The 72,089-nt window shown below is 48.3% G+C and overlaps 2 protein-coding genes across 2 annotated transcripts in view; one reads left to right on the top strand and one right to left on the bottom strand.

Annotated features, from left to right (window-relative positions):
• The first annotated feature begins 24,274 nt into the window (after nt 1–24,274).
• On the top strand, nt 24,275–34,391 carry LOC120986590 (zona pellucida sperm-binding protein 3-like). Its single transcript, XM_040415253.1, has 8 exons — nt 24,275–24,766; nt 25,607–25,725; nt 26,768–26,871; nt 26,944–27,121; nt 27,187–27,307; nt 33,740–33,831; nt 33,945–34,078; nt 34,162–34,391. Exons 1-8 carry the CDS (start codon nt 24,275–24,277, stop codon nt 34,389–34,391), a joined length of 1,470 nt encoding a protein of 489 aa, XP_040271187.1.
• A 35,197-nt stretch (nt 34,392–69,588) lies between these two features.
• LOC120986591 (zona pellucida sperm-binding protein 3-like) overlaps nt 69,589–72,089 on the bottom strand; it is a 5,139-nt gene continuing 2,638 nt past the window's right edge. Inside the window, exons 3-8 of the mRNA XM_040415254.1 lie at nt 72,045–72,089; nt 71,798–71,975; nt 71,609–71,729; nt 70,151–70,242; nt 69,903–70,036; nt 69,589–69,818 (exon numbers count right to left, since the gene is read on the bottom strand). The exon at nt 72,045–72,089 is cut by the window's right edge and continues 59 nt beyond it. Coding sequence (XP_040271188.1) covers nt 69,589–69,818; nt 69,903–70,036; nt 70,151–70,242; nt 71,609–71,729; nt 71,798–71,975; nt 72,045–72,089 — 800 coding nt within the window. The remainder of the gene's footprint in view (nt 69,819–69,902; nt 70,037–70,150; nt 70,243–71,608; nt 71,730–71,797; nt 71,976–72,044) is intronic.

Genomic DNA, 72,089 nt, shown 5'->3' on the forward strand with positions numbered 1-72,089 from the left:
ATCAGCATCGCTTGCTGGACCTGCGGCAACGCTGGAAGAGGAGTCTGAGGAAGAGGAGTCAGAGGAGGAATCTGGTTTTGAGGAGGAGGAGGAAGACCAACCACAGCAGGCATCCCAGGGTGCTCGTTGTCACCTATCTGGTACCCGTGGTGTTGCACGTGGCTGGGGGGAAGAACAGACCTTCAGTGAGATCAGTGAGGACGAGGAACGGGACATGAGTAGCTCGGCATCCAACCTTGTGCAAATGGGGTCTTTCATGCTGTCGTGCCTGTTGAGGGACCCTCGTATAAAAAGGCTGAAGGAGAACGACCTGTACTGGGTGGCCACGCTACTACACCCCCGGTATAAGCAGAAAGTGCCTGAAATGTTACCGAATTACCGGAAGTCGGAAAGGATGCAGCAGTTCCAAAATAAATTAAAAAGTATGCTTTACACAGCGTATAAGGGTGATGTCACAGCACAACGGGAATCTAACAGGGGAAGAGGTGAAAGTAATCCTCCTCCTACCACGACCACGCCGGCAAGGACAGGACGCTTTACAGACGTGTTGTTGATGGAGGACATGCAGAGCTTTTTAAGTCCTACACATCGCCACAGCCCTTCGGGGTCCACCCTCAGAGAACGACTCGACCGACAAGTATCAGACTACCTCGCATTAACTGCAGATATCGACACTCTGAGGAGCGATGAACCCCTTGACTACTGGGTGTGCAGGCTTGACCTGTGGCCTGAGCTATCCCAATTTGCGATAGAACTTCTGGCCTGCCCCGCTTCAAGTGTCCTGTCAGAAAGGACCTTCAGTGCAGCAGGAGGTATTGTCACTGAGAAGAGAAGTCCCTAAAAAAGTCTAGATTACCTCACCTTTATTAAGATGAATGAGGCATGGATCCCGAAGGGACTGACACTGGGCGATACATTTGACTAAAAAAGGCCTGATGAGATGAGCTGCCTTGGGCTAAAAATGGTCCACACGCTGCTGTATTTTATCTCTGAATGCCGGATGACTTGCATGACTTATCCGCCACCAACTAGGGTTCAAGCCGCAATGTTTTAGTGCACTTTCTGCCTGGAAACAATACCAAATTTTTCAGGCATGTGTACATGCCAAATTTTTCTGGCCCCTGGTGCTGCGCTGTGGCTGCAAAAACAAAACAAAAAAAAAGGCACATACATGTGTCAATTCCCCTTCGTGATAGTTATCTTGTTGTGGTGAAGGGGCTTGCGTATCACAATGAAGCGATCATCACCTCTGAGTGTGTTGGCAATGGCAATGTTGGAACACCCCAGATGATAAGGTCATTGCTTCATTGTAAACAGACCAAAAGCGATCGGCTGGATAATTTTGCATAGAAAAAACATGAATTTTCTTTGTGATCATCTAAGGTGATCATTAAAGCCTACTAGGCCAACAATGGGCCCACACTGCAGAATCATTGTTTTCTGGGTCACTTACCGTATTTTTCGCTTTATAAGACGCACTTTTTTTCCCCCAAAAGAGGGGGGGAAATGACAGTGCGTCTTATAAAACGATGGTTGACTTTTTTTTACAGGGCTGACACTGATATATTTCCGGCCGCTATGCTGCATAGTGTGGCCGGCGATACGGTACATCAGTTACAGTGCGGGGAGGGAGGAGGGGCCGGAGGCAACTCACAGCGGGGCCGGTGCAGTCACTGTATTACACCGGGCCCCGCGCACAGAAGTCTCTTTGTATTTAAAATCTTTCATTATTCCTGAATCCATCGCTCTCCTATTGATAAACTAGCCTAATCGCCTGCATCGGTACTCACTATGAAGGTAGCGTGCGGTCCCTCCGGCGCATGACTTCATCCTGCTCCTGCTTCATTAATGAAGTGGGAGGAGCGTGACTGACTGAGTGACGTCAGTCACACGCCGGCCGGACCGCACGCTACATTCATAGTGAGTACTGATGCAGGTGATTAGGTTAGTTTATCAATGGGAGAGCGATGGATTCAGGAATAATGAAAGATTTTACATACAAAGAGACTTCTGTGCGCGGGGCCCGGTGTAATACAGTGACTGCACCGGGCCCCTCTGTGAGTTGCCTCCAGTCCCTCCTCCCTCCTTGCACTGTAACTGATGTATCGTCGGCCACGCTATGCAGCATAGTGGCTGGTGATATATCAGTGTCAGCTAGTTTATCAAAAGGAGAGCGATTGATTCAGGATTAAAGATTTTACATACAAAGAATAAAGTACTGTAATGCTGTGAAACATAGGGCCATGAGGGGGACCAGCATAAGATGCTATATGTGTGTCATCCACACATATAGCATCTTATCCTGGCCCCCCTCATGGCCCTATGTGTCACAGCACACATCCTCCATAACAGTGCATCATCCATAGATCCGCCCCATAACAGTGCATCATCCATAGATCCCCCCATAACAGTGCATCATCCACAGATTTCCCCCCCATAACAGTGTGTCATCCACAGATCCCCCATAACAGTGTGTCATCCATAGATCCCCCATAACAGTGCGTCATCCACAGAGCTCCATAACAGTGTCATCCCCAGACCATTAGTTCAAAATCCACCAAAAGCACACCTTTTGGTTCAAAATATTTTTTTTCTTATTTTCCTCCTCAAAAACCTAGGTGCGTCTTATAAAGCGAAAAATATGGTAACTGTCACTGAACTACCTCAGCGCGACCATAGGCTTTGAAATACCCCCATCGCCTGCAATCTCCCAAACGTGTGCACGAGAACAGTCATCACTACACCAAGATTGACGCATAGAGGAATACAATTTATGTGTCAACTATTGACAACTCTTTGCGGTTGTCTAAAATCTATTCCATACACGTCCCCTGATAGGGGACGTAACAGGTATTAAACTGATAGGAATAGTACTAATTAACACACCACTCATATCTGGTGGCACAGTACATTGCACGGCGCACGCGCAGTGCCCCAAATTGGAAGTAGGAGGACCAACCAAGCATCTTTTTCCATCTCCCGGTTCCTAAAATCTATTCCATAGACCGGCCCCTGATAGGGGACATAACAGGGATTAAACTTATAGGAATAGTACTACTTAACACACCACTCCTATCTGGTGGCACAGTACATTGCAAGGCGAACGCTCAGTGCCCCAAATTGGAAGTAAGAGGACCGACCAAGCATCTTTTTCCATCTCCCGGTTCCTAAAATCTATTCCATACACGTCCCCTGATAGGGGACGTAACAGGGATTAAAATGATAGGAATAGTACTACTTAACATACCACTCATATTGGGATTGCACAGTACATTACACGGCGCACGCGCAGTGCCCCAAATTGGAAGTAAAAGGACTGACCAAGCATCTTTTTCCATCTCCCGGTTCCTAAAGTCTATTCCATACACCGGCCCCTGATAGGGGACAAAACAGAGATTAAACTGATAGGAATAGTACTACTTAAACACAACACTCATATCTGGTGGCACAGTACATTGCAAGCCGTACGCGTAGTGCCCCAAATTGGAAGTAAGAGGACCGACCAAACATCTTTTTTTATCTCCCGGTTCCTAAAATCTATTCTATACACCGGCCCCTGATAGGGGACAAAACAGAGATTAAACTGTTAAGAACAGATTTTTTTTAATAAAAAAAAAAAAGGACAGCCTCTGCGGAGCTGAGTATTTTTTGGCCGCGTTACTGAACGCTCATGCACAATGGCTGTAGGCTCATGCGTCCATTTGCGGAGGTGACAAACCTGGTTAGTCAAACCCAAGGCAACATCATCGACCTCATCCCATATGCGTTTTTTCTGGAGCGTGCCCTGCGAAGAGTGCTGGATCAGGACGTAGATGAGCATGAAGAGGAAGAGTTGTGGTCACCATCACCACCAGAAGCAGCCTTGTCGTCGTCGATTGCTGGACCTGTGGCAACGCAGAGAGAGGAGTCTGAAGAAGAGGAGTCAGAGGAGGAAGGTGGCTTTGAGGAGGTGGAAGAATAAATTTATGTTAAAACCAAGCACACCATTGTTTTTCTTGTGAAATTCCCAATAAGTTTGATGTGTCACATGACCCTCTTCCTATTGAAAAAACAAAAGTTGGATTCAAAATGGCCGCCATGGTCACCACCCATCTTGAAAAGTTTCCTCCCTCACATATACTAATGTGCCACAAACAGGAAGTTAATATCACCAACCATTCCCATTTTATTAAGGTGTATCCATATAAATGGCCCACCCTGTATATCTGGGTAGTTGAAGTCCCCTATAATAACCACCTCATTATGATTTTCTGCCTTGTCTATCTCGTTTAGTAGTAGATTTTCTGTGGACTTATTATTTTTGCCTCCATGTATTTCATCCCACAGTGACTCCACATGTTCATGTCCCTTACTTATATCTTCACGTACTGTGGACGTTAGATAGGACTTTACATAAAGGCATACCCCTCCCCCTCCCTGGTTTTGGTGATCCTTTCTAAACAAACTGTAACCTTGTACATTAACCGCCCAGTCATAGCTATCATCCAGCCATGTCTCAGTTATTCCCACTATGTCATAGTCCTCCTCACACATCACTGATTCCAGTTCCCCAGTTTTATTAGTCAGGCTTCTGGCATTAGTATACATAAAATTAAGAGGTTTATGTATATTTTTTACCCTACACCTTTCCTTCTGAACTGTTCTAGTCCCTCCTTCCATTCTTCCCCCAGTCCCACTACCTTGCCCCTGGTCTCTATCTGCACTATCTTACCATGCTATAACGTAATTACCCTCCCCCCAAGTCCCTAGTTTAAACACTTCTCCAACCTTCTAGCCATCTTCTCCCCCAACACAGCTGCCCCTTCCCCATTGAGGTGCAGCCCATCCCTATGATAGAGCCTGTAGCCAATAGAGAAGTCGGCCCAGTTCTCCAGGAACCCAAACCCCTCCTTCCTACACCAATTCTTGAGCCAATTGTTAACCTCCCTAATCTCCCACTGCCTTTCTCGTGTGGATCGTGGTACAGGCAGTATTTCGGAAAACACTACCTCTGTGGTCCTTGCCCTCAGCTTTTGACCTAAATCCCTAAAATAATTTTTAAGGACTCTCCACCTTCCTCTAACTTTGTCATTGGTTCCTATATGGACCATGACCGCTGGATCTTCTCCAGCCCCTCCCAGTAATCTGTCAACCCAAGCTACAGTTTAGTGAATCTAGGCTGGAATGGATTATTCTAGCTTAGCTCCCCCTCTGTGAGAGAGGTGGCAGTTCCCACATCCTGCAGCATGGGTGGAGAAGGAAGTTAGTGTGAATGTAGCCCCCACCCCCTGCTAGGGGTAGGGTGTGTGTGAGGAGATCCCCTGGATAGGGAAGACTGCAAGGACTAGTCTCGGCTGAGACTTGGCCATATACCCGGTCTGAGTATCTTCAGATCAGCTGGATAAAGAAAGCAGAAAATTGCAGAAAACCTTCAGAGTTCCATGAAGAAAGCGTCCCCTGAGAATCCATCTGAGAGATAAGTCCAGAGACCTAGGAGAAGCCATATACTCCTCAGCTAGTCTGTCCCTATGACGGACTGAACTGTCACTGGGGCTGCTGGAGAAGACTGAGGGCTAGCCTCCTTCCTACGGACTATGGACCCAGAACTATGGAGACCCCCTCAGACCTTTTGGAGTTACAAGGAACTAGGAACCCTGATATATGTGTGGAGTTTATATGCCACATATTTCCTATTGACCACTAAAGGTGCAGGGTGTGAATCCAGCAACACAAAAAGGGTTAACTCTGCACTGAGACTCCCACTGATTGTGTTAGTGATGGGATTAAGATAGCTGACTCTAGGAGTAGCCGACTCCAGTGTAGATGAGTAGATCACCCTATGATACACTCAGGAGATAATCCCATCACATGTGTCTCCTCTCTCCCTATTCATTCATTAGGGAGGGGGTGAAGATGTCTGTTTGCATGTTGTTCATGGTTGATTGATTTATGTTGCTAGACTTCTTGAACTGTATATATACTGAGTTGGTCTTCAATGAAGTGAGTTCCTGTTTTACCTTCAACATAGAGCCTCGTCTCATGTGTGGGGGTAACAGCTATATTTACTCTGGGGATTTCTATCAGTATTATACTCCCCTGGGATTACAACACGGTTCTACCCACTGAAAGCTGGATCCTGGTCTTGGGCCCAGGGTGGGTGGAAGACGGCGAGATCCCAACCAAGCTGTGGCAGTTTGTGGGGTCTGCAGAGCTTACGGTGTCAAGTGGAGTGATTGGAGCCCTCGGGAAGCAAAAGGAGCATCCATCAACGGAGGTACCCAGTCGAGGTGCCAGGAGATCCATTACAGTCCCCACACAGCAGCAGTTACAGATAAGTGCAGACGCTAACCCTGCCATAGTTACAGAGCTACCAAGCAGACATTGTTATCCTGCAAGCTCTAAATTTAAAGCAGAAGTATTCATTCCTGCCAATGATTGCCAGAACCTACTGGGACCAAGAGAGCAAAGCTGTATACTGCTTGGATGCAAGTTACTTCAATTAAAGAAACGTTTGAACTTCATCTAAAGGTCTGGACATCATTTGTTCTGCAAAGTTCCTCTACTACTCCTACTATCACTACACTCAAATTTTTTGCAAGTGAGCCAGAAGCCAGGAGTCGCGCCGTACCCAGGTAGGAGACACCATGACACAATTATCACCTCCCTGTAGAGACATTATAGGCCCTTACACCGCTCTGGCTTCCTAATCTGGGACGTGCGTTATAACACCTTGGAAGAGCCCTGGGATAGTACCCTGCACACGCTGCAATTGGCGTCACAACAAATACAGAACATTAACAACCCGTATCCTGGCCATTGCACTGGCAGTAGTGCCGCGGCCTTCTCGCTGTTTACCGCAGGCCCATTGTCGTCACGACTAGTATCACTGGCCTGGGCGCGGCTAAGCTCCATTCAAGTAAACAGAGCTTAGCCCCACTCAGACCATTGATACTAGTCGTGACGTCACTGGGCCTGCGGTAAACAGCGAGAAGGCCGCTGCGCTACTGCCAGCGCCGCTGCCTTCTCAACAGCTGATTATCAGTTTAAAAAAACTGCAGAACCCCTTTAATACTGAGGCACAGTAACTGTATTGCTAACAGAACAGATTAACTATGAATGACTGCGCTGTGAGGCACACGGTGATACATCATCCCTGCACTCTCCCTGCACTCTCTCTGCTCTCTCCCTCTCCAATATTGTTCATTTAAACTGTATGGAACAACACTGTCCCTAGCGCATGAGCGCTTGCCACGGAGACCGCACGGGATGAGGGTTTTAGGCTACTTTCACATCTGCGTTGTGCTGCCTGGTTTTGAGACACCGCACAACGCTTCAGTTTTGTCCCCATTCATTGTCAATGAGGGCAAAACTGAACAAACCGGAACGGAGTGCACCAGAATGGATTCCGTTCCAGTTTGTTGCGTTCCCATGCCGGACACAAAATTGCTGCAAGCAGTGTTTTTGTGTGCGGCAGAGGAATCTGAGCAAAGCCGGATCCGGCATAACAAATTATGTAAGTCAATGCTGCTGTATCCGTTTTTTTTCAGACATGAAAAAATTGAACCCGACGCCGGATCTGGTTTTTCAATTTCCAATATGATACAACCGTATCCATTCTGAACGGATTCAGCCGGTTGTAATAATTCAAACGGATGCATTTTGCTGTGGTTTTGAAATCCCCTGCCGGACGTCAAAAACTCAGATGTGAAAGTCGCCTTATAGGGCTGTGACATCACAGGGGATGGCTGCACGGTATTATGGGTGATGTCGCGTTCCTGGGATTGTCTCCCCTACAATGTCTTTCCCTTTCTAACACATGCAGCCGCCATTTTAGTTAAGCAGATAAGTTACCATGAAGGGGACTGGTCAATCGGGAGCTCGCTCATCTGTTCACGGCTTTGGTGACTTTACTCTTTGTGTTATCTTTTGTACGTATACATTTTATCATCGCTTAGTAAACTTTTTATACACCTAAAGCCGAATTGACACATCCGTGTCCATACTCAAATCCGTGAAGAGGTGGTCAGTGATGCCTCCGTGAAGATGTCGTAGCGGGTTCAATGACAGGGATTGATGATGTAATCTCGCGCCGCATGGGTTTTCAGCCGAGATCTTCAAGTAAGAGGGAGGCTGGCAAGCTGTCGCGAGCAAATGGAGCCGGTAAATTAGAATTTTTTTGTTTTTTAGACAATTTCAGGTTAAATCGATTCGCTGACACAAAGCATGAGGAAATTCGGATTCTAGGTGAATCGAATTTATCCTGAAATTCACATTGAATTCCACTTCGTGGGATTCGATTCGCTCATTTCTAGTCTGTGTGTGCGTTTTTTTGCTGTCCGTGTGTCTTCCGTGTTTCACTGACAGCACAGCTGAAAAATTATTTTCCTAACATCTCTTCCTAGTGATCCATGAAACATGGATGGCATCCGTGTTGCATCCGTGGTTTTCACGGACACAGACTATAATGGGCGTGATGGATCCGTGACAAAATCCAGCAGGCATCCGTGCTAAAAACACTGATGTGTGAATACACACATTACAATGAATGGGGACGTGTGCTGGAGAACACGTACAGAACACGTACATGGAACAGTGACATGTGAATGAGGATTAAGTCGCGTTAAAAGGGTTTTACCAAGACGTTAACACTGATGACGAGGGTTGGGCGAATCGCGCTTCGTTCAAAACTTGGTTTAAATACTGTACAGAGACCCGTATGTAAGGGCTGCACGGAGGGGAAATTCACTAAGTCCGACGTCTCGTGAGGCCTTTTATAGGTCCAGGCTCCACAGTGCAGCACAATATACTGCCCCAGCAGAACCAAATACCACAGTGCAGCACAATATACTGCCCCAGCAGAACCAAATACCACAGTGCAGCACAAAATACTGCCCCAGCAGAACCAAATACCACAGTGCAGCACAATATACTGCCCCAGCAGAACCAAATACCACAGTGCAGCACAATATACTGCCCCAGCAGAACCAAATACCACAGTGCAGCACAATATACTGCCCCAGCAGAACCAAACACCACAGTGCAGCACAATATACTGCCCCAGCAGAACCAAATATCACAGTGCAGCACAATATACTGCCCCAGCAGAACCAAATACCACAGTGCAGCACAATATACTGCCCCAGCAGAACCAAATACCACAGTGCAGCACAAAATACTGCCCCAGCAGAACCAAATACCACAGTGCAGCACAATATACTGCCCCAGCAGAACCAAATACCACAGTGCAGCACAATATACTGCCCCAGCAGAACCAAATACCACAGTGCAGCACAATATACTGCCCCAGCAGAACCAAACACCACAGTGCAGCACAATATACTGCCCCAGCAGAACCAAATATCACAGTGCAGCACAATATACTGCCCCAGCAGAACCAAATACCACAGTGCAGCACAATATACTGCCCCAGCAGAACCAGATACCACAGTGCTGCACAATATACTGCCCCAGCAGAACCAAATACCACAGTGCAGCACAATATACTGCCCCAGCAGAACCAAATACCACAGTGCAGCACAATATACTGCCCCAGCAGAACCAAATACCACAGTGCAGCACAATATACTGCCCCAGCAGAACCAAATACCACAGTGCAGCACAATATACTGCCCCAGCAGAACCAAATATCACAGTGCAGCACAATATTCTGCCCCAGCAGAACCAAATACCACAGTGCAGCACATTATACTGCCCCAGCAGAACCAGATACCACAGTGCAGCACAAAATACTGCCCCAGCAGAACCAAATACCACAGTGCAGCACAATATACTGCCCCAGCAGAACCAAATACCACAGTGCAGCACAATATACTGCCCCAGCAGAACCAGATACCACAGTGCTGCACAATATACTGCCCCAGCAGAACCAAATACCACAGTGCAGGACAATATACTGCCCCAGCAGAACCAAATACCACAGTGCAGCACAATATACTGCCCCAGCAGAACCAAACACCACAGTGCAGCACAATATACTGCCCGAGCAGAACCAGATACCACAGTGCAGCACAATATACTGCCCGAGCAGAACCAGATACCACAGTGCAGCACAATATACTGCCCCAGCACAACCAAACACCACAGTGCAGCACAATATACTGCCCCAGCACAACCAAACACCACAGTGCAGCACAATATACTGCCTCAGCAGAACCAAACACCACAGTGCAGTACAATATACTGCCCCAGCACAACCAGATACCACAGTGCAGCACAATATACTGCCCCAGCAGAACCAAATACCACAGTGCAGCACAATATACTGCCCCAGCACAACCAAACACCAGAGTGCAGCACAATATACTGCCCCAGCAGAACCAAATACCACAGTGCAGCACAATATACTGTTCCAGCAGAACCAAATACCACAGAGCAGCACAATATACTGCCCCAGCAGAACCAGATATCACAGTGCAGCACAATATACTGCCCCAGCACAACCAAACACCACAGTGCAGCACAATATACTGCCCCAGCAGAACCAAATACCACAGTGCAGAACAATATACTGCCCCAGCAGAACCAAATACCACAGTGCAGCACAATATACTGCCCCAGCACAACCAAACACCACAATGCAGCACAATATACTGCCCCAGCAGAACCAAATACCACAGTGCAGCACAATATACTGCCCCAGCAGAACCAAATACCACAGTGCAGCACAATATACTGCCCCAGCAGAACCAAATACCACAGTGCAGCACAATATACTGCCCGAGCAGAACCAGATACCACAGTGCAGCACAATATACTGCCCCAACAGAACCAAACACCACAGTGCAGCACAATATACTGCCCCAGCAGAACCAAACACCACAGTGCAGCACAATATACTGCCCGAGCAGAACCAGATACCACAGTGCAGCACAATATACTGCCCGAGCAGAACCAGATACCACAGTGCAGCACAATATACTGCCCCAGCACAACCAAATACCACAGTGTAGCACAATATACTGCCCCAGCACAACCAAACACCACAGTGCAGCACAATATACTGCCCCAGCACAACCAAACACCACAGTGCAGCACAATATACTGCCCGAGCAGAACCAGATACCACAGTGCAGCACAATATACTGCCCGAGCAGAACCAGATACCACAGTGCAGCACAATATACTGCCCGAGCAGAACCAGATACCACAGTGCAGCACAATATACTGCCCCAGCACAACCAAATACCACAGTGCAGCACAATATACTGCCCCAGCACAACCAAATACCACAGTGCAGCACAATATACTGCCCCAGCAGAACCAAACACCACAGTGCAGCACAATATACTGCCCCCAGCAGAACCAAATACCACAGTGCAGCACAATATACTGCCCCAGCAGAACCAAATATCACAGTGCAGCACAATATACTGCCCCCAGCAGAACCAAATACCACAGTGCAGCACAATATACTGCCCCAGCAGAACCAAACACCACAGTGCAGCACAATATACTGCCCGAGCAGAACCAGATACCACAGTGCAGCACAATATACTGCCCGAGCACAACCAAACACCACAGTGCAGCACAATATACTGCCCCAGCACAACCAAACACAACAGTGCAGCACAATATACTGCCTCAGCAGAACCAAACACCACAGTGCAGCACAATATACTGCCCCAGCACAACCAGATACCACAGTGCAGCACAATATACTGCCCCAGCAGAACCAAACACCACAGTGCAGCACAATATTCTGCCCCAGCAGAACCAAACACCACAGTGCAGCAGAATATACTGCCCCAGAAGAACCAAACACCACAGTGCAGCACAATATACTGCCCCAGCAGAACCAATTACCACAGTGCAGCACAATATACTGCCCCAGCAGAACCAAATACCACAGTGCAGCACAATATACTGCCCCAGCACAACCAAACACCACAATGCAGCACAATACACTGCCCCAGCAGAACCAAATACCACAGTGCAGCACAATATACTGTTCCAGCAGAACCAAATACCACAGAGCAGCACAATATACTGCCCCAGCAGAACCAGATATCACAGTGCAGCACAATATACTGCCCCAGCACAACCAAACACCACAGTGCAGCACAATATACTGCCCCAGCAGAACCAAATACCACAGTGCAGAACAATATACTGCCCCAGCAGAACCAATTACAACAATGCAGCACAATATTCTGCCCCAGCACAACCAGATACCACAGTGCAGCACAATATACTGCTCCAGCAGAACCAAATACCACAGAGCAGCACAATATACTGCCCCAGCAGAACCAGATATCACAGTGCAGCACAATATACTGCCCCAGCACAACCAAACACCACAGTGCAGCACAATATACTGCCCCAGCAGAACCAAACACCACAGTGCAGCACAATATACTGCCCCAGCAGAACCAAATACCACAGTGCAGCACAATATACTGCCCCAGCAGAACCAAATACCACAGTGCAGCACAATATACTGCCCCAGCAGAACCAAATACCACAGTGCAGCACAATATACTGCCCCAGCAGAACCAGATATCACAGTGCAGCACAATATACTGCCCCAGCAGAACCAAACACCACAATGCAGCACAATATACTGCCCCAGCAGAACCAAACACCACAATGCAGCACAATATACTGCCCCAGCAGAACCAAATACCACAGAGCAGCACAATATACTGCCCCAGCAGAACCAGATACCACAGTGCAGCACAATATACTGCCCCAGCAGAACCAATTACCACAGTGCAGCACAATATACTGCCCCAGCAGAACCAAATACCACAGTGCAGCACAATATACTGCCCGAGCAGAACCAGATACCACAGTGCAGCACAATATACTGCCCGAGCAGAACCAGATACCACAGTGCAGCACAATATACTGCCCCAGCACAACCAAACACCACAGTGCAGCACAATATACTGCCCCAGCACAACCAAACACCACAGTGCAGCACAATATACTGCCTCAGCAGAACCAAATACCACAGTGCAGCACAATATACTGCCCCCAGCAGAACCAATTACAACAATGCAGCACAATATTCTGCCCCAGCACAACCAAACACCACAGTGCAGCACAATATACTGCCCCAGCACAACCAGATACCACAGTGCAGCACAATATACTGCCCCAGCAGAACCAAATACCACAGTGCAGCACAATATACTGCCCCAGCACAACCAAACACCACAATGCAGCACAATATACTGCCCCAGCAGAACCAAATACCACAGTGCAGCACAATATACTGTTCCAGCAGAACCAAATACCACAGAGCAGCACAATATACTGCCCCAGCAGAACCAGATATCACAGTGCAGCACAATATACTGCCCCAGCACAACCAAACACCACAGTGCAGCACAATATACTGCCCCAGCAGAACCAAATACCACAGTGCAGCACAATATACTGCCCCAGCAGAACCAAATACCACAGTGCAGCACAATATACTGCCCCAGCACAACCAAACACCACAATGCAGCACAATATACTGCCCCAGCACAACCAAACACCACAATGCAGCACAATATACTGCCCCAGCAGAACCAAACACCACAGTGCAGCACAATATACTGCCCGAGCAGAACCAGATACCACAGTGCAGCACAATATACTGCCCGAGCAGAACCAGATACCACAGTGCAGCACAATATACTGCCCCAGCACAACCAAACACCACAGTGCAGCACAATATACTGCCCCAGCACAACCAAACACCACAGTGCAGCACAATATACTGCCTCAGCAGAACCAAACACCACAGAGCAGCACAATATACTGCCCCAGCACAACCAGATACCACAGTGCAGCACAATATACTGCCCCAGCAGAACCAAATTCCACAGTGCAGCACAATATACTGCCCCAGCACAACCAAACACCACAGTGCAGCACAATATACTGCCCCAGCAGAACCAAATACCACAGTGCAGCACAATATACTGTTCCAGCAGAACCAAATACCACAGAGCAGCACAATATACTGCCCCAGCAGAACCAGATATCACAGTGCAGCACAATATACTGCCCCAGCACAACCAAACACCACAGTGCAGCACAATATACTGCCCCAGCAGAACCAAATACCACAGTGCAGAACAATATACTGCCCCAGCAGAACCAAATACCACAGTGCAGCACAATATACTGCCCCAGCACAACCAAACACCACAATGCAGCACAATATACTGCCCCAGCAGAACCAAATACCACAGTGCAGCACAATATACTGCCCCAGCAGAACCAAATACCACAGTGCAGCACAATATACTGCCCCAGCAGAAAAAATACCACAGTGCAGCACAATATACTGCCCGAGCAGAACCAGATACCACAGTGCAGCACAATATACTGCCCCAACAGAACCAAACACCACAGTGCAGCACAATATACTGCCCCAGCAGAACCAAACACCACAGTGCAGCACAATATACTGCCCGAGCAGAACCAGATACCACAGTGCAGCACAATATACTGCCCGAGCAGAACCAGATACCACAGTGCAGCACAATATACTGCCCCAGCACAACCAAATACCACAGTGTAGCACAATATACTGCCCCAGCACAACCAAACACCACAGTGCAGCACAATATACTGCCCCAGCACAACCAAACACCACAGTGCAGCACAATATACTGCCCGAGCAGAACCAGATACCACAGTGCAGCACAATATACTGCCCGAGCAGAACCAGATACCACAGTGCAGCACAATATACTGCCCGAGCAGAACCAGATACCACAGTGCAGCACAATATACTGCCCCAGCACAACCAAATACCACAGTGCAGCACAATATACTGCCCCAGCACAACCAAATACCACAGTGCAGCACAATATACTGCCCCAGCAGAACCAAACACCACAGTGCAGCACAATATACTGCCCCCAGCAGAACCAAATACCACAGTGCAGCACAATATACTGCCCCAGCAGAACCAAATATCACAGTGCAGCACAATATACTGCCCCCAGCAGAACCAAATACCACAGTGCAGCACAATATACTGCCCCAGCAGAACCAAACACCACAGTGCAGCACAATATACTGCCCGAGCAGAACCAGATACCACAGTGCAGCACAATATACTGCCCGAGCACAACCAAACACCACAGTGCAGCACAATATACTGCCCCAGCACAACCAAACACCACAGTGCAGCACAATATACTGCCTCAGCAGAACCAAACACCACAGTGCAGCACAATATACTGCCCCAGCACAACCAGATACCACAGTGCAGCACAATATACTGCCCCAGCAGAACCAAACACCACAGTGCAGCACAATATTCTGCCCCAGCAGAACCAAACAACACAGTGCAGCACAATATACTGCCCCAGAAGAACCAAACACCACAGTGCAGCACAATATACTGCCCCAGCAGAACCAATTACCACAGTGCAGCACAATATACTGCCCCAGCAGAACCAAATACCACAGTGCAGCACAATATACTGCCCCAGCACAACCAAACACCACAATGCAGCACAATACACTGCCCCAGCAGAACCAAATACCACAGTGCAGCACAATATACTGTTCCAGCAGAACCAAATACCACAGAGCAGCACAATATACTGCCCCAGCAGAACCAGATATCACAGTGCAGCACAATATACTGCCCCAGCACAACCAAACACCACAGTGCAGCACAATATACTGCCCCAGCAGAACCAAATACCACAGTGCAGAACAATATACTGCCCCAGCAGAACCAATTACAACAATGCAGCACAATATTCTGCCCCAGCACAACCAGATACCACAGTGCAGCACAATATACTGCTCCAGCAGAACCAAATACCACAGAGCAGCACAATATACTGCCCCAGCAGAACCAGATATCACAGTGCAGCACAATATACTGCCCCAGCACAACCAAACACCACAGTGCAGCACAATATACTGCCCCAGCAGAACCAAACACCACAGTGCAGCACAATATACTGCCCCAGCAGAACCAAATACCACAGTGCAGCACAATATACTGCCCCAGCAGAACAAAATACCACAGTGCAGCACAATATACTGCCCCAGCAGAACCAAATACCACAGTGCAGCACAATATACTGCCCCAGCAGAACCAAACACCACAATGCAGCACAATATACTGCCCCAGCAGAACCAAATACCACAGTGCAGCACAATATACTGCCCCAGCAGAACCAGATATCACAGTGCAGCACAATATACTGCCCCAGCAGAACCAAACACCACAATGCAGCACAATATACTGCCCCAGCAGAACCAAACACCACAATGCAGCACAATATACTGCCCCAGCAGAACCAAATACCACAGAGCAGCACAATATACTGCCCCAGCAGAACCAGATACCACAGTGCAGCACAATATACTGCCTCAGCAGAACCAATTACCACAGTGCAGCACAATATACTGCCCCAGCAGAACCAAATACCACAGTGCAGCACAATATACTGCCCGAGCAGAACCAGATACCACAGTGCAGCACAATATACTGCCCGAGCAGAACCAGATACCACAGTGCAGCACAATATACTGCCCCAGCACAACCAAACACCACAGTGCAGCACAATATACTGCCCCAGCACAACCAAACACCACAGTGCAGCACAATATACTGCCTCAGCAGAACCAAATACCACAGTGCAGCACAATATACTGCCCCCAGCAGAACCAATTACAACAATGCAGCACAATATTCTGCCCCAGCACAACCAAACACCACAGTGCAGCACAATATACTGCCCCAGCACAACCAGATACCACAGTGCAGCACAATATACTGCCCCAGCAGAACCAAATACCACAGTGCAGCACAATATACTGCCCCAGCACAACCAAACACCACAATGCAGCACAATATACTGCCCCAGCAGAACCAAATACCACAGTGCAGCACAATATACTGTTCCAGCAGAACCAAATACCACAGAGCAGCACAATATACTGCCCCAGCAGAACCAGATATCACAGTGCAGCACAATATACTGCCCCAGCACAACCAAACACCACAGTGCAGCACAATATACTGCCCCAGCAGAACCAAATACCACAGTGCAGCACAATATACTGCCCCAGCAGAACCAAATACCACAGTGCAGCACAATATACTGCCCCAGCACAACCAAACACCACAATGCAGCACAATATACTGCCCCAGCAGAACCAAATACCACAGTGCAGCACAATATACTGCCCCAGCAGAAGCAAATACCACAGTGCAGCACAATATACTGCCCCAGCAGAACCAAATACCACAAAGCAGCACAATATACTGCCCGAGCAGAACCAGATACCACAGTGCAGCACAATATACTGCCCCAACAGAACCAAACACCACAGTGCAGCACAATATACTGCCCGAGCAGAACCAGATACCACAGTGCAGCACAATATACTGCCCGAGCAGAACCAGATACCACAGTGCAGCACAATATACTGCCCCAGCACAGCCAAATACCACAGTGCAGCACAATATACTGCCCCAGCACAACCAGATACCACAGTGCAGCACAATATACTGCCCCAGCAGAACCAAACACCACAGTGCAGCACAATATACTGCCCGAGCAGAACCAGATACCACAGTGCAGCACAATATACTGCCCGAGCAGAACCAGATACCACAGTGCAGCACAATATACTGCCCCAGCACAACCAAATACCACAGTGCAGCACAATATACTGCCCCAGCACAACCAAACACCACAGTGCAGCACAATATACTGCCCCAGCAGAACCAAACACCACAGTGCAGCACAATATACTGCCCGAGCAGAACCAGATACCACAGTGCAGCACAATATACTGCCCGAGCAGAACCAGATACCACAGTGCAGCACAATATACTGCCCCAGCACAACCAAATACCACAGTGCAGCACAATATACTGCCCCAGCACAACCAAACACCACAGTGCAGCACAATATACTGCCCCAGCACAACCAAACACCACAGTGCAGCACAATATACTGCCTCAGCAGAACCAAATACCACAGTGCAGCACAATATACTGCCCCCAGCAGAACCAATTACAACAATGCAGCACAATATTCTGCCCCTAGCACAACCAGATACCACAGTGCAGCACAATATACTGCTCCAGCAGAACCAAATACCACAGAGCAGCACAATATACTGCCCGAGCAGAACCAGATACCACAGTGCAGCACAATATACTGCCCGAGCAGAACCAGATACCACAGTGCAGCACAATATACTGCCCCAGCACAGCCAAATACCACAGTGCAGCACAATATACTGCCCCAGCACAACCAGATACCACAGTGCAGCACAATATACTGCCCCAGCAGAACCAAACACCACAGTGCAGCACAATATACTGCCCGAGCAGAACCAGATACCACAGTGCAGCACAATATACTGCCCGAGCAGAACCAGATACCACAGTGCAGCACAATATACTGCCCCAGCACAACCAAATACCACAGTGCAGCACAATATACTGCCCCAGCACAACCAAACACCACAGTGCAGCACAATATACTGCCCCAGCAGAACCAAACACCACAGTGCAGCACAATATACTGCCCGAGCAGAACCAGATACCACAGTGCAGCACAATATACTGCCCGAGCAGAACCAGATACCACAGTGCAGCACAATATACTGCCCCAGCACAACCAAATACCACAGTGCAGCACAATATACTGCCCCAGCACAACCAAACACCACAGTGCAGCACAATATACTGCCCCAGCACAACCAAACACCACAGTGCAGCACAATATACTGCCTCAGCAGAACCAAATACCACAGTGCAGCACAATATACTGCCCCCAGCAGAACCAATTACAACAATGCAGCACAATATTCTGCCCCTAGCACAACCAGATACCACAGTGCAGCACAATATACTGCCCGAGCAGAACCAGATACCACAGTGCAGCACAATATACTGCCCCAGCACAGCCAAATACCACAGTGCAGCACAATATACTGCCCCAGCAGAACCAGATATCACAGTGCAGCACAATATACTGCCCCAGCACAACCAAACACCACAGTGCAGCACAATATACTGCCCCAGCAGAACCAAATACCACAGTGCAGCACAATATACTGCCCCAGCAGAACCAGATACCACAGTGCAGCACAATATACTGCCCCAGCAGAACCAAACACCACAGTGCAGCACAATATACTGCCCCAGCAGAACCAAATACCACAGTGCAGCACAATATACTGCCCCAGCAGAACCAAATACCACAGTGCAGCACAATATACTGCCCCAGCAGAACCAAACACCACAATGCAGCACAATATACTGCCCCAGCAGAACCAAATACCACAGTGCAGCACAATATACTGCCCCAGCAGAACCAGATATCACAGTGCAGCACAATATACTGCCCCAGCAGAACCAAACACCACAATGCAGCACAATATACTGCCCCAGCAGAACCAAATACCACAGTGCAGCACAATATACTGCCCCAGCACAACCAAACACCACAGTGCAGCACAATATACTGCCCCAGCAGAACCAAATACCACAGTGCAGCACAATATACTGCCCCAGCAGAACCAGATACCACAGTGCAGCACAATATACTGCCCCAGCAGAACCAAACACCACAGTGCAGCACAATATACTGCCCCAGCAGAACCAAATACCACAGTGCAGCACAATATACTGCCCCAGCAGAACCAAACACCACAATGCAGCACAATATACCGCCCCAGCAGAACCAAATACCACAGTGCAGCATAATATACCGCCCCAGCAGAACCAAATACCACAGTGTAGCACAATATACTGCCCCAGCAGAACCAAATACCACAGTGCAGCACAATATACTGCCCCAGCAGAACCAAATACCACAGTGCAGCACAATATACTGCCCCAGCAGAACCAAATACCACAGTGCAGCACAATATACTGCCCGAGCAGAACCAGATACCACAGTGCAGCACAATATACTGCCCCAACAGAACCAGATACCACAGTGCAGCACAATATACTGCCCCAGCACAACCAAATACCACAGTGCAGCACAATATACTGCCCCAGCAGAACCAAATACCACAGTGCAGCACAATATACTGCCCCAGCAGAACCAAATACCACAGTGCAGCACAATATACTGCCCCAGCAGAACCAAATACCACAGTGCAGCACAATATACTGCCCGAGCAGAACCAGATACCACAGTGCAGCACAATATACTGCCCCAACAGAACCAGATACCACAGTGCAGCACAATATACTGCCCCAGCACAACCAAATACCACAGTGCAGCACAATATACTGCCCCAGCAGAACCAAATACCACAGTGCAGCACAATATACTGCCTCAGCAGAACCAAATACCACAGTGCAGCACAATATACTGCCTCAGCAGAACCAAATACCACAATGCAGCACAATATACTGCCCCAGCAGAACCAAACACCACAGTGCAGCGCAATATACTGCCACAGCAGAACCAAATACCACAGTGCAGCACAATATACTGCCCCAGCAGAACCAAATACCACAGTGCAGCACAATATACTGCCCCAGCACAACCAAATACCACAGTGCAGCACAATATACTGCCCCAGCAGAACCAGATACCACAGTGCAGCACAATATACTGCCCCAGCAGAACCAGATACCACAGTGCAGCACAATATACTGCCCCAGCAGAGCCAAATACCACAGTGCAGCACAATATACTGCCCCAGCAGAACCATATACCACAGTGCAGCACAATATACTCCCCCAGCAGAACCAAATACCACAGTGCAGCACAATATACTGCCCCAGCAGAACCAAATACCACAGTGCAGCACAATATACTGCCCCAGCAGAACCAAATACCACAGTGCAGCACAATATACTGCTCCAGCAGAACCAGATACCACAGTGCAGCACAAAATACTGCCCCAGCAGAACCAGATACCACAGTGAAGCACAATAAACTGCCCCAGCAGAACCAGATACCACAGTGCAGCACAATATACTGCCCCAGCAGAACTAGATACCACAGTGCAGCACATTATACTGCCCCAGCAGAACCAGATACCACAGTGCAGCACAGTATACTGCCCCAGCAGAACCAGATACCACAGTGCAGCACAATATACTGCCCCAGCAGAACCAAATACCACAGTGCAGCACAATATACTGCCCCAGCAGAACCAGATACCACAGTGCAGCACAATATACTGCCCCAGCAGAACCAGATACCACAGTGCAGCAGAATATACTGCCCCCAGCAGAACCAAATACCACAGTGCAGCACAATATACTGCCCCAGCAGAACCAGATACCACAGTGCAGCACAATATACTGCCCCAACAGAACCAGATACCACAGTGCAGCACAATATACTGCCCCAGCACAACCAAATACCACAGTGCAGCACAATATACTGCCCCAGCAGAACCAAATACCACAGTGCAGCACAATATACTGCCTCAGCAGAACCAAATACCACAGTGCAGCACAATATACTGCCCTAGCACAACCAGATACCACAGTGCAGCACAATATACTGCCTCAGCAGAACCAAATACCACAATGCAGCACAATATACTGCCCCAGCAGAACCAAACACCACAGTGCAGCGCAATATACTGCCACAGCAGAACCAAATACCACAGTGCAGCACAATATACTGCCCCAGCAGAACCAAATACCACAGTGCAGCACAATATACTGCCCCAGCACAACCAAATACCACAGTGCAGCACAATATACTGCCCCAGCAGAACCAGATACCACAGTGCAGCACAATATACTGCCCCAGCAGAACCAGATACCACAGTGCAGCACAATATACTGCCCCAGCAGAGCCAAATACCACAGTGCAGCACAATATACTGCCCCAGCAGAACCATATACCACAGTGCAGCACAATATACTGCCCCAGCAGAACCAAATACCACAGTGCAGCACAATATACTGCCCCAGCAGAACCAAATACCACAGTGCAGCACAATATACTGCCCCAGCAGAACCAAATACCACAGTGCAGCACAATATACTGCTCCAGCAGAACCAGATACCACAGTGCAGCACAAAATACTGCCCCAGCAGAACCAGATACCACAGTGAAGCACAATATACTGCCCCAGCAGAACCAGATACCACAGTGCAGCACAATATACTGCCCCAGCAGAACTAGATACCACAGTGCAGCACGTTATACTGCCCCAGCAGAACCAGATACCACAGTGCAGCACAGTATACTGCCCCAGCAGAACCAGATACCACAGTGCAGCACAATATACTGCCCCAGCAGAACCAAATACCACAGTGCAGCACAATATACTGCCCCAGCAGAACCAGATACCACAGTGCAGCACAATATACTGCCCCAGCAGAACCAGATACCACAGTGCAGCACAATATACTGCCCCCAGCAGAACCAAATACCACAGTGCAGCACAATATACTGCCCCAGCAGAACCAGATACCACAGTGCAGCACAATATACTGCCCCCAGCAGAACCAGATACCACAGTGCAGCTTGGGCGGCCTCTTGGGCATCAGCCCACTGATACATTTTCCTGTAGGATCTATGACCAGCCTGCCCCTGGATACATAACTGAGAAGAAATAGAGAATGGGGGTCATTTACTAGGACCAGCATTTTACGCCGGTCTTAGATGTCCCTCCTGCGCTGCTGTAAGACTTGTCTAATTTATGGAGAGTCGTGCACATAGCGAGAAAAACCGCTCCACTCCCTAAGGGTGCGGACACACGTTCAGGCTTTTTGATGCGTTTTTTTAATCCAAAACCAGGAGTTGAATGAAAAAAAGTGGAGAAGTAGTATTTTTCCTAAAGTTAGTAAAGTTGCTGGGATCCAGGTTCCCGTCCTGGTCTCTACGACTCTCAATTGTACATGGCGCAAAACCGCCAGTGCGAGAAAATAATGCAAAAACAGCATTGCAACGCCATGGCAACTCATGACTTTTTAAAAGCCGAGTGTATTGCCTTATTCACACAGTCAGCGGGGCACATTTACTATCGTGTCTGCGCCTGTTTTCAGGAGTAAAAAAGCGGTTTCCGACAGTCTTATTTTTTAAGTCTCATTTACCAACTGATTCTGCGCCTGTTTAGGAGGCACTTGCGCCTTGTTCGTCCAGACGGGGGAAAAACGTCCTGCATGCAGTACTATTGTATCCGTCTAAAAAACAGATCTCAAAACAGATTAAGGCTACATGCACACGACCGTATGTGTTTTGTGGTCCGCAATTTGCGGATCCGCAACAAAAATGGATGACATCCGTTTCCATCCTTTATTTTTTACGGATCCATTGTAACAATGCCTAAAACGGACAAGAATAGGACGTGTTCTATTTTTTTTGCGGGGCTACGGAACGGACATACTGATGGGGACAGCACACTGTGTGCCGTCCACATTTTTTGCGGACCTATTGAAATGAATGGGTCTGCATCCTATCCGCCAAAAAAACGGAACGGACATGAAAACAAACAGCGTTTGTGTGCATGTAGCAAAAAACTGATGCAACAGGATCCGTTTTGTTTTTACTGGATCCTGTTTTTTTTCCTCTCTCTTCTTCTGATGGATCAGAAGGACAGAAAGCTAAACGGTGATGTGAACTCACCCTAAGAGCTGTGTCACACGAGCCCTTAGGGTTCATGCAAACAAACTTATTTTCTTTCCGACTCTGTTCCATTTTTTTGCGGACCGTATACAGAACCATTCACTTAAATGGGTCCGCAAAAACAACGGAAGGTACTTTGTGTGCATTCTGTTTCCAGATTTCCGTTCTGCAAAATTAGTGCATGTCCTAATATTGTCCGCAAATCACTGTCCGAGGCCCCATTCAAGTCAATGGGTCCGCAAAAAATACGGAACGCACACGGAACACATCTGTATGTCATCCGTATTTCGCGGATCCATACTGTAGAAATGCTATGACCAGCCCATATTGCGCATGTGTTTGGTGATTAATAAGTTACTGCTTCCGATCCGCAAAAAACGGATCGCATACGAAAACAATACAGATATGTTTTGTGGAATAACGGAACAGAAGAGGACTTAAATCAGAAAAAACAAAACCTCAGATGCGGAACAACGGATCCGTTAAAAAACGGACCACAAAACAACGACGGCCTTGTGCATGAGCCCTAAGGAATTAATACACCCAAGAAATGAACACAAATCCCTTATGAACTCCACCACTGGACTCTGCATTGCCATATCCTCATCAGGTATGGATGGTGTCCAGCTGAGTATAATGAAGGGTCAGGTGAAGTGATGACCATGTGATGGGAGAGGTATAAAGATCTCCTCCCTCCTCACTCTCCTGGTGTGACTTCTCCTGTAGTCAGGATGTTGTTAGGGATTAGGTGGAGTTGGCTGCTTGTGGTTCTCATCTATGGGTCAGGCTTTAGCAGTGCCTTGGTTAGACACCGGCGCCAGCCAGACACTCGGTGGAGGAATTATCAGCCTGGATGGGGATCTTCTAGAACTGTATCTGCAGTAGGTTCTCCTAGGAGAAATCCTTTGCCTCCAGTTTCTGGTATTGGGCCTCTAAGAGGTTCTGGTCCTGTGTTTGGATGGGGCCGCATGTATCCTGGAGCAGGTTATCAGTCCCGACAGCTTACACAGCCCCCACCGACTATGCTGAACCCCTCATCCCCTGTCAGTGTGCAGTGTGCTGAGGACAGTATGGTGGTGACTGTAGAGAGAGACTTCTATGGTAATGGTAGGCTGGTGAATCCTTCAGACCTGGTCCTTGGGACCTGCACAGCTAGCTCTCAGGCTTTAGTTACTACTGTAGTCTTTCAAATTGCTCTTCAAGAATGTGGAAGCAACCTAGAGGTAAGTTGGTGGAGGACTAAAGGTCCCTAATAGTAGACAAATATGCACTGGGCAACAATTTCTGTGTTTATCATGAAAACCCTTTAGATTCTTTTCACTATATTGAAATGGTTGTGGATAGAGATGAGCAAATTTCATATATTGAAATTTGTTTATGCTTTTACTGGTAAAAGGTGAATTGTGGTATGGATTCATTACCACGGACCCTAATGCAATTCTATGACTGGGTGCATAACGGAATGCATTTAGAGGCATTCAGTCATAATAGAAGTCTATGGGCTGCAAAACTGCTCCGTTCCTGTTATACAGTGGAGTCCTCTCCTGCATAACTGAAACGGGACTGATCTATTTTGCAGGCCATAGACTTCTATTATGATGGAATGCCTCTAAAGGCATTCCGTTATGCATTCTGTCATAGAATTGCGTTATGGTCCGTGGTAACGGAATCCGTGATGCAATTCACCTTTTAGCAGTAAATAAAGCGTGAATCGGTTTCATAACCTGAAATTCGCTCATCTCTTGTTGTGGACATAGATCTGGTTTCTTTGAGGTACATTAACCCTTTCTACAGCTTGTGCCCAGGAATGTTGGCTAGTTTTAGCCGGTATACTATGGTGTCATGATCTTCTGACGCAATCATGGACTTTCATAAAACAATCTAACCAGTTGTCCATTTATGGCCTTGCAGTGTACTTGCCCCACTGCTTTGTCAAGTTTTTCCTCTTGTATATCTTATAGGGTGGCCAGTTCTTACTAAATTTCCCACTGATTTGGTTCAGCATTTAGGATTTGGCGCTTTGAGTGGAGACTAACCTTATTGTGGCTCTTTATCTCCTCAAGATGACTTCAGATATACTTATCTACAAGATCAACTTGTCTTACAACCCCACCACCTCCCCCAATGTGCCCATCATCAGGTCCAATCCTGCAGTGGTTCCCATCTGGTGTTACTACCCACGGTAAGTCTGTACCAATAGTGGGTTCTATAGCTGTCACCTACAATCTTCCAGTGGTGAAATGTCTTCTAAGTTGAATGTGGTCACATTGAGACTGTTTGCCCCAACCAGCCATAAGCTAGATCCAGCAGGATGGGACTGACTAGGACAGTCACAGCTTGATTCCACTTACATTATGAAGCAATGTTCTGTAGTATCAGTACTGTGATCTTTGGCCATGTAATGAGTATAGCAGCTGTACTGTCCATGTAGCCCCATCCTAATTATTGCATTAATCATCCTGCTCCTCTTCAAGGTTCATAATGACTCTGAAAGGGATCTTGACAAACATTCCCCTCTTGCTCTGTCAATACTATTGAGAGGCTTGGAGCTGTCTCCTCTCTTGGCATGTCTGTTTCACCAACTATTTACACGCCATGTAGTAATTCTGGAGAACCTTTAACTGTTCCTGTTTTCTAATGGAAGTTAGCAGTATGCCATAAAGGTCTGAGTGTTCAGTTTTGGGGTGTCTGACACTATTCTATTGGTGCTGCCAGTCACTATGCAGGGACACCCAGATTGGCTTTTATTGCAAACTGCCAGCAATTCAATAGTAGTAGGAAAAATGAGGGCACCTGTAGCCCTCAACATACTCCAGAAATGTTCTGACCTGGGAACTGGTTACTAAAACAAATGTCTGGGGAGGAGGCAGGCCCTCTTTGAATGGGACCTGGCTGTAGGACTCGAGGCAAAAATAGGTCGGCGACCATCAAGCTCTTTGGTGTAAGTAGAGCAGGACTGGTCAGGGTGTCGTAACTTCAGTTAAAAGCGCTGGAACACCCCTAAGGCATCAATGCCATAAGTGTCCGCTTCACTACTTTTCCATATGATTGACAAGATGCTTTCAAGTTCCAGGGCTGCTTACTTCCAAAAGTCACCCCTCCTGTGCATTGGCTCAGCTCTCTGTGATACCACATGCCACCTGTGGACACATGGGATGAGTCTGGAAAACTGCCATTTACTTGCAATCATGTACAGTTATCCTTTCATTTCTCTACTCTTCCAGATTTGGCAATGTAAGCAGCAATGCCATCAAGCCAACATGGGCTCCCTTCAGCACCACAGTGAGCTCAGAAGAAAGGTTGTCTTTCTCCTTGACTCTCATGACTGGTAAGACTTCTTCCAGTAGAGGAGGGGTGCGTAGTCTCTTGTCTTGTACTAATAGCCTTATTTTGTCTGTAGAGGACTGGAGTGCTCCTCGTCCATCACTGGTCTTCCAGCTTGGTGAGATCTTCTACATAGAGGCCTTTGTGGACATAGAGAACCACGTCCCGATGATGCTGTTTGTTGATAGCTGTGTTGCCACCCTTACTCCAGATGAGACCTCTAATCCTCACTATGACATTATTGATTATAATGGGTGAGTTTCTGGTTTTGCTACTGTTAATTCAAGGGCCTCCTAACTAAAATAAATATCTCCTATAGGTGCTTGATCGATGGGATGCTAGGAGATTCCTTTTCAGCCTTTGTTTCTCCAAGATCTGAAGCGAATAAGCTTCGATTCACAGTTGATGCCTTCAGGTTCATTAACAGTGACCTTTCTATGGTAAGGACTAGAGATGGTAGTATGACCCTGAATGCCAAGCAATTAACTTTCTGCACCTGTCTTAACGTCCTTGTTTTCCCCGGCGCCTCCACAACGGCATTCCAGGAGGGTGTCCCCGCCTCCAGGACAGGAAACAACAAGTAAGCACAGGATTTAAGGAGCCTCCTCCCCTTACCTTACCAGTCGTTGTTTCCTGTCCTCGGACGTGCGTGGAAGCCACTCCTGGGATTATCCAGGAACTTATCTACCGCACCAGCCTGGTCTTTTCCCTGTGATTCAGGAGGGCTGGTGCAGGGATTGGGGGCTCCAGGGACGCATTGTCTCCCTTCCTCGATCCTGCGGAATAAGTCCTAATCTTAGGCATCCCCGGGCTTGCGAGTCTGCCGGAACTCGCGCGGGATCGGGCGTGTGACGTCACCGGAATGAGATCTCCTTGGGTAAGAGATTCTCGTGAGAAGACGGCTCCTGCGGGAAATTTAAAAGGAAGGCTCACATTCATCACCGCCGCCGTTCTGCAGAGATGCCTTCCAGCGACAGTCGTCAAAGCGCTCCGGTGATCCCGCTGTTTCTGCCCTAAGCCCGATAAGCCTCCTCCCTGGGGGAGTTATCCCTATGCTTTTATGTTTTCCACATGGATACATAGGGTTAAGGAGTCCTGTACCTCTCCTCCCCCTACACGCTGGGTGTCTGTAATGTTATATACTGACCCCTCACCACCCTTACTCTGGGTCCCTCCTTTGTCCTATACAAAGTTTGTTTTATTCCCTTTAGGACAGTGAGTCCAGAAAGCTTAAAACCAAAGGGGATTCGGGGCACAAAAAGTGTGGTGGCTGCTGTAAGGGCTTGGTATCGGATCCAAAAAAGACCCTTTGCCACAGATGTATTGAGAAAGTCATCTCAGAAGAATCCCCTTCCTTTGTGGAGTCCATGCGAACCCTGATTAGAGAAGAAATTAAGGCTGCAGCTGATTCCAGACAATTGGCGCTTTCCCCTGGGCCTTCCCGTTCCCTAAATCTGGAAATTTCAGACCAAGTGGATCTGGATGAAGGGGAGTTACTTGATGATCAGGTCTCCTTATCCTCTGAGGAGGCTGCAGGGAGGCCTATGTGCTTTCCTGAAGAAACACAATCCCTACTAAAAGATATCAAATCTACCCTTAATTTGGAAGATGTAAAAGAGACTCAGTCCCTTCACGATCAGATTTTTCAGGGGTTGGGGGAAAAAAAGAGATCCTTCCCCATCCACAATAATATAAAAGCCCTTATTTCCAGGGAATGGAGGGATCATGATAAAAGGTGGACTGTATCAGCCGCCTTAAAGCGCAAATACCCCTTTTCAGAGTCTGACTCTGATTTGTGGGAAGAAACTCCCAAAATAGATGCTCCAGTGGCCCGTATTTCAAAGAAATCCTCGCTGCCCTTTGAGGATATGGGTCTCCTAAAGGATCCGATGGACAAAAAATGCGAAAATCTGTTAAGGAAATCCTGGGAGACGAATACTGCGATGTTGCGCCCCAGCATAGCGTCCACTTGTACGGCCAGAACCCTCAGTGTGGCTAGATCAGCTAGAAAGCAATCTGTCAGGGGGTACGTCCAGGGAAGGAATCTTGAACTCCCTTCCCACCTTAAAGAGAGCATCTAATTTTCAGACGGATGCCTTGGCCGACTTGGTTAAACTCTCTGCAAGAAGCAGTGCTTTAGCCAATGCGACCCGTAGGGCGGTATGGCTTCGTTCCTGGACGGGGGACGCAGGATCTAAGAACCGCCTATGCTCCATCCCATGTGAGGGAGATAGGTTATTTGGCTCCGCTCTTGACGATATTCTGGAGAAGGCCTCCGACAGAAAAAAAGGGTTCCCATCTGATAATCATTATTATCAACAGAGGCGTTCCTTTCAAAATCAGAAGAGGTCAAGAGCGGATCAAAGTAAAAGGGACGGATCAAAAAGATGGCAACCTTCTAGAGGTAGGGGATACCTTTTTAAGCCAGAGGCCTCTACCCGCCCTACCCAGTGACATGCTGATCCAGGTAGGAGGCAGACTAAAACAATTCTCCTCCGCCTGGCAAGAAATTTATGCCTCCCCTTGGGTCACTCGTACCATAAGAGAAGGCCTAAGGCTGGGTTCACACCGGAGCGTTCTGAAAGGAGCGCTCTGTATGCGCGATTGTACAGGCGTTTACAATCGCGCATACAGAGACAAGCAAACACACATTGTCGCGCGTTCCCGAAAGTCTATGTACGGGAACGCGCGACAAACTCCCGAAAAAACGCTCATGTACTTGTTTGAGCATCGGGCGTTTTACAGCGCGATCGTACGCGCTATAAAACGCCCAGGTGAGAACCATTCCCATAGGGAAGCATTGGTTTCTCCTTGTTGAGCGTTTTACAGCGCGTAGGAACGCGCTGTAAAACGCTCAGGTCTGAACTGGCTCTAAAGCTAGAGTTTGTTTCACCACCCCCAAAACATTTTTTTTTTCTCAACCAAATACAGCAGCCCGACAAACAGGCGTCCCTAGAGTCAGAGATAACTACGTTACTCCTCAAAGGAGTCCTCATCCCTGTACCAGAAAACCAACACGGCGAAGGATTCTATTCCCCCTATATTTTTGATTAAAAAAAACAAACGGCTCCTTTCGCCTAATTATAAATTTAAAGTCCTTAAACAAATCCATCACTTACAAGAGATTCAAAATGGAGACCATAAAATCTACCACACAGATCCTTCTGCAAGACTGCTTTATGGCCACTGTCGACCTTCAGGACGCTTATTACCACGTCCCAATATACCACAGTCATCAGCGTTTTCTAAGGATTGCAATTTATTATCAAGGAAAGCTGTCCCATTTTCAGTTCACAGCCCTTCCTTTCGGCCTATCCTCTGCTCCCAGAGTTTTTTTCAAAAATGTCCGAAGTCACAATTTCTTCACCTTCAGGGGTTACAAATCGTTCCATACCTGGACGACTTTCTGGTGTTTGCGGAGTCGCGCCAACTTCTACAGTCACGCCTCAAGCAAATCCGGAACTGTCTTACAGATCTAGGGTGGATAATAAATCCAAAAAAATCAGACCTTATCCCCAATCAAGAAAAGGTATTTTTAGGGGTGCTGTTGGACTCAAGGCAGCTAATGTCTTTCCTCCCTCAGGACAAGCAATCCCACTTAATCCAAACAGTGTCTCTTTTTTCCAGCAGGGATCGGTCCTCGATAAGAGACATCATGGTTGTACTAGGGCTGCTAACGGCCGCAATCCCGTCAGTAAGGTGGGCCCAAAGTCACAAGAGCCCTTCAGGCCTTTCTCCTATCCTCATGGGACGGAAAAAACTCATCTCTAGACAGAAAAATTCACGTTCCCAGACAGGTAAAACAGTCACTAACCTGGTGGAGAATAAAGGGAAACCTGAGCGTAGGGGTTCACTGGCGCCCGAAAGATGTTAGTCATTACAACAGAAGCCAGCAACTCAGGGTGGGGAGGTCATTCCTCAGGATCAGTAGTTCAAGGATCCTGGGAAAAAAACATGCAGGACGCCTCCTCAAATTTAAAGGAACTATCAGCTGTCCACAGAGTTCTCCTTTCCCTTTTCAAAACTACCTCCCCAAAACACGTAAAAATATTGACGGACAACACTACAGTGGTGGCGTACGTAAACAAACAAGGGGGAACCAGAAGTCGCTCACTGGCGGAAGTGTCAAAAAAACATTTTCTGTTGGGCAGAAAGAAACCTTCTGTCCCTTTCGGCGGTACATATCAAGGGGGAAAAGAACGTGGTGGCCGATTATCTCAGTCGACATCTCATAAGAGAAACCGAATGGTCCCTAAATCATCACGTTTTCTGCCAGATGTGGGGGACCCCAGTATTAGATCTATTTGCCACCAAAAGCAACAGACAGGTCACAAAATTTTGTTCCCTCTCGCAAAAAAATCATCCAGTATGGCTAGACGCCCTCTCCCAGCCGTGGCCAAAACAGCTCCTTTATGCCTTCCCTCCATTCAGTCTCATTCCCAGAGTCCTGGTAAAAACTCAGGAAGAGAGGGTCCATGTAATTATGGTGGCCCCCTTCTGGCCAAGAAGGGCTTGGTTTCCACTCCTGCTCAAACTATCAGCTGGTGTTCATTGGACACTACTGTCAAACCCAGACCTACTCCACCAGGGACCAATAAATCATCCCAGTGTAAAGCAACTCAGTTTGACGGCCTGGAATCTGAACGCCTCCTGCTAAAACGGAAGAGCCTGTCAGATGCGGTTATTTCCACGATGCTAAAAAGCAGGAAACCCATAACTTCCCGGATCTACTTGAGAACCTGGAATGCCTTCTTGTCCTTTTTGGGAAGTGTGGATTTTCCTGATGTTCCTCAGGTCCTCCAGTTCCTACAAGCTGGGTTGGAAAAGGGCCTCCGCCCGTCAACTCTAAAGGTACAGATCTCAGCGCATTCTTGGATGTAAAACTGACAGATTCCCCTCTGATCAAACGTTTTTTGAAGGGGGCAGTAAGAACTTCCTTCTTTCCCTGTCCGGTGGTTCCTCCCTGGGACTTGGGCCTAGTTCTGTCTGTTCTCACTACTCCTCCGTTTGAGCCAATTGATGATATCCCTCTAAGGCTCCTCACCATGAAAACGTTTTTTTTTTTTTTTTAGTTGCCATAACCTCTGCCAGAAGAGTTGGGGAAATTCAAGCATTTTCTTGCAAACCTCCCTATCTTACAATTCTGGATGATCGTATAATCCTCAGGCACTGTCCTGCCTTTCTCCCAAAGGTGGTATCCAGATTTCATCAGGAACAGGAAGTCTCCCTACCTTCGTTTTTTCAGTCTTCATCTACTGACTCAGAGGGAACTCTTCATAATCTGGACGTCAGGAGATCAGTCCTTTCTTACCTACAGGCCACTAAGCCGCTAAGAAAATCGGACCGCCTCTTTCTACAATTTCAGGGCCCTAATAAGGGGCAAGCGGCTAGCAAATCAACCATAGCTAGATGGATTAGGAACGTAATATCCTCTGCCTACGTTACCAAGAACTGTCAGCCACCAGAGGTATTGAGGGCTCATTCTACAAGGGCAGTGGCCTCATCCTGGGCAGAGACGAAAGCAGTCCCTCTGGAACAAATCTGCAAGGCTGCTACATGGGCTAACCCTATGACTTTTTTCAGGCACTATAAGCTAGATGTAGTAAGGGATCAGGAGTTCTATCTGCTATAACCCCCCCCCCCCCCCCCCTGATGTTTGATTACTCTTAGTCCTCCTGGGAATGCTGTTGTGGAGGCGCCGGGGAAAAGGGTAAATTACTCTTACCGGTAATTGGATTTTCCAATAGCCTCCACAACGGCACTGGTTTCCCTCCCAAATTTTGAATGTAGACGAATGATGTAATTTGTTTACTATAATATATAATTTTTTTCTGCATCACTTCTGTGACCTCTCTTATTGACTGGTAAGGTAAGGGGAGGAGGCTCCTTAAATCCTGTGCTTCCTTGTTGTTTCCTGTCCTGGAGGCGGGGACACCCTCCTGGGAATGCCATTGTGGAGGCTATTGGAAAATCCAATTACCGGTAAGAGTAATTTACCCTTTTCACCCCACTAATTGAATGGGGTTGAAAGCACACAACCGGCCACTGCTCTAACCTGCACTTTTAACATTAAATGGAGTCTGTTGCCATAATTAGATGTTACACACTTCTTACATGGTGCTGTAGCATAAGTGCCCGTGGTACCTTTGTTATTTGGTTGTGACTTTCACCAGCTGAAACCATGTTCAATCCATATGCAAATGAGGGCTCATAGGTGCCCAGGCCGCTCTGCCTTTCACATTGCTTGTCCCTCCCTGTAAGTCTGTTGTGTCATCCCCCAGTACCAGCCGAGAACCCGCACATGGCAGTTCACCACTGGCCTGGGCATGCCTGCTAGTTTCACACCGCACATGCGCACTTGACTTATCGCTGCTGCCCACAATGGGCATCAGTGACAACAGACTTACAGGGCGGGACAAGCAAGAGGTTGGGGAGTAATAATATGGGGAAAAAAACGGTGGCCTGGGCACCTACTGTACATCATGAGCACGGACCTTGGGCACTTGTGAGCCCTCATCTGCCTATGGATTAAATGTTTTTCGGCTGACAGTCTAACAAAGGAACCATTGGTACTTGTGCAAGAGTGCCATGTAAGCAATGGCATTAATTCATGGACTGAGGTAAATGTATTTTAATTTATATTCTCCTTTGATTACCTGATTATAATGGTATTCTGCTTGACACTGTTACAAATCAAACTGTAATGTATTTTAACTCTTTGAAATGAGAAACTATTGAAACAGAATAACCCAGGATTTGGATTCCCATATTTCTAGTATGGGCCCTGAGGGTAATTAACTTCCCCACCTGTCCAAGATCATGAATGTAAAGATTATTTCTCATGAGATATGAACTGTAATTGTTTGTCTTAGATCTACATAACCTGTCACCTGAGAGCTGCTGACATCAACCAGACCCCTGATCCAATGAACAAGGCCTGCTCCTACAACAAGGCTGCCAGCAGGTATGACCTTGCACATCTGAGTGTCTTCATCTAGGGTTGTGTAGTCATCTAACTGGAGTCTCGGATAACAATGGATGTTCTCTCAATGGTTGACACTTCTCTTGCTCTTACAGTTGGTCACCTGTGGAAGGCCCCAGTGCGAACTGCCAGTGCTGCAACACTGGGAACTGTGCTACAGTTGGCAGCCGGAGAACAGCATGGGGCCCACAATCTGCCAGGTCAAGAGGAGTTGGTAAGAGAGATGTTGGTGAGTACTTCATTCAAACATCTCCTAAAGCTTCCATAAATGAGAAGGCATTTGAAAATGGGTGTTGCTAATTCTTCCACTAGGTTCTCATCTAGAGAAATACACTCTGGCCAGACTGGGCCCTCTTCTAGTGACTGGATCTAAGCCTAACCAGGTCTCCAAAGAAGGAATTTCCCAAGCTTCCAGAATGGGTGTAGAAGAACCTCTGCAGTTGTGGGTGCTGGTGGCCATGGGCTCAATCACTTCAGTAGTTGTTGCTGTGGCTCTGGTTGTGGCTGCAAAATGTCTTCTGAAAAAACTGTTTTGCAAATAGTCCAGAAATAAAAATGGGTAAAATGTTACTTGTACTTGGGTCTCGTTGTCTCAATCGACTGTACAAATGGTTGTATTGGACTGGCTTCATGTGGCACAACTTCATGCATGGTCCAGCACAACAGACCATCTCCTGTTGCTATATACATCAGTACTATGGGGCTATATGGAGGATTTTCTGTGGGTCACAAAGAAGTATGGTATGGGCACATCTGTATAGAGCTGATGGGTGGTTCATAGCTCACACTTCTCAGGAGCAGAATAAGAATTGAAAGCTGCTCTCTGGAGGCTAAAATTTCCTTAGATTCAAACTGTTAATATTGAGGTCATAAAAGCAGGTCTGCATGGTGCAGAGATGTGAATGGGGTTGCTAATCATTATACAGATACATTTGAAAAAATAGTTGTGCTTGAGGCGTTATGTTCTGGACCTACTAATAACCCAGAGGATCTATAATCTGGAAATTACCCCCCCCCCCCCCAACAGTGACACCTAACAGCCTTAAAGGACTATTTTGTAAAGATCCAAATAGAAAAACTAAGTTATTTGATGGTTCTCAGGTTGGGACATCCGGATTTTTTCATAGCAATAGTCTGTGTCCTTAAATGTCTGGGTGTGGGTTTCACCTTCAAAGAAGATCCTGGCTTCAAGTGTGTACTTTTCCATTAACTGCTATGGGTATTCTGACAAGACTGCTGGCTCAGCTGTTTTTTGGAGGACCCCCCCCCCCTTCCCATACCAGTCAATGGAGAAGGTGGCATGCTCTGTTCTTGGCTGGACTGCGTTCTTAATGTAGGTCCAGTGGTGGTCTTGAGGCCCACACAATTGCTTGGAACCCCTTGACAGTTGGACAGTGCCACATCTTTAAGCAGGACATGGGGCTTTTAGCTCCATCTCTTCCATTCACTATCTTAGGCCTCAGGCCACTAGACCTGAATCCTAGGAGTTGGTACAATAGGATATGTGGTCAGCATAACCTGGCAGTGCACTAACTTGGTCTGCCTGCATCATGGTGCAGGCTGACCATTGCAGATGGTAACGTGAATGGGGAGTGAGGCAAGTACTTTCTATTTTGGCACTTGGTAGGGACAGTATAAATAAATGCAGCACTGGAGGGGCATTATAAATTGGGCACTGTTGGGATCCCAGCAGTGCCTACATAGTGTCTTGCTGCGGTTTAACTTTATAGTGCCCCCTCTCTTATATAAAGAGGAGCACTTCCTGCAGCATACTAAATTGGGGGTAGCAGCAGGATAACACCATTGGGAACCAGAAGGAAGATGATCTGGTCTGAGTGGAGAACATGAGTATAGAGAACATCACTGGATGTAAGAGGTATGATGCTGTATGTAATTTCTAACTCTAATGTGCTTTTAGCAGTAGGGTTGAGGAAGGAGTTGGAGTGGGGAATTGGCATGGGGGCGCTATTTCACGTGTACCTCAAAGCTAAAATTGACCCAGGCTATTTTTCAAATGTATCTGATGCAGTTAGTTGTGGACAGATAGGACTGCAGCCAGGAATAGCAAACTGAATAGGGCCCCCAGACATAGCTTTGCTTGGGGCCCAAGCCCTCCCCTGGGTAGGTCCTCCCTCTTTTACCCACTCCTCCCTAGACACTGAAGGCAAAATAGAAGGAAAATCGTGAGGTCCACCCAGGACAGATATGCAAAGTATTTGCTGTTTGTACAGTACCTGGAATGTAGATGAGGCTGAAGATCATCCAGACTAAAAAATCTGCAGGGTAAATTGACCTGCAATGTGGATCTTTCACCTGCAGCATGATTAATTCTGCAGATTTTCAGTGTCCTCTTTTGCAATGCATGGGGGCCTGAGCCAAAACCTGGTGCTGGTCAAACACAGAACAGGTACAAATCTTTCCCTTCTGTCTGTGGAGCCTCCACTGCTGGTTTTGGCTCACTGATGGAAATCGCTGATCACAACACTGAAGTGTGAATGAGGCCTTGGAGAGGATACTTCTAATGTTTTCCACTTCTGTTTTGCTCAAAGCCTGTCTTTAATTCTAAACACTTTTAGAGTAATGAAGTAGCAATCAGGAAAAGCTCAAAGCTCTAAAACATGTGTTTTACCATCCAGAGGATAGCTTAAAATTTTTGTAAAAACACCTAAAATAGCATGAATTCTGGGACATAGGATCTCCAGACAGTTCAATATTTCTTTCCCCCCCCCCCCCCACACCTCTTTGGGAAAATGGCAATACCGTGGCCCCTCAAGTTACAATATTGGTTCCAGGATGACTATTGTATGTTGAAACCATTGTAAGTTGAGTAATTGGTTCCAAAGGCCCAAAATGTCATCCACGATAAGAGAAAATTAGGATTTAAGAAAAATAAGCAGATAACGAAGACAGATGAAACAAGTCCTTACATATTCCAGTCAGGAATAGCTGATAACCAGCAACTAATACAGATATTTTACCAGATGAATGGCCTGATCTGTAATACCCCAGAGTGGCATTACTGCTCTTTGCACACACTCACTATCTTCTAAGGTTGATCCAGTGTCATCTTGCATATTTATTATCATGTCCTGCATACAATGTCTATCAATTCCCTTGCAAATGTTGTGTTTCCATGTAATGTACCTGGTTTGCCTGGAGAGGAACCTTCTACTTCCATTCCAGCATTCTCTAAAGAGGGAGGGGGTTAGTGAGTCTAGCTTACCTCCTGTAAGGGGAAGCAGCAGGCCCTCGTCCCTCCTGGACAAGTCTCCAGGAGTCTAGCCTTCCCCTCCTTGGGGAGAGGTTGTGTGTCTAGCTTACCCCCTGCTAGGGAAGGAAGCAAGCCTGGTCCCTGCTGGACAGGCCCTGCCTGTGAGTTCTAAATGGTTGCACGTTCCCTCCTGGGATTGCATTGCCTAAAGCCAAGCTAAGGAAGCTTGAAGCCAGGAAGAAGTTTTCCTAGGATTACAGTGAGTCAGACTACAGAAATCTAAGTTCCTGCAGAAGAGGAAATGTTCCTATTTAATCTAGCCGACATAGAAGAGCTGAGTGTTTGCCTGCTGATGACCAAGATAAAGTTTGTAAGATTGTTCCTTGATACAAGTTTATGCAAAGTAAAGCTGTGTTCAATGGTAATAAAAGTCTGGACTTAATTATTCCTTCATCATCAAAGTTAATCACCCCTTTAATCACTGCTGTGGACAACCACGTCTGGGATCCAAGTATATCCAGGTAGGAACACTGACATGTGCATCCAACACCTTCAGGGAGATTGTAGGTAGAGTTGAGCGGACACCTGGATGTTTGGGTTCGGCCGAACTTGAAAAAAAAGTTCAGGTTTGGGACCCAAACTTGACCCCGCACCCCATTGAAGTCAATAGGGACCCGAACTTTTGGCCACAAAAATGGCTCTAAAATAGCCCTGGAAAGAGCTAGAGGGCTGCAAATGGCAACAAAATGTGCTTCAGAGCATGGCAAATGCTCTGCAAGCAAATGTGGATAAGGAAATGAATAAAAAAAAAACAGACCTTAACAAAATAAAAATTAGGAATGGTGTAGGAGGAAGAGGTTGAGGAGGCGGTGAATGGATGTATTTGGCCGTGTAGGCTCACATGGCGGTCTAGGTGGAAGCGGTGGTGAAGGAGGAATAGGTAGCCAACACAGATGGGGTGTTTTGCATTTTTACATAGGGGTATTCCCTAAAATATTGGGACATATAAAAAAAAATGAATAAGTGCACTTGAGTAATAGGATGGATGGTTGAGGCTGTTAGAACTGTCTATTCTGAATAAGGTACAGACAAGTCTTGTGGGATACAGGCCTGGTTCATTGTAATGAATGTGAGCTTGTCCACATTGGCTGTGTCTGTCTGTAATGACGCCTCCTGCTGTGCTAAATACACGTTCAGAGAGTACACTGGCTGCAGGGCAGGCCAGCACCTCCAAGGCATACAGGGCAAGCTCTGGCCATGTGCCCAATTTGGAGACCCAGAAGTTGAATGGGGCAGAACCATCAGTCAGTACGTGTAGGCGTGTGCACAGGTACTGTTCCACCATGTTCAAATGCTGCCTCCTGCTAACACGCTCCATATCAGCAGTTGGGGCCGGTTGTTGCGGCGAGGTGACAAAGCTTTTCCACATGTCGGCCATGCTAACCCTGCCTTCTGAGGTGCTGGCGCTGACACAGCTGCATTGGCGACCTCTTCCTCCTCCCCTGCCTTCGCCTTGTGCTTCCACTTGTCCTCCGGCGTCAGTCGGGAATGCTCTCAGGAGTGCGTCTACCAGCATGCGCCTGTAGTCGCGCATCTTCCGATCACGCTCCAGTGAGGGAATTGAGAACGGTACATTGTCCTTGTAATGGGGATCCAGCAGCGTAGTCAGCACACGTTAAAATGTGGGCAACTCAGCGGTCGTTGCGGAGACACTGCGGCATGTAGTTGCTCATGTGTGCCAGGCTGCCCAGAGGTAAGGACAAGCTGTCCTCTGTGGGAGGCGTATCGTCTGCGTCCTCCGTATCCCCCCAGCCACGCACCAGTGATGGGCCCGAGTTGTGTTGGATGCCACCCCGCTGTGAACATGCTTCATCCCCATCCTCCTCCTCGTCGTCCTCCAGTAGTGGGCCCTGGCTGGCCAAATTTGTACCTGGCCTCTGCTGTTGCAAAAAACCTCCCTCTGAGCCACTTCTAAAAGACTGGCCTGAAAGTGCTAAAAATGACCCCTCTTCCTCGTCCTGGGCCACATCCTCTTCCATCATCCCCCTAAGTGTTTTCTCAAGGAGACATAGAAGTGGTATTGTAACGCTGATAACGGCGTCATTGCCACTGGCCATGTTGGTGGAGTACTCGAAACAGGGCACACAGATCTCGCATGGAGGCCCAGTCATTGATGGTGAAGAGGTGATGTTCCGCAGTGCGACTCACCCGTGCGTGCTGCAGCTGAAACTCCACTGTGGCCTGCTGCTGCTCGCACAGTCTCTCCAGCATGTGCAAGGTGGAGTTCCACCTGGTGGGCACGTCGCATATGAGGCGGTGAGCGGGAAGGCCGAAGTTACGCTGTAGAGCAGACAGCCGAGCGGCGGCAGGATGAGAACGCCGGAAGCGCGCACAGACGGCCTGCACTTTATGCAGGAGCTTTGACATGTCGGGGTAGTTGTGAATGAATTTCTGCACCACCAAAATCAGCACATGTGCCAGACAAGGGATGTGCGTCAAACCGGCTAGTCCCAGAGCTGCAACGAGATTTCGCCCATTATCGCACACCACCAGGCCGGGCTTGAGGCTCACTGGCAGCAACCACTCGTCGGTCTGTTGTAACTCCTGCGCGGTGTGGGGCCTGTCCCCCAGTTTCAGAACGGTCTGCTGACGTTTACCCCTGGCTGTGCTGAGGTTGGTGGTGAAGGTCTGTCGCTGACCGGATGAGGAGGTGGTAGAAGAGGAGGCAACAGGAGGCAAAGAATGATGCCCTGCGATCCTTGGCGGAAGTACGCGCGCCAAACAGCTCTCCGCCTGGGGCCCAGCCGCCACTACATTTACCCAGTGTGCAGTTAGGGAGATATAGCGTCCCTGGCCGTGCTTACTGGTCCACGTATCTGTGGTTAGGTGGACCTTGCCATAGATGGCGTTGCGCAGTGCACACTTGATTTTATCCGATACTTGGTTGTGCAGGGAAGGCACGGCTCTCTTGGAGAAGTAGTGGCGGCTGGGAACAACGTACTGTGGGACAGCATGCGAGATGAGCTGTTTGAAGCTGTCTGTGTCCACCAGCCTAAATTACAGCATTTCATAGGCCAGTAGTTTAGAGATACTGGCATTCAGGACCAGGGATCGAGGGTGGCTAGGTGGGAATTTACGCTTTCTCTCAAAGGTTTGGGAGATGGAGAGCTGAATGCTTCCGTGTGACATGGTGGAGATGCTTGGTGACGGAGGTGGTGTTGTTGGTGGCACATCCTCTGTTTGCTGGGCGGCAGGTGCCAACATTCCTCCAGAGGCGGAGGAAGAGGCCGAGGCAGCAGCAGAAGAGAAAGCAGGAGGGGCCCTTTCTTGGTTTTGAAGGTGCTTACTCCACTGCAGCCTGTGTCTCGCATGTAGATGCCTGGTCATGCAGGTTGTGCTAATGTCACGGCTGTATGTGAGCAACAAGAGTATACACAGTAAAAAGAGCTACTGACCGGACCCAAACTAGGGAGGATAAAGGGTGACCCCTGTCAGACCCTCAAAGCTCTCCCTATGCTGCTAAAGTACATGCCCGGATCCAAATGGCGGAACGAGGCATGCCCGCGTACCTAAGACTGATGACCACTGTAACCCCTACAAAAGTGGAAGGGGCACGGTCACCGGTGCCCTGCTCAGTATATGGAGGGAACCGTGGCCACCTCAGATCCAGTCAGAAAATAACCAGGTACACAACAATGTCTGCACACTTAGCTGAAGGTGCTGCAGCCGCAGAGAAGACGGATCCAAGGACAGCTGGCAATATCCGGAGTGCTTGCTGCAGCAGAACACAGGTCCAGTGAACTGATAGCTACAAGTGAAGATACTCAAGCAAGAGCTACAACTGAAATGAGAAATATAATCCACGCCCTACAATAGGAGGAGGGGTGATTTAAAGGCAGGGAAATCAACCGCAGGAGGAACAGCTGGGAGGAAGGAAACGGAAAGTAAAGACTTCATCACAGGGGCGGAGAAACAGAGCAGTGAGAACTCCTCCAAGCTCTAGTAGTGACATCATCACAGGGGTGGAGAAACAGAGCTGTGAGAACGTACCAAAGCTCTGGTAGTGACAGTACCCCCCCTCTACGGGTGGACTCCGGACACCCAGGACCCACCTTCTCAGGATGAGCCCTATGAAATGCCCTGATGAGGCGAGTGGCTTTAATGTCCGACACCGGAACCCACATCCTCTCCTCAGGACCATAACGCTTCCAATGAACGAGGTACTGAAGAGAACTGCGGACAATGCAAACCTCAAACTCCAGATTGCCATCAACCAAAATCGGAGGAGGAGCCAAAGAGGAGGGTACCGTGGGCTGGACATATGGTTTTAAGAGAGATCTGTGAGATACATTATGTATCTTCCAAACCCGTGGAAGATCAAGACGGAAGGCAACAGGATTGATGACTGACAAGATTTTATAAGGCCCAATAAACTTGGGACCCAATTTCCAGTAGGGAACCTTCAGTTTAATATTTCTTGTAGACAACCACACCAGATCACCCACATTCAGGTCCGGACCAGGCACACGTCTCTTATCAGCCACACGCTTATACTTCTCACTCATCTTTCTAAGATTACTCTGAATCTTTTGCCAAATGGTAGACAAAGACGAGGAAAATCTCTCCTCCTCAGGTAAACCAGAAAGAGCCCCTCCCGAGAATGTCCCAAACTGCGGATGGAACCCATATGCACCAAAGAATGGTGACTTATCAGAAGATTCCTGACGACGGTTGTTCAGAGCAAACTCAGCAAGAGGGAGAAATGAACACCAATCCTCCTGGTTCTCTGCCACAAAACAGCGCAAATATGTCTCCAGATTCTGATTGAGGCGCTCAGTCTGACCATTCGACTGCGGGTGAAAAGCAGAAGAGAAGGACAGCCGAACCCCCAGGCGAGAACAGAAAGCCTTCCAGAACCTGGACACAAACTGCGTGCCTCTATCGGAAACAATATCAGAGGGAATGCCGTGCAATTTAAAAATATGGTCGACAAAAGCTTGCGCCAAAGTTTAAGTATTGGGTAAACCAGGGAAAGGTACGAAATGAGCCATCTTGCTAAAACGGTCCACCACCACCAGGATCACCGACTTCCCCGAGGAACGAGGAAGATCCGTGATAAAGTCCATGGACAGGTGTGTCCAAGGACGGGAAGGTATGGGTAACGGGTGAAGGGAACCTGAAGGCCGTGAACGAGGGACCTTAGCGCGAGGGCACGTCTCACAAGCAGCCACAAAACCCTCCACCGACTTACGAAGAGCCGGCCACCAAAATCTCAGAGCAATGAGATCTACCGTGGCTCTACTCCCGGGGTGACCAGCAAGAACCGTATCATGATGCTCCTTGAAGAGTTTGTGACGTAGCTCAGGAGGCACGAACAACTTCCCAGAAGGACAACGGGCAGGTGCCTCAGTCTGGGCAGCCTGGACCTCGGCCTCCAAATCGGAATATAGAGCAGAAACAACTACCCCCTCCGCCAAAATGGGACCCGGGTCCTCGGAGTTTCCTCCTCCCGGAAAACAGCGAGAGAGAGCATCAGCCTTCATATTTTTGATCCCAGGTCGGAATGTAACGACAAAATTGAATCTGGAGAAGAACAGAGACCATCTGGCCTGTCTCGGATTCATACGCCTGGCCGACTCCAAATATGCCAGATTCTTATGGTCGGTAAAAACAGTGATAGGGTGCCTGGCCCCCTCCAACCAATGGCGCCATTCCTCGAAAGCCAACTTGATGGCCAACAACTCCCTATCTCCCACATCATAGTTTCTCTCTGCCGGGGAGAGTTTTTTAGAGAAAAAGGCACAGGGTCGCCATTTGGCAGGAGAAGGTCCCTGGGACAAAACTGCACCCACACCCACCTCGGAAGCATCCACCTCAACAATAAAAGGTAAGGAAACATCGGGATGCACCAAGACGGGAGCAGACGCAAAACTCTCTTTAATCTTAGAAAAGGCAGCAAGCGCCTCCTCCGACCAAGAGGAAAAATCCGCCCCCTTTTTTGTCATGTCAGTAAGGGGTTTGACAACAGAGGAATAATTCAAAATGAACTTTCTGTAATAGTTCGCAAAACCCAGAAAGCGCATCAATGCCTTCTGATTCTCAGGAAGCTCCCACTCAAGTACAGCACGGACCTTCTCCGGATCCATGCGAAAACCAGAAGCAGAGAGGAGAAAACCCAGAAATTGAATCTCCGATACCATAAAAAGACATTTCTCCAGCTTGGCGTACAATTTATTTTCCCGCAGAATCTGCAGAACCTGAAAAAGATGATCCTGATGGGTCTGAACATCAGGGGAAAAAAATCTAAATATAATCAAGATACACCAATACAAATTTCCCCATTAAATGGTAGAAAATACTATTAACAAAATGCTGAAAGATGGCCGGAGCATTCATCAGGCCGAAAGGCATAACGAGATTCTCGAAATGCCCGTTAGGGGTATTAAAGGCCGTTTTCCATTCATCCCCCTCTCTGACCCTGACCGGGATCAGAGAAAGGGGATAGGGATCGCGAATCGTGATACGGTTCAGCTCCCTAAAATCTAGGCAAGGTCTCAGAGAGCCATCTTTTTTTTTAACAAAAAAAAAACCTGCGGCCACAGGTGACTTTGAGGGAGGAATATGCCCCTTATCGAGACTCTCGGAGATATAAGTTCGCATTGCGATTCTTTCCGGTTGTGAGAGATTGTAGAGGCGTGCTTTTGGCAGCTTGGCGCCGGGAATGAGGTTAATGGGACAGTCAAACTCCCGGTGAGGAGGTAGCTCCTGAACACCGCTCTCGGAAAACACGTCCGAGAAATCAGAGAGAAATGATGGCACAGTTTTAGTAGACACCTCTGCAAAAGTCGCTGTGAGACAATTCTCTCTACAAAAGTCACTCCACTCATTTATTTGCCTTCCTTGCCAATCAATAGTGGGGTTATGTCTAGTGAGCCAGGGTAACCCCAAAACTAGAGGAGAAGGCAATCCGTTAAGGACAAAACAAGATATATCCTCCACATGAGTGTCACCTACAGCTAGCCGGATATTGTGAACAATGCCCTTCAGAGATCTCTGTGAGAGTGGAGCAGAGTCAATAGCAAAAACAGGTATATCCTTTTCTAATGTGCAAACCTGAAAACCATGCATGGCTACAAATTGAGTGTCAATAAGATTGACGACCGCTCCACTATCGACAAAAATCTCACAAGAAATGACTTTGCTCTCTAGCGCCATCCTGGCAGACAGGAGAAAACGGGAACTGCAGGTCAGAGGAAAAGCATCAATTCCTACATCAACTTTGTCCAAAGTAGCAGATGAAGCAGAATTTGACGATTTACCTTTTGAGGTTTTTCTCTTATTATCGCTCTTAGTACAGTTCAAGAATCTCCTAGACGGACAAACATTTGCCAAATGACCTATGCCCCCACAACAAAAACACACCATACTCTGAGGACTAAATCCTCTTTTATCAGGGGCAAGTCGACCTAGCTGCATGGGCTCCTCCTCAGAGGGGAGCGAGACAGGATGAGGCCCCTGCACACTGAATGAGTCCGCACCATTGCCCCTAGACTGACAATGGCTGGACAGAGAGGTCTTGTTTCTTTCTCTTAGACGCCTGTCAAGGCGTACCGCCAATGACATGGCAGACTCTAAGGACGTTGGTCTCTCATGGAAAGCAAACGCATCTTTCAATCTCTCTGAGAGACCATGACAGAACTGACTCCGGAGTGCAGCATCATTCCAACCTGAATCAGCTGCCCATCTCTGAAATTCAGAACAATAAAGCTCCGCAGACAGTTTGTTCTGGCATAAAACACGTAAGTTAGATTCGGCCAGAGCAACACGATCCGGGTCATCATATATCTGCCCCAGGGCCACAAAAAATCTTTCCACGGATCGAAGGGAGGGATCCCCTGATGGCAGCGAAAAAGCCCAAGTCTGAGCATTACCCCTGAGCAGGGAGATGACAATCCTCACCCTCTGCTCCTCCTTACCAGAGGAGTGGGGACACAAGCAAAAATGGAGTTTGCATGCCTCTCTGAAGCGAACAAAATTCTCACTGCCCCCGGAGAACGTTTCCGGAAGTGAGACCTTTGGCTCGCAACAGACTCCATGAGCCGGAGCAGAGCCCAATGCTTGAAGCTGAGTCATAGATTGACGGAGATCCGCTACTTCCAAAGAAAGACCCATGCGGTCAACCAGGCCAGAAAGCGGATCCATGTAAAAAAAGGACGGTTTTGGTGGATTATAATGTCACGGCTGTATGTGAGCAACAAGAGTATACACAGTAAAAAGAGCTACTGACCGGACCCAAACTAGGGAGGATAAAGGGTGACCCCTGTCAGACCCTCAAAGCTCTCCCTATGCTGCTAAAGCACATGCCCGGATCCAAATGGCGGAACGAGGCATGCCCGCGTACCTAAGACTGATGACCACTGTAACCCCTACAAAAGTGGAAGGGGCGCGGCCACCGGTGCCCTGCTCAGTATATGGAGGGAACCGTGGCCACCTCAGATCCAGTCAGAAAATAACCAGGTACACAACAATGTCTGCACACTTAGCTGAAGGTGCTGCAGCCGCAGAGAAGACGGATCCAAGGACAGCTGGCAATATCCGGAGTGCTTGCTGCAGCAGAACACAGGTCCAGTGAACTGATAGCTACAAGTGAAGATACTCAAGCAAGAGCTACAACTGAAATGAGAAATATAATCCACGCCCTACAATAGGAGGAGGGGTGATTTAAAGGCAGGGAAATCAACCGCAGGAGGAACAGCTGGGAGGAAGGAAACAGAAAGTAAAGACTTCATCACAGGGGCGGAGAAACAGAGCAGTGAGAACTCCTCCAAGCTCTAGTAGTGACATCATCACAAGGGTGGAGAAACAGAGCTGTGAGAATGTCCCAAAGCTCTGGTAGTGACAGCTAAGGTTTAGAACGTTAATGCTTCGCTTCAGACTCTGATGGCACATCGTGCAAACCACTCGGGTCTTGTCGTCAGCACATTGTGTGAAGAAGTGCCATGCCAGGGAACTCCTTGAAGCTGCCTTTGGTGTGCTCGGTCCCTCCTGGTGACGGTGGCCAGTAGCAGGCGAACTGTTTTGGCGACGGCTGCTCTGCTTTTGCACCCTTCTCCCTCTTTTGCTACGCTGTTGGCTCGGTCTCACCACTGCCTCTTCCTCCGAACTCTGAAAGTCAGTGGCACGACCTTCATTCCATGTGGGGTCTATGATCTCATCGTCCCCTGCATCGTCTTCCACCCAGTCTTCCTCCCTGACCTCCTTTTCGGTCTGCACACTGCAGAAAGACGCAGCAGTTGGCACCTGTGTTTCGTCATCATCAGAGACGTGCTGAGGTGGTATTCCCATGTCCTCATCATCAGGAAACATAAGTGGTTGTGCGTCAGTGCATTCTATGTCTTCCACCCCTGGGGAAGGGCTAGGTGGATGCCCTTGGGAATCCCTGCCAGCAGAGTCTTCAAACAGCATAAGAGACTGCTGCATGACTTGAGGCTCAGACAGGTTCCCCGATATGCACGGGGGTGATGTGACAGACTGATGGGCATGGGTTTCAGGCGCCACCTGTGCGCTTTCTGCAGAAGACTGGGTGGGAGATAATGTGAACGTGCTGGATCCACTGTCGGCCACCCAATTGACTAGCGCCTGTACTTGCTACTGGGACCTGAGGTAGTAGGTTCAGTAGGACGCGTAGTTGTGGCAGAACGGCCACGTCCTCTCCCTGCACCAGAGGCTCCACCAACACCACCACCACCACGACCATGACCGCGTCCCTTATTAGATGTTTGCCTCATAGTTAGCGTTCACCAAGCAAAGTAAAAAGTGGTTGTCTGTTAAAAATAATTAACCGCCAATAAAAACCCTGATGTAGGGTATTGCACAAAATTTTTTTTTTTTAACTCTATATGACAGCGGTATTTGTGGCCTAAATTTCACAGTAATTTATGCATGTCTAATCCCACATGTGCAGTATATCAGAGGGTTCTTTAACCCGAGTAAGCAAAAGCCGTATTTGTGGCCTAAATGTGACACTTACTTATGCACGTCTAATCCCAGATGTGCAGTATATCAGAGGGTTTTTTAACCCCAGTTAGCAAAAAGCTGTATTTCTGGCCTAAATGTGACACTCACTTATGCACCTATAATCCTAGATGTGCACTATATGAAACAGATGTTGTTTTTTTTTGCCCCAGTATGAGAGAGCCGTATTTCTGGCCTAAATTTCACTGTCACTTATGCAGCGATAATCGTTAATTTCTAATGATAATTTGTTTTCTTTTAGTCCTAACAGCAGCACAGATGGGGTTAACTGCCCCCCCGTGGACTGGTAGGACTTGCGGAATTTTTAATGAGCCTAAAGAATAACCAATGAAAGAACTCCAGCTCCCATAAAGGGAGGGGTTTGCCCCCAGCCCACCGTGTCTATAGCAAGAAAGTACTTAGGGTGGGAAAATTTGTGTGCTGCTGTTAGGACTAAGGGAAAACAAATTATCGTTAGAAATTAACGATTCCCTTACGTCCTACCAGCAGCACAGTTGGGGAGATAGCAAGAAGAATCCCCTAGGGAGGGTCCTCATGCCCGGCAGAAGTAAGAACTGTCTGCCCAAAGGCCGAAAACTATGCTACCTTAGCATCTATTCTATAATGAGAGATGAAGGTTGATTCCGAGCTCCAGGAAGCCGCCTTACAGATCAATTCTAGGGGGAGAAGACTTCTCTCCGCGACAGAGGTAGCTACGGCCCTAGTAGAATGGGCCCTCACAAACTCCGGAGGATCTAAGGATTGGGAGGTGAAAGCTTCCCTAATGGCTTCCTTAACCCAGCGACTAATAGTAGTTTTAGACGCCTTACAGCCTTTAGACTTACCGGCAAACAGGATGAAAAGGTTCTCATCTATCCTGAATTCTCTGGATCTATCCACATAGATCTGGAGGCATCTCGATTAGAGTTGAGCGAACACCTGGATGTTCGGGTTCGAGAAGTTCGGCCGAACTTCCCGGAAATGTTCGGGTTCGGGATCCGAACTCGACCCGAACTTCGCCCCGAACCCGAACCCCATTGAAGTCAATGGGGACCCGAACTTTTCGGCACTAAAAAGGCTGTAAAATAGCCCAGGAAAGGGCTGCAAAAGGCATAGCAGAGAATCAGGCTTCACGTCACCCACCACTGGAACAGGCCATTGTCAGATATTTAGGCCCCGTCACCCAGACAGAGGAGAGAGGTCCCGTAGCAGAGAATCAGGCTTCATGTCATAGCAGAGAATCAGGCTTCAAGTCATAGCAGAGAATCAGGCTTCATGTCATAGCAGAGAATCAAGCTTCACGTCACCCACCACTGGAACAGGCCATTGTCAGATATTTAGGCCCCGGCACCCAGACAGAGGAGAGAGGTCCCATAGCAGAGAATCAGGCTTCAAGAAAGGCCGGACGCTGGAGGTAGGCCTGCATGAGGGGTTTTGGGCTCCGGGGCCGAGGAGGGCTGGAAAGGGTTAGGATAGTGAGGGGGCGGAGTTGCGTGGGGTGGGGGAGGAGCTTCAAGAGGGGGTGGAGCCAACGGACCGGCGCCATTTCGGGAGCTGGAGAGCGGACATCTCGGCATCCTCTCCAGCTCCAACCATACCATGTCGGGCGTCGAGGAAGTCCTGGAGAGGCTGCGGGCAGCGGCGGTGGTCCGGGGTCAAGGCTGGCTTGAAGACCAGGTAGCCGGCTTTTTGCAGGGGGAGGCGGCGGGTGCAGTTTGCCCGCCGTCAGAGGAAAGACGGCCGCGGTGGGCTAGGCCGCCGGCGCGCCTGATTGAGGAGGACACCCCCAGAGTCCAGCGCCGAGTTAGGAGCCCCTCTAGGGACCCTCCGGGCCGTGGGGGACACACTCAACCCCTCCCTAAGTCCTCACGGCTCGGGAGGAATCCATATGCACGGCGGGATTCAGTGAAGGGAGGGGGGCAGCCCCCTTCATCACGTGCGGCTGCAGACGGCGGGAGTGCAGGACCAGGTGCTGCAGGCTCCCCTCTTGGGCCTGAGGGGAGGCCTGCTCGGCGTGGGAGAGCAAGTGGAGCGAGGGGCTGCGGGGCTGTGCACCGGGAGGCGGTGCGGGTGCACAGGCCCCTTACTGATGACGGACAGCCGGCGGCTGGTCTTATTGAGGAGTCGGGTGAGCAGATGGCAGGGGCTGAACAAGACGCGGCCAGCGCTGGAAGTGCTGGGTCGCCGGGCTACAGTGGAGGATTACCGGAAGCAGGGTCCAGGATGGTGCGATCGGAAGTGGAGCGGCGGGAATCCGGATCAACGGCTGCGGGGTTCACAGCGCCCGGGCAGCCAGGTGAGGCAACCTTGGGGACACTGTTTACATTATTGCAAGGTGTGGGGTTGGGGGCCAGCGGGGGTGGTCAGGCTGATTTATTTGGTGGTTTAGGGCGGTTGCTGTGCGGTTTGGCTGGTGTAGGTCACGGGGGGGCAGGGCCTTTGCAAGCTTGGGGTTTAGGGAGGGGGAGCGAGGTTGAAGCGGTGGCTGGGGGATCTGAGCAGGTTTCCAGGTTGGTGGCGAGTGGGGGGAGAGGGGTTTCAGTGCAGACGCAGGTAGGTGGTGAGGAAGATAGGCCGAGGGTTGATGATGCGGCAAAGGGCGAGATGTATGTGTGCTTTGAGGGCCCGTTGGGGGCGCATTTGAAGCAGGAAGTGAGGGAGCGAATTTGGAAGGGGGAGTACGTGGATATCTTTTCCCTTCTCCCGTTGGAGCGCTTTAATTTGGATGTTGTGAGGAAGGATTTGGGAAAGAAGGAGGAGGAGGCGGAGAAGAAGCGGTATAGGCTGATACCTCGTACGTTTAGCAATTGGCTTCAGGCGTTTGCTATTTTGGTGAGTGTGATCGGGGAGAAGGCGCAAGACAGTTGTTCGCCTCTGTTTTGCTACATGGATGCAATAGGGGAAGCTTATCGTGTTTATGGAGGTTACGGGTGGTTGCGTTATGACGAACAGTTTCATCAGAGGAAGGCGGTCCGCTCCAGTATGCGGTGGGACCATAAAGACATAGGGCTGTGGATGAGGGTGATGGGGGCTGGTAGACAGGGGCAGCCTTTTCGTGCGGAGCAGATGGGGGGGAGGGGGGGCGGGCAGTCGGGTTTTGCCGCTGCCTCGGCAAAGGGCTTGTGCTTTTTGTTCAATGAGGGGAGTTGCAAGTTCGGTCAAAAATTTAAGTTTAAGCACGAGTGTTCGGGGTGTGGGGGGAGCCACGGGGCCAGCAGGTGTTTCCGGGGGAATAGGCAAAGGGGGGGAGAGACGGTTGGAAAAGGGGCGGACTCCGGTCAGGGTGGACGCGATGGGGCCGTATTTAAGTAGGTACCCGGATAGGGTGGGAACGGAGCTGTTGCGGAGGGGATTTGAGGAGGGGTTTGTGATTCCGTCTGGTCATGGGGATCTTGGGGGTGGGAGATGTAAGAATTTGAGGTCGGCTTTGATGCACCCGGAAGTGGTGTCTCAGAAGCTAGCTAAGGAGGTGAGTTTAGGGAGAATGTACGGGCCGTTTGTGGAGTTACCTTTGGGGAACTTGGTGGTTTCGCCGTTGGGGGTGGTTCCAAAGAAGGAGCCGAATGCTTTCCGGCTGATTCACCATTTGTCTTTCCCAAAGGGGTCATCGGTGAATGATGGGATCGATCCGGAATTGTGTTCGGTTGTTTACACCTCTTTTGATACGGCGGTTAGTTGGGTTAGGAAGTTGGGGCAGGGTGCGATGTTTGCAAAGGCGGACATTGAGGCCGCGTTTCGTTTGTTACCGATTCATCCGGATAGTTTGCGCTTGTTGGGATGTTTTTTTTTTTGGGGGGGGGGGTATTATGTGGACGGGTGTTTGCCGATGGGGTGTTCGATCTCTTGCGCTTATTTTGAGAAGTTTAGCTCCTTCTTAGAATGGGTGGTGAAGGAGGTGGCGGGGTGTCAGTCGCTCATTCATTATTTGGATGACTTCCTTTGTTTGGGGCCGGCTGATTCCGGGGTGTGTGGGTTGCTGTTGGCCTCGTTGCAGTCGGTGTTTAGAGAGTTCGGGGTGCCGTTGTCAGCTGAGAAGACGGTTGGCCCCACTACAGAGTTATGTTTTTTGGGTATAGTGCTGGATACGGTTCGGATGGGATGCAGGTTACCTGAGGACAAATTGATTGATGTGCGGTCTGCGGTGCGGTCAGCGAAGGTGGGGCCGAAGATTCGTTTGAGGGAGTTACAATCCTTATTAGGGAAGTTAAATTTCGCTTGTAGGATTATTCCGATGGGCAGAATATTTTGTAGGAGGTTGGCGGCGGCGGCGACGGCAGGTGTGGTGTCGGGTCACCATTTTGTTCGGCTGGGGAAGGAATTGAGGAGGGACTTGGAGGTTTGGGATGGTTTTTTGGGACAATTTAATGGCAGGACGTTGGTTATGGGGGAGGTGGTGGAAAGTTTTAACTTGTTTTCAGATGCTGCTGGGGGGGTGGGTTTTGGGGTGTATTGTAAAGGACAGTGGTGTGCGGGTGAATGGCCGGTGAGTTGGTTTGAGAGGGGTTGGGTTAGGAACGTGGCGTTGCTTCAATTGTTCCCGATAGTGCTGGCGGTGGTGCTGTGGGGGGGCAAGTTTAAGGATAAGAAAATGAGGTGGCATTGCGATAACTTGGGTGTTGTGCAGGCCGTTAATAGTCTGACTGCATCTTCGCCTCCTATAGTTAGGTTATTGCAGCACTTGGTGCTGATGTGTTTGCCGCTGAACACATGGGTTGTGGCGGTGCATGTGCCGGGGGTTCATAACGGGGTGGCTGACTCTCTTTCTCGTTTGCAGTGGGAGCGTTTTCATCAGCTGGCTCCAGAGGCGGAGGAGGAGGGGTTGGAGTGCCCGGCATGGCTCTGGGACCTATTGGAGGTACTATAGCGGATTTGTTTAGGAGGTCTTTGAGTGAAGGTACTTGGTCTGACTATGGTAAGGCGTGGCGTTCTTGGGAGCAGTGGTGTGTGAGTATGGGGGTTGGTGTTGATTGGGGGGAGATCCCATTGGTGTTGTTTTTGGGACATATGGTGGAGGAGGGTTGGTCAGTGGCGAGGGTTAACCGGTGTTTTGCGGGTTTAGTTTTTGGTTTTAGGTTGAGGGGCCTTCCGGATGTTACCAAATCATTTTTGGTTAAGCAGGTACTGAAGGGTTTTCGTCGTGGGGGCCGGGTGGCGGACGGTCGGAGGCCGGTGTCCTTTGAGTTGCTGTTGAGAGTGGGGGTTTGTGTGGAGTCGGTTTGTAGCTCGGAGAGTGAGGTCCGGTTATTTAGGCTTGCATTCGCATTGGCTTTTTTCGGGGCTTTCCGGCTGGGGTAGCTGGTGAGTAGGAGTACGGTGTGTGGGGGCGGTTTGGCGAGTGACGATGTGAATTTGTTCGAGGATAGGGTGGTTGTACGGATTAGGGTATCTAAGACGGACAGGGAAGGAAGGGGTCGGAACGTGTGTCTGTATGCAGTGGCGGGGTGCTTGGTTTGTCCAGTAAATTGTTTGAGGGTATATAGGGAGGGGGAGGTTGGGTGGGGGGGGGTCCGTTGTTGAGGCATCAGGATGGTTCTTATTTGTCAAGGTTCCAGTTTGTGGTGGTATTCAAGAAGGGTATGGCGGTGCTGGGAATGGACTCTAGTGGCTTTACGGGTCATTCTTTTCGTATTGGGGCGGCGACGGAGGCTGCCAGATTGGTGTTGGGGGACGAGGTGATTAAGAAGATTGGGCGGTGGGAGTCGGCCCGTTTTAAGTCGTATGTGCGTCTGGGGTGCTTGTGAGTTGGGGTTGGAGGGCGCAGTGGTTTTTTGTTTGTATTTTCATTCTTGTTTTTTCTTGTTGCCGGTGGTGAGGCGGCGTTAGTCTGGATCCTGGGGCATTCGTTTGTTTTTTGGGGTGCTTTGCGGGCAGATGTGAGGTCTAACGGGCGGCAGTTGGGGAAAGGAAGGGATGAGGCGGTGGTGAGATGGATTGGATGCAGGGGGATGTTGTGGGGGAATGTGATGGGTAAGGTTCATAGACATGCGAGGTTGGATAGGGCCCCGGATATTCTGGTGCTGCATGTGGGTGGTAATGACTTGGGGATGAGGTCTTGTCGGGAGTTGATCAAAAATATCAAGTTTGATTTGTTGCGACTGTGGTCCTTGTTTCCTGGGATGATCACGGTTTGATCGGATATGGTGTATAGGCAGTCATGGCGAGAGGCCAGGTCGTTTGAGAGGGTGGATAAGACAAGGGTGAAGGTGAAGATGGGTAAGTTTGCGGCCAGGAATGGGGCGGTAGTGGTTCGGCATGTGAAGTTGGAGGCGGGTACAGGAGGATTTTGGAGGGCTGATGGTGTTCATTTGAACGCAGTGGGGATTGACTTGTGGTCTTTGGGCCTGCAGGGAGGCATCGAGAGGGCGCTTTGCATGTGGAGGAACGCGCGGGCTTGAGGGAGGAGTCAAGCCGCACGTTGTTGGCGGGGGAAGGTCATAGAAGCTGGTGGTCTTGAATGGTGTGAAAAATAGGAGGGCCCACAAGAGGGGGGGCTGGACTCTCATAGTTGGGGCATTTTTGGTTCGTTCAGAGAGGCGTCCATCAGTTGGTGTCTCCGAGCTGGAGTTTTGCGGCTGGAGGCAAGATGGAAGTGTCGGGTTGGCGTGTTTATACCAATATGTGAGAAATTTGGGGCTTCTATGACCTCCCTCGTCAGGGGGTATGGAAAAGTTATTGTTATATATTTATATATATATTTATATATGTTATGTATTTATTTATTAATAAACAGCTGCTGTGGCCGATTTGATCCAACTCGGACTGTGTGTATTCATTTAAGGGGTGTGAGAGGTTGGGGGGTAAAAAGGGTGGAGTTTTATGTGGAGTAAGTAGGCCCCGGGGGAATGCACAATAACCCATTCAAGAAAGGCCGGACGCTGGAGGTAGGCCTGCATGAGGGGTTTTGGGCTCCGGGGCCGAGGAGGGCTGGAAAGGGTTAGGATAGTGAGGGGGCGGAGTTGTGCAGGGTGGGGGCGGAGCCAACGGACCGGCGCCATTTCGGGAGAAGAGGAGCAGGAGAGCGGACATCTCCCTCCCACCCGCCCTGTTGTGGGTGTTTCTGTGGGGGGGGGATGATTGTGGTGAGTGATGTCGCGGCAGTCGTGGCGGGGGAATGTCATAGAAGCTGGTGGTCTTGAATGGTGTGAAAAATGGAAGGGCCCCCAGGAGGGGAAGCTGGACTCTCATAGTTGGGGCATTTTTGGTTCGTTCAGAGAGGCGTCCATCAGTTGGTGTCTCCGAGCTGGAGTTTTGCGGCTGGAGACAAGATGGAAGTGCCGGGTTGGCGTGTTTATACATATATGTGAGAAATTTGGGGCTTCTATGACCTCCCTCATCAGGGGGTATGGAAAAGTTATTGTTATATATTTATATATATATATTTATATATGTTATGTATTTATTTATTTATTTATTAATAAACGGCTGCTGTGGCCGATTTAATCCAACTCGGACTGTGTGTATTCATTTAAGGGGTGTGAGAGGTTGGGGGGTAAAAAGGGTGGAGTTTTATGTGGAGTAAGTAGGCCCGGGGGAATGCACAATAACCCATTCAAGTCCAGTTTGCTGTTCAAGTGAACACCCAGGTACTTATAAGAGTCCACCAGCTCAATGTCCATTCCCTGTATGTTCACCAGAACCAGAGCAGAGGGCCTGTGTCTGCGGAAATCCACCACCAGCTCCTTGGTTTTGCCCACGTTGATCTGGAGCTGGTTCCGCTGACACCTGTCCACAAAATCCTGTGTCCCCTATCTGTACTCTAAGTCATCCTCACCTGTGATAAGGCTGACTATGGCAGAGTCATCAAAGAACTTCTGTAGGTGGCAGCCTGGGGAGTTGATGGAGAAGTCTGCAGTGTAGAGGGTGAAGAGGAACGGTGCCAGCACAGTTCCCTGTGGTGCCCCCGTACTGCAGATCAGCTTGTCAGAGACACAACCCTGAGATTTAACAAACTGTGGGCATTCTGTGAGGTAGTCAAGTAGCCAATGTGACATGTGGTGGTCCACTCCTGCCATCTACAGATTATCCCTCAAAAGTCCAGGTTGGATGGTGTTAAATGCAGTGGAGAAATAAAAAAACATGATCCTCACAGAGCTTCCAGGCCTCTCCAGGTGAGTTAGAGCTCGGTGTAGGAGGTAGATGATGGCATCATCCACTCTGATGCAAGGCTGGTTGGCAAACCTCACCAGGGGGCGAAGATGGTTGAGAACTAGCCTCTCCAGGGTCTTCATCAAGTGTGAGGTCAGTGCTAACTGCCTGTAGCTGCTGAGGTCTTTTGGGTGTGAGGTCTTTGGCACTGGTACCAAACAGAAGTTCTTCCACAGCTGTGGAACCTTCCCCAGCCTCAGGCTCATGTTGAACATGTGACCCATGATGATGCCACACAGTTGTTCTGAGCAGCACTTTAGGAGCCTGGAGCTGATGCAGTGTCCTGAAACACACTGCTTAATGTTGTGATTGTGTTTCATGCAAACTGTCCTTGTAAACATATTCTCATAAAGTTGTATAGGAGTGGGGGGTTCTAACAAGCCTCCAGGACTAACTCCGCCCTACACTAAGTGTGTAGTGAGTGCAGAAAGAAGAAGGTCGGTGTGTGATGCCTGAGGACAACCTGCACCTCAGCTGGCATCTTGGACAGGGCCGGTGCAAGGATTTTTGCCGCCCTAGGCAAGATAAAAATTGCCCCCCCCCCCCTTTATCAGATGATCTGCCCATATCATGAAATCACATGTGTAACATCCTGAAGTATGTCACAAAACTTCTGTTCCCCTGCTTCATAATGTTAAGTGTATGTACACTGCGTGCAGAATTATTAGGCAAATGAGTATTTTGACCACATCATCCTCTTTATGCATGTTGTCTTACTCCAAGCTGTATAGGCTCGAAAGCCTACTACCAATTAAGCATATTAGGTGATGTGCATCTCTGTAATGAGAAGGGGTGTGGTCTAATGACATCAACACCCTATATTAGGTGTGCATAATTATTAGGCAACTTCCTTTCCTTCGGCAAAATGGGTCAAAAGAAGGACTTGACAGGCTCAGAAAAGTCAAAAATAGTGAGATATCTTGCAGAGGGATGCAGCACTCTTAAAATTGCAAAGCTTCTGAAGCGTGATCATCGAACAATCAAGCGTTTCATTCAAAATAGTCAACAGGGTCGCAAGAAGTGTGTGGAAAAACCAAGGCGCAAAATAACTGCCCATGAACTGAGAAAAGTCAAGCGTGCAGCTGCCAAGATGCCACTTGCCACCAGTTTGGCCATATTTCAGAGCTGCAACATCACTGGAGTGCCCAAAAGCACAAGGTGTGCAATACTCAGAGACATGGCCAAGGTAAGAAAGGCTGAAAGACGACCACCACTGAACAAGACACACAAGCTGAAACGTCAAGACTGGGCCAAGAAATATCTCAAGACTGATTTTTCTAAGGTTTTATGGACTGATGAAATGAGAGTGAGTCTTGATGGGCCAGATGGATGGGCCCGTGGCTGGATTGGTGAAGGGCAGAGAGCTCCAGTCCGACTCAGACGCCAGCAAGGTGGAGGTGGAGTACTGGTTTGGGCTGGTATCATCAAAGATGAGCTTGTGGGGCCTTTTCGGGTTGAGGATGGAGTCAAGCTCAACTCCCAGTCCTACTGCCAGTTTCTGGAAGACACCTTCTTCAAGCAGTGGTACAGGAAGAAGTCTGCATCCTTCAAGAAAAACATGATTTTCATGCAGGACAATGCTCCATCACACGCGTCCAAGTACTCCACAGCGTGGCTGGCAAGAAAGGGTATAAAAGAAGAAAATCTAATGACATGGCCTCCTTGTTCACCTGATCTGAACCCCATTGAGAACCTGTGGTCCATCATCAAATGTGAGATTTAGAAGGAGGGAAAACAGTACACCTCTCTGAACAGTGTCTGGGAGGCTGTGGTTGCTGCTGCACGCAATGTTGATGGTGAACAGATCAAAACACTGACAGAATCCATGGATGGCAGGCTTTTGAGTGTCCTTGCAAAGAAAGGTGGCTATATTGGTCACTGATTTGTTTTTGTTTTGTTTTTGAATGTCAGAAATGTATATTTGTGAATGTTGAGATGTTATATTGGTTTCACTGGTAAAAAGAAATAATTGAAATGGGTATATATTTGTTTTTTGTTAAGTTGCCTAATAATTATGCACAGTAATAGTCACCTGCACACACAGATATCCCCCTAAAATAGCTAAAACTAAAAACAAACTAAAAACTACTTCCAAAAATATTCAGCTTTGATATTAATGAGTTTTTTGGGTTCATTGAGAACATGGTTGTTGTTCAATAATAAAATTAATCCTCAAAAATACAACTTGCCTAATAATTCTGCACTCCCTGTATATTGTCATCTGGTATAAGTTTGCATCACTCTCTCCATAATGTGCATTTTCCAGGCTTGTATTATATATTTGCTGTAATTATCAATGTACACCAGCAGGTGGCAGCAATATGTAAGCAGACCATGGTTAGTTAATAGACCTAGACTGGAATAGACCATTCCAGGCTAGCTTCCCCCTTTCTTAGGAGGAGTGGAATGCTCCCACATCCTACTTCAGGGGGAGGAAAGAAAGTTCTAGGCAGAGTGAGCCACCCCCCCTGGGGTAGGCTGTGTTAGTAGGAGCTCCCAGAAACAGGGACCCCAACCTAGGATCCAAGCCTCGGCTGAGGCCCAAGATCAACCTTCCCAGCCTGAGTCCCCTACCTCAGCTGGTAGACCAAGAAAACAGCCTTTCACAGAACTATCAGATCTCCAGGAAGCCACCATCATACCCTGCGAGCAGTCCTGTAAGTAAAGATCCTAAGACAAAGAGAAGATAATTACCTCACCAGCTAGTCAGACCCAAACTAAGCAGACTAAAGACAGAGCAGAAGATAGATACCTGCCAGTTTCTCTAGGCATATGATCAGATGCAGAATACATATAAATTCCTGCCACATATTGCCAAAACCTGCTGGGACCCTAGACTATTGCTGTACACTGCAAAGCTGCATACCACCAAGTAAAGACAAGTTGGACCCTATTATCTGTGTGCAATCCCATCATTCCTCAGTTACTCCTATTAACAACTCTCAATTTGTTGCATGTGAGCCGGGATACAGGAGTCCAGCCGTACCAAGGTAGGAGACACCGTTGACACTACCATATCTGCTATACAGAGACATTATCCCCCTCTGGCATTCCTCACCTGGTACGTGAGCCTATACCATCTTAAAGGTCCCTGCTACAGTACCTGCGCAAGCTACAACTGGCGTCACAAACTTATATACATATAAACTGACCCACTGCATAGCATCTCCACTGACCCAGTGTCCTGCTCATTGCATATGTTCCACCCCTTTCTCAGCATTTAAATTAAAAGAACTGCTATGTTTCCCTTAGGGTTAATCAAGCTTCTTGTAGCTGTCTCCCCTACAGCCGCTAGAGGTGCTTCCGCGATTCTCACTGTGAAAATTACAGTGGGAAGACGTGGAACATAGTTTTGAATGCGTGCGCATGTGTAACATCCCGGAGTATGTCACTAAACTCTTTCTCCCCGCTACAACATGTTAGGTGTATGTGTATTGTCATCTGGTGTAATCTAACATTGCATTCTTAATTATATGTATTTTCTAGGCCTGTTTTATATATTATGCTGTAATTTCCATGTACACCAGCAGGTGGCAGCAGTATGTAGCAGGATCTTAGCCAGTTTAGTGTTTCTGGACTGGAATAGTGCATTCCAGTCTAGCTCCCCCCTCTTTAAGCAGGAGTGGGCTGGCCCATGTCCTGTCTCATGGGGAGGAAAGGAAGTTCTAGTTAGTGTACCAGCCACCCCGGCTAGGTAAAGGCTGTGTTGGTAGGAGCTCCCAGTTACAGGGATCCCAGCCCTGGAGCCAGCCTCGGCTGAGGCCAAAGATCTCCATTCCCAGACTGAGCCATCAGCCTCAATGCTGGTAGAAAGCAAGCAGCACCTCCAGTCCTCCAGGAAGAGCATTCCCTGTGAGAATAGCTGTGAGTACAGATCCAGAGACCAGGAGAAGCCAAATTCCTCCTCAGCTAGTCAGGCCCATATCAAGCAGAAGACAGACAGAGCAGAAGATAGATACCAGCCAGATTCTCCAGGCATATGATAAGAAGCAGAAGAGATATTGATTCCTGCCACATATTGCCAATACCTGCTGGGACCCAAGGCTAATGCTGTATCTTGTATGGATTAAAGCTGCCATTCAGTAAAGACAAGTTGAACTTAATTACGAGACTGGATCTCATTCATTATTACCAAAATCCCTCAATTACTCCTACTAGCAACACTCATTTTATTGCAAGTGAGCCAGGATCCAGGAGTCCAGCCGTACCCAGGTAGGAGACACCGTTGACACTATACCTACTACCATACAGAGACATTATACCCCTCTGGCATTCCTCACCTGGTACGTGAGTTGCAACACCTTAAAGGGCCCTGTGTTAGTACCCTGCGCACGGTGCAATTGGCGTCACGAACAAAGAACATAGACTATTATACCCATATCCGGACCCACTGCATATGTTGGCGTCCGCCTAACCGTACCACGGTCCTGCTCATTGCACATGCGCATTCGCAGCAGAGAGGAGGATCGGGGAGAAGAGTTCCCAGTGCCGGTTTTAACCCCTTCAGCCCAGTGGGAGGGGGACACGAGGGTGCCCCACTCCTAACAACTATATAGTGCCAGGAAAATGAGTTTGTTTTCCTGGCACTATAGTGCTCCTTTCCCACCAGTACTGCACAGTGTCTGTTCTCTGCAGGAGCAGGCTATAGACACCAGTACCACTACATTAAACTGTACTGGTTCTGGGACTATAGTGTCCTTTTAATGTGAGGTAAATTAGTTTCCAATGTAGTATTAATAACTAAACAATTAAATAATAAACATATTGTATTGTCTACTTACCACCAGGACAATAAGATGATCTGGTCTCTGGCTGCAGTCTGGCTCTTGGTCTGGCTCTGGGTACTCCCTTGTCACTCTCTTCTCCCCCCTCCCTCCCTTGTCACTCTCTTCTCCCCCTCTCCCTTGTCACTCTCTCCCCCCCTCCCTTGTCATTCTCTTCTCCCCCCTCCCTTGTCACTCTCTTCTCCCCCTCCCTTGTCACTCTCTTCTCCCCCCTCCCTTGTCACTCTCTTCTCCCCCCCTCCCTTGTCACTCTCTTCTCCCCCCTCCCTTGTCACTCTCTTCTCCCCCCTCCCTTGTCACTCTCTCCCTCCCCTCCCTTGTCACACTCTCCCCCCTCCCTCCCTTGTCACTCTCTCCCCCCTCCCTTGTCACTCTCTTCTCCCCCCTCCCTTGTCACTCTCTTCTCCCCCCTCCCTTGTCACTCTCTCCCCCTCTCCCTTGTCACTCTCCCCCCCCCTCCCTTGTCACTCTCTTCTCCCCCCCTCCCTTGTCACTCTCTTCCCCCCCCCTCCCTTGTCACTCTCTTCTCCCCCCTCCCTTGTCACTCTCTTCTCCCCCCCTCCCTTGTCACTCTCTTCTCCCCCCTCCCTTGTCACACTCCCCCGCCTCCCTTGTCACTCCCCCCTCCCTTGTCACTCCCCCCTCCCTTGTCCCTCTCTTCTCCCCCCCTCCCTTGTCCCTCTCTTCTCCCCCCCTCCCTTGTCCCTCTCTTCTCCCCCCCTCCCTTGTCCCTCTCTTCTCCCCCCTCCCTTGTCCCTCTCCCCCCCTCCCCCCCTCCCTTGTCACTCTCTCCCCCCTCCCTTGTCACTCTCTCCCCCCTCCCTTGTCACTCTCTCCCCCCTCCCTTGTCACTCTCTCCCCCCCTCCCTCCCTTGTCACTCTCTTCTCCCCCTCCCTCCCTTGTCACTCTCATCATTTCCTCCCCCCCTCCCTTGTCACTCTCATTCCCTCCCCCACTCCCTTGTCACTCTCATCATTTCCTCCACCCCTCCCTTGTCACTCTCTCCCCCCCTCCCTCCCTTGTCACTCTCTTCTCCCCCTCCCTCCCTTGTCACTCTCATCATTTCCTCCCCCCCTCCCTTGTCACTCTCATTCCCTCCCCCACTCCCTTGTCACTCTCATCATTTCCTCCACCCCTCCCTTGTCACTCTCATCATTTCCTCCACCCCTCCCTTGTCACTCTCATCATTTCCTCCACCCCTCCCTTGTCACTCTCATCATTCCCCCCCACTCCCTTGTCACTCTCATCATTTCCTCCCCCTCTCCCTTGTCACTCTCATCCCCCCCACTCCCTTGTCACTCTCATCATTTCCTGCCCCCACTCCCTTGTCACTCTCATCATTTTTCCCCCCACTCCCTTGTCATTCTCACTTTTTTGGGGGGGGGAGATGGCACTTTTTTGGGGGGGGAGATGGCACTATGATACTGGGACGTGGGGGGGGGGAAGAGAGGCACTTGATACTGGCACATGGGGGGAGGAGAGAGGCACTTGACACTGGCACGTGGGGGGGGGGGTTTGGCACTTGATACTGGCACATGGGTGGGTTTGGCACTATGATACTGGCACATGGGTGGGTTTGGCACTATGATACTGGCACATGGGGGGGGGGATACTGTCACTTTTTTTGGGGGGGGGGAGATGGCACTATGATACTGGGACATGGGGGGGGAGAGAGAGGCACTTGATACTGGCACATGGGGGGGTTTGGCACTATGATACTGGCACATGGGGGGTGGAAAGGAGAGAGGCACTTGATACTGGCACATTGGGGGGGGGGTGGCACTATGATACTGGGACATGTGGGGGGAGGAGAGAGGCACTTGATACTGGCACATGATGGGGGGCATCTATGGGGACACTTACTGGCACATTATTGGGGGGCATTATGGAGGACACTAGGCCGGCAGCATATCAGAGGCCGGACACTGAGGGGCATCTACTGGGGCACTATATATGGGGCATTTTATACTGGTACATTATGGGGGGCACTAGCAGGAAGGGGGGAGAGGAGCTCTATGGGGGAATTTACTGGGGGCACTATATAGGGGTATTTTATACTGGGACATTATGGGGGCACTATGGGGACATTAGCTCAACTGGGGGCATTACAAGGGGGTATTTTTGCACTGTCACATTATAAGGAGAATTATTTCTACTGGGGGCATTATGGTGGGCTTTATTACTCCCCCATGGTATGACCCCCTAGTAACAGCACCAGCCTCTCCCTGCTCTGCTATCCCTCTGCCCCTTCTCCAAATCCTTATTAAGAAATCTTTCTCATTAGGATAAAGCACAACATCAGCGCTACCGAGCCCACGGCCAAAGTGTGGAAGTGGCGTCCGAGATCCCAAGGGCCAAGCCAAGTAACTGTAAGTTTTCATATGAAATATGTTTATGTTATACACATATAGCCTACACTGTGCCCCACAATATACAGTATACCGCTACACTGTGCCCCACAATATACAGTATACCGCTACACTGTGCCAAAGGAGTGGGGTTTACACAGGAGGAGGGAGGTGCGAAGCGCGCTGGGTGGGCCCTTACAAATATTTGCTGTGGGGCCCAGTCACTTCTAGTTACGCCCCTGCTCCTTTGCATAGGGTGGAGAGATCTCAAGCTATCAGCTACCCACCATACTTAAAGACAAGAGGATCATTTGTCTGAATATAGTATTCCTATAAAAGGAAACTGAAGTATAGTATTATACAGTACAATAAAAACAGCATTAGCCTCCAATTTGGAGCATTGAGAGAGAGAGAAAGACTGATTGTCATCAAGGACTATTCCCCATGCAACTTCTGAGAACTAATGGGAATCGTTGTAAAAGCTGCTCTGATGTAAATGACTTTTCATACATTGATAACCTGTGGATCAGCTTCAGTAAACTACCAGGAGTTTATTTAAAATTTTAATCTCTTTATTCCATATCTTTCTTACTTCACTACTCTCAATATTTGCACCTTACGGTGCTGGCGTCACAGACACAGGGGTCCAGCCACAAGCACCCTAAACATCATCACCATCAAGGGCACCTCAACCAACATCTGGCTGGTGTTCCCTGCAACAGAGAGTGCCCCAGAAGATCTTGTGCGGTCTTCCCATCCACTGTACTGCCGACTCAGGGAGGCATCTGCTAACCGTGAGTACAAACGACTATTGCACCCATCGGACCACCGTGAGCCTCACGTGTTTTCCCCTGCGGTCCGCCACGCTGTATGATGCCGTCTAGTCCTGCAGCTTTATGCACCTTGATTTTTTTTTGTAGTTCCTTCCTCACCTGGAGTGTGGTGAAGGACAAGGTGGGCATGTGGGGAGTGGGGTGAACGATGGAGTCCTCTGGTGTAGAGGGGGGAAGAGTGGTGGTAGGTTGCTAAGAGGTGAACAGGCAGTGGTGGTGGGCGGTGTTTGTAGCAGCATGGGGTAATGGGTATCGGGTCAAACCTATTGAAGAACTTGTTCAACTCATTAACCCACCCCAAGTCATTTGCAAGTCTGGATTTGACCCAGTTTGTGACCAGCAATGGTTTTCAGGCTTTTCCAGACCCAGTGTTATTCCGCTGCAGCTGGTCCTTCAGCTTCTTCTTGTAGATGGTTTTCCCCTCTCTGATCTCCTTCACAGCTGCTTCTGCACAGTTTTATGCTCCTTCTAGTTTCCAGATTTAAAGGCTCTTTTCTTTTCCTTGAGGAGAGCCTTTATTTCTAGGTTAATCCAAGGCTTATTAGAAAAACACTGTACCTTCATGACTGGCACTGTGTTCTCCACACAGAAGTTAATGTAGTCTGTGATTGTCAGTAATGTTGTCGATGTCCTCCCCATGAGGAGCACAGAGCTCATCCCACACAGTGCAGCTGAAACAGTCCCTCAGAGCGTCTTCAGTCTCCTCAGACCATCCTCTCACTGTGCGCCACACAGCTGGTTCTCTGCATACAAGGGGTCTGTACACAGGCTGAAGATAAACCAGATCGTGGTCTGAGCCCCCCAGGGGAGGGAAAGGTGAGGAACTGTATGCCTGTTTAGTATTAGCAGGCTCCACATGTAGTGTCCCACTATGTAAAGGTGGGCACTACTTAAGGGTCAATTGGGTCATGTTGTTCCCCACCTCCTGTGGAGCATGGTCATGGTATTTTGTATTGCATATTTTCATGTCATTTCCTGTGTACCAGGCCTGCTAGGGGTGTAGTTTCTCCTCCTAAGCTGTAGAGGGAGCTAGGGAACCCCCTAGTATATAAGCATATATATATATATATATATATAGGAACGAAGAAAGGACAGCACTCCAAGTAAAAATATACTGGTCTTTAATCACCCATGCAGATGGCAACGTTTCAGCTCCAAACAAGAGCCTTTTTCAAGCAATGAACACAGTGTATGCTGGGGTATATATAGTCCAACCCCCATTACATCATGATACAATCAATCAACAATAAAATATACAATCAAAAGTGCATATACAATCTCCATATGTAAATACAATTGTGTAATACCCATAAGTAAAAGATGATATAATAATACATCAGACATATAATATATAGTGTACATATTATGACCTATAAAGAGGTAATTGGTGATAAGGGACAGGTGTACACAATAGTGCAAGTAATAAGAATGATGATGCTGCAAAGAAAGTGTTGACATACCCAGCGCCGTCCACCGCATCAAACATGTCGCATATCGATCGAACCGGCGTTCGGAAACAGGTAGTGCGCAGACGCCAACCGCGTCCAGTCATGGCATGACGTCACCAACAATAGTTGCGGAGACACGCGCACGGACATGCGCACTACTGCCAAGAGGCTCGGTCGGCCATATTGCAAAAGGTCATTGTGTCCCACCACTGTGTAGGCGCATGTCCATGCATATATAGACAGGACAGCGCAACACGGAAATACAAGCCGTGCTATAGGACATGTATATAAAAGGGGGGGGGGGGCAAGGAAGGGCACTGTATCTCAAAAGAACACAGATCCCACCATCCATGGGCGAACAGCGGAGACCACAACACAGGTGTCACGATCCTCACCCAGATCACCCAGAAATCTCCCACAAATCAAACATGTATCAATATACCGCAGTGTGGACTGACACAAAATGTAAATAGATGCGATGAAGAACTAGCCAAACCAAAATTACAAGTCACAATGAGGGCACTCATATAGACAAGTGAGGACATGTGGATACAATGTATGTGCACCGGGTACGTCACACATCTTGATTCCACAGCATCATTCAAATCTGTGAATATAAAAAAGAAAAAAAGAATTAGAAACATGGCTTAGTAGTGTTCAAAATACACTATGTAGCACAAGAGAAAAGGCGCATATCACAAATAGAGCAAGAGAGGGCAAGCAACTCATTTAAACATAAATCCCCGGATTGTAATCCACATTAAGCCCATTAGGTCTCAAACTGTTGAGAGTGTAAATCCAGAGAAGCTCTCTCTTTTTAAGAATCCGTACCCTGTTCCCCCCACGTCTAGGCATGGGTACATGATCAATGGCCCAACATTTCAGATCTTTTTCAGAATGCTTAAATTCTGTGAAATGTTTGGCAACAGGGAGGTCCTTTCTCTTTTTACGTATGGACAAACGGTGATTGTTGAGCCGCGTCTTAAGATCGGTTGAAGTTTCACCCACATATAATAACTTACATGGACAGATCAAAACATATCCTATCCGTATTCCTGTTACGTGGTTTATGTTTTGATCTGTCCATGTAAGTTATTATATGTGGGTGAAACTTCAACCGATCTTAAGACGCGGCTCAACAATCACCGTTTGTCCATACGTAAAAAGAGAAAGGACCTCCCTGTTGCCAAACATTTCACAGAATTTAAGCATTCTGAAAAAGATCTGAAATGTTGGGCCATTGATCATGTACCCATGCCTAGACGTGGGGGGAACAGGGTACGGATTCTTAAAAAGAGAGAGCTTCTCTGGATTTACACTCTCAACAGTTTGAGACCTAATGGGCTTAATGTGGATTACAATCCGGGGATTTATGTTTAAATGAGTTGCTTGCCCTCTCTTGCTCTATTTGTGATATGCGCCTTTTCTCTTGTGCTACATAGTGTATTTTGAACACTACTAAGCCATGTTTCTAATTCTTTTTCTCTTTTTTATATTCACAGATTTGAATGATGCTGCGGAATCAAGATGTGTGACGTACCCGGTGCACATACATTGTATCCACATGTCCTCACTTGTCTATAGGAGTGCCCTCATTGTGACTTGTAATTTTGGTTTGGCTAGTTCTTCATCGCATCTATTTACATTTTGTGTCAGTCCACACTGCGGTATATTGATACATGTTTGATTTGTGGGAGATTTATGGGTGATCTGGGTGAGGATCGTGACACCTGTGTTACGGTCTCCGCTGTTCGCCCATGGATGGTGGGATCTGTGTTCTTTTGCGATACAGTGCCCTTCCTTGCCCCCCCCCCCCTTTTATATACATGTCGTATAGCACGGCTTGTATTTCCGTGTTGCGCTGTCCTGTCTATATATGCATGGACATGCGCCTACACAGTGGTGGGACACAATGACCTTTTGCAATATGGCCGACCGAGCCTCTTGGCAGTAGTGCGCATGTCCGTGCGCGTGTCTCCGCAACTATTGTTGGTGACGTCATGCCGTGACTGGACGCGGTTGGCGTCTGCGCACTACCTGTTTCCGAACGCCGGTTCGATCGATATGCGACATGTTTGATGCGGTGGACGGCGCTGAGTATGTCAACACTTTATTTCTTTCTTTGCAGCATCATTATTCTTATTACTTGCACTATTGTGTACACCTGTCCCTTATCACCAATTACCTCTTTATAGGTCATAATATGTACACTATATATTATATGTCTGATGTATTATTATATCATCTTTTACTTATGGGTATTACACAATTGTATTTACATATGGAGATTGTATATGCACTTTTAATTGTATATTTTATTGTTGATTGATTGTATCATGATGTAATGGGGGTTGGACTATATATACCCCAGCATACACTGTGTTCATTGCTTGAAAAAGGCTCTTGTTTGGAGCTGAAACTTTGCCATCTGCATGGGTGATTAAAGACCAGTATATTTTTACTTGGAGTGCTGTCCTTTCTTCGTTCCTGTTCATCTGGGGTAAGCAGCAATATCCCTGGACATAGCACCCACATTGCTTGTTTCCAGTGCCGCCGCTACTCATATATACATATATATATATATATATATATATATATAACAGGCCCAGCTATTAGGCATGCAGACCTTGGAGAAAGCCAGAAAGGATTATACAGAAAGTGCAGCCTGATCTGTGAGTTTAATCCCCCCTGAGTTATCTTGCTAGGATTCTACCTGCCACCTGGGTAAAGCCTGCCTGCTACTAAATATTCTTCACATGGAACTGTTTGGAGTTTGTACATAGTTTGAACTGTTCAGTAAAGAAGAATTCTAGTTCACTGCAATCGTGTGTACCTCCATTATTCCTCCTAACAATTGGTGTGCCACTGTTACCGGCGTCATGAACTGTAAGGGATCTTGCCACAGGCACGCTAAACCTTCAACACCCAGGGCACCTCACCCATCCCCTATATCTACAGTGCCCCAGAGTATCTACGTGCCAGCCTCTAAATCACTGACTGTACACCTGCCCAGGGTATACTACAAAATGTACTAAGAGCAACCCTCAGTCTGTCTACTGACCCCTGTGACCTCACACTCGCTCACCCTGAAGGACTGGCGTACTGCACACAGACAGAAGGGAAAGATTTGTACCTGTTCCGTGTTTGACCAGCACCAGGGTTTGGCTCAGAACCCTGACTGTAAACAAGGTCTAAGGGCAAGGTCCCCATGCATTGCAAAAGAGGACACTAAAAAAAATCAGCAGAATTAATCATGCTGCAAGTGTAAAATCCACATTGCAGGTCAATTTTCCCTGCAATTTTTTTTACAGTCTGTGGATGATCTTTAGTCTCATCTAAATTGTACAGTACCTGCAAACAGCAAATGCTTCGCATATCTGTCATGGGTGGACCTCACGATTTTCCCTTCTGTTTCTAGTGGGTCCCAGAGGCAGGATCTACCCAGGGGAGGGCTTGGGCCCCTAGCACAGCTATGTCTGGGGCCCCTATTCAGTTTGCTATTCCTGGCAGCAGTCCCATCTGTCCACAACTATATCTGCATCAGATCAATACAAAATTTGGCCTGGATCAATTTTAGCCTTGAGGTAAAAGCTAAATAGCGTCCCCACCCCCATGCCAAGCTCCCAGTCCAACTCCTTTCTCAACCCTACTGCTAAAAGCATATTTGAATTAGACATATACAGCATCATACATCTAGTGATTTAGATGTTCTCTTTACTCATGTTCTCCACTCAGACCAGATCTTTTTCCTTTTGGTTCCCAATGGTGTTATCCTGCTGCTACCCCCAATTTAGTATGCTGCAGGAAGTGCTCCTCTTTATATAAAAGAGGGGGCACTATAAAGTTAAAACTGCTGCAAGACACTACTAAGTGGGCACCGCTCCAGTATGGTTGGCCCCAGGAGTGCTGCATTTATTTATACTGCCCCTCCCAAGTGCCAAAATAGAAATTGCTTACCACACTCCGCATTCATGTTGCCATCTGCAATGGTCAGCCTGCACCAGAAGGCAAATCAAGTTAGTGCACTGCCTAAGAACTGGCACATCAAGTCATCCTGACCGCTTGTCCTATTGCACCAACTCCTAGGATTCAGGTCTAGTGGCCTGAGGCCTAAGATAGTGAATAGCAGATATTAAGCTATAAGCACCATGTCCTGCTGAAAGATTTGCACTGTCCAACTGTCAAGCAGTTGTGTGGGCCTCAAGACCACCACTGGACGTAAGAACGCAGTCCAGCCAAGAACACAGCATGCCACAGCTGAGCCAGCAGTCTTGTCAGAATTCGCATAGCAGTCAATGGAAAAGTATGCACTTCAAGTCAGGATCTTCTTTGAAGGTGAAACCCACACCAGACATTTAAGGGCACATATTATTGCTATGCCATGGGAAAATCCATATGTCCCAACCTGAGAATCACAAATAACTCCAGTTTCTCTATTTGGATCTTTACAAAATAGTCATTTAAGGCTGGTAAATGTCATTGTTGGGGGGGGTAATTTCCAGATTATAGATCCTCTGATTATTAGTAGGTCCAGAACATAAGGCTTAGGCATCAACCACTAATTTTTAGATGCATCTGTATAATGATCGGCAACCTCATTCACATCTCTGCATCATGCAGACCTGCTTTTATGACCTGATCAATATTAACAGTCTGAAGCTAAAGCAATTTTAGCCTCCAGAGAGCAGCTTCCAATTCTTATTCTGCTCCTGAGAAGTGTGAGCTATGAACCACCCTCAGTTCTATATAGATGTGCCCATACCATACTTCCATGTGACCCACAGAAATTCCTCCATATAGCCCCATAGTACTCATGTATATAGCACAAGCAGATGGTCCGTGTTGCTGGACCATGCATGAAGTTATGGGTCCCATGAAGCCAATCCCATACAACCATTGGTACCATCAATTGAGACAAAGACGCAAGTAACATTTTACCCATTTTTATTTCTTGACTATTTGTGAGACAGTTTTTTCAGAAGACATTTTGCAGCCACAATAAGAGTCACAGCAACAACTACTGAAGTGACTGAGCCCATGGCCACCAGCACCCACAACTGCAGAGGTTCTTCTACACCCATTCTGGAAGCTTGGGAAATTCCTTCTTTGGAGACCTGGTTAGGCTTAGATCCAGTCACTAGAAGAGGGCCCAGTCTGGCCAGAGTGTATTTCTCTAGATGAGAACCTAGTGGAAGAATTAGCAACACCCATTTTCAAATACCTTCACATTTATAGAAGCTTTAGGAGACGTTTTGAATAAAGAACTCACCAACATCTCTCTTCCCAACTCCTCTTGACCTGGCAGGTTGTGGGCCCCATGCTGTTCTCCGGCTGCCAACTGTAGCACAGTTCCCAGTGTTGCAGCACTGGCAGTTCGCACTGGGGCCTTCCACAGGTGACCAACTGTAAGAGCAAGAAAAGTGTCAACCATTGAGAGAACATCCATTGTTATCCAAGACCCCATCTAGGGTTGTGTAGTCATCTAACTGAAGACACTCAGATGTGGAAAGGTTTTACCTGCTGGTAGCCTTGTTGTAGGAGCAGGCCTTGTTCATTGGATCAGGGGTCTGGTTCATGTCAGCAGCTCTCAGGTGACAGGTTATGTAGATCTAAGACACCACAATTACAGTTTATAGCTCATGAGAAATAATTTACATTCATAATCTTGGACAGCTGGAAAAGTTACCCTCAGGGCCAATACTAGAAAGGATTAGGTTTCCCATATGGGTTATTCTGTTTCAATAGTTTTTATTGAGACTCATTTCAAACCGTTAACGTACAATAGTGTCAAGCAGAATACCATTATAATCAGGCAAAGGAGAATATAAATTCCAATACATTTACTCCATTAAAGGGAATCTGTCACCAAAATTTGACGTTACACATTGCTTACATGGCACTCTTGCTCAAGTACCAATGGTTCCTTTGTTAGACTGTCAGCCGAAAAACATTTAATCCATATGTAGATGAGGACTGGCAAGTGTCCAGGGGCCGTGCTTGTGATGTAGGTGCCAGGCCACTGCCTTTCCCATATTACTACTCCCCAACCTCTTGCTTGTCCTGCAAGTCTGTTTTGTCACCGATGCCCATTGTGGGGAGTAGCATCAATAAATCAAGTGCGCATGCGCCGTGTGAAACCAGCGGGCATGCCCAGGCCGGTGGCGAACTGCCATGTGCAGGTTCTCGGCCGGTACTGGGGATGACGCAACAGACTTGGGGTACTTTCACACTTGAAGCAGAGGATTCCGGCAGGCAGTTCTGTCGCCGGAACTGGATCCTGATCAGTCTGACAAATGCTGGATCCATCTCTCCGGTGTCATCCTGCATTTTCTCACATGTTGTGGTCCAAGCATGTGCAGACCGCAAAAACAGATCTGTTTTGCCGGAACACTCGGGGCTGGATCCGGCATCAATGCACGGGAAAAAATGCTGGATCTGGCATTCCAGTAAGTGTTCTGGAATTTGGGACGGAGATAAAACCGCAGCATGCTGCAGTATTATCTCAGTCCTGAAAAGGCAAAAAGACTGACCTGAAGACATCCTGAATGGATTACTCTCCATTCAGAATGCATTAGGATAAAACTCAGTTCTTTGCTGGTATTGAGCCCTTAGGACAGAAAAGAATAACGCTAGTGTGAAAGTACTCTTACATGGCGGGACAAGCAATGTGAAAGGCAGAGCGGCCTGGGCACCTATGAGCCCTCATTTGCATATGGGTTGAACATAATTTCAGCTGGTGAAAGTCACAACAAAAGAACAAAGGTACCAATGGCACTTGTGCTACAGTGCCATGTAAGCAGTGTGTAACATCCAATTTTGGCAGCAGACTCTTTAATGTTAAAAGTGCAGGTTAGAACAGTGGCCAGTTGTGTGCTTTCAACCCCAATTAGTGGGGTGAAAACAAGGATGCTAAAGACAGGTACAAAAAGTTAATTGCTTGGCATTCAGGGTCATACTACCAACTCTAGTCCTTACCATAGAAAGGTCACTGTTAATGAACCTGAAGGCATCAACTGTGAATCGAAGCTTATTAGCTTCAGGTCTTGGAGAACCAAAGGCTGAAGAGGAATCTCCTAGCATCCCATCGATCAAGCACCTGTAGGAGATATTTATTTCAGTGAAAATGCCCTTGAATTAACAGTAAAAACAAAAACAGAGACTCACCCATTATAAGCAATAATGTCATAGTAAGGATTAGAGGTCTCATCTGGAGTAAGGGTGGCAACACAGCTATCAACAAACAGCATCATCGGGACGTGGTTCTCTATGTCCACAAAGGCCTCTATGTAGAAAATCTCACCAAGCTGGTAGACCAGTGATTGACGAGGAGCACTCCAGTCCTCTACAGACAAAATAAGGCTATTAGTACAAGACAAGAGACTACGCACCCCTCTACTGGAAGAAGTCTTACCAGTCATGAGAGTCAAGGAGAAAGACAACCTTTCTTCTGAGCTCA

The sequence above is a fragment of the Bufo bufo genome, chromosome 1, assembly GCF_905171765.1.
Source record: "Bufo bufo chromosome 1, aBufBuf1.1, whole genome shotgun sequence".
NCBI classification, from domain to species: Eukaryota; Metazoa; Chordata; class Amphibia; order Anura; family Bufonidae; genus Bufo; species Bufo bufo.

Bases quoted from the DNA above. Each gene is read 5' to 3' on its own strand.
- LOC120986590 (XM_040415253.1), top strand. From the start codon at position 24,275: ATGTTGTTAGGGATTAGGTGGAGTTGGCTGCTTGTGGTTCTCATCTAT. The intron at 24,767-25,606 runs GTAAGTTGGTGG...TATCTCCTCAAG, and splicing joins AATGTGGAAGCAACCTAGAG to ATGACTTCAGATATACTTAT. The intron at 34,079-34,161 runs GTGAGTACTTCA...TTCTTCCACTAG, and splicing joins AGTTGGTAAGAGAGATGTTG to GTTCTCATCTAGAGAAATAC.